This window comes from Aplidium turbinatum, chromosome 1 (genome assembly GCF_918807975.1).
Source record: "Aplidium turbinatum chromosome 1, kaAplTurb1.1, whole genome shotgun sequence".
NCBI lineage: Eukaryota > Metazoa > Chordata > Ascidiacea > Aplousobranchia > Polyclinidae > Aplidium > Aplidium turbinatum.
Window position 1 is genome coordinate 36870604 of NC_137472.1, and position 72089 is coordinate 36942692.

Sequence of the window (72089 nt, forward strand, 5' to 3'; positions counted from 1 at the left end):
AAGAAAATGATCGAGCAGAATCCCAGGAGTGCTGGTGAATTGACTCTCTGCAATATTGCAACTAATATGTACATGGATGATTTTATATTTTCGGCTGATAGCTTAGAGGAAGCTCAGCAAATCACTCATGAATCAATTGCTTTGTTTGATAGCCGTGGGTTTAAACTTGGTAAGTGGAGTTCTAACAAGGAGGCTATGATTGTCTTGTCAAATTTGGATAATGAGATGCTTTCACCTTTGATTCGTGACATTGACTTTCAGACTGAAAATATGACTATGCCATCAGCGAAGACATTGGGTTGTGTGTGGCAAACCGATTCTGACGAGATGCGTATCGCATGTTCCTTAAAGCCCTTAGCTAAACACACGCGCCGAAGTATGCTCAGTCAGCTTGGACAAAATTTTGATCCGCCAGGCTTTGGAGCGCCATTTTTTCTAAAAGCACGCCTTATACTTCAGCAATTGGCGATAGACAAGTTTGATTGGGACACCGAGGTCCCTGATAGCTTTGTTAAAGAGTGGGAGTCGTGGCTTCGCTCTTTGGACCTGCTTAAGGATTTTTCGTTACCGAGATGGTATTTTGCAAACTCTGGTGTGTGCAGTCCGGATGATATTGTTTCATATCAATTGCATGGGTTTAGTGATGCTTCGAATCAAGCTTTCTCTTCTGTTGTTTACTTACGTAGACTGGTTAACGGAGTTCCGAGTGTGTCTTTCGTTCTGGGTAAATCTACCATTGTTGTAAAAAATCAGTTTTCTTGGCCGATAGCTAGGAAAGAGCTTATTGCCGCTTTGAATACAGCAAGACTCGTGAAGCAGGCCTACGAGGCATTGAAGATGCCCGACTGCCTTAAGTATTTTTTGTGTGATTCTCGTACTGTGTTGCAGTGGGTTAAAAACCCTGATTTACGTTTGAATAAGTTTATTACGCGTCGAGTTGAGCATATTTTATTGTTGTCTGGAGCACAGGATTGGCGTTTTTGCCCTACCGATATGAACCCAGCTGATGTTGGCACACGGCCAAATCTTATTACAAAGAAAGAATTTCGAGAGTTGTGGTTAAATGGTTCTAGTCTTCTCTACCAGTGTGAGGAAATTCCATCTGTAGAAAATGCCACTCCAGTACCTGCCCATAGCCTATATCTTCGTGACGAAGAGGAGTCGCTTGACGTTGGACAGGGTGGTCTTCACAGATTGATCGAGGCCGCACCTTCTTTGTATGTTATGAAAAAGAGAATCGCTTATTTGGTTGCTTTTGTTGAATTTTTGTGCTGTAAAACGAGAAAGCGTAGCTTTGTGAAGCCAAAACTGGATGCATCTTATCTTAACAGTGCTTCAGAGTTGGCTGTGAAGTTTGTTCAGAAGAGCGTGTATGGCGATGTGGTACATTTACTGACCAAACGATCGCCGGATGCCCTTGAGGAAGTGATAAAGCGAGGTAGTGTTGGCGCTTCGCAACGTGAGAAGGAACGCTTGAAAGAATTACGTTCACTTAAAAAGTGCAGACCTTGTGTAGATGACGCTGGTGTAATCCGCATTGAAGGGCGCTTAAGTAATTCTCCCGAGATCTCTCTTGAAGCAAAGCATCCGATTGTTTTGCCTTCGAAGCACCCCTTCACTAGGCTTGTTGTACTGTCGCATCATAATGGAAATGCGCACTGTGGAGTACAGCACACTTTGTTGTCTACGCGACAGAAGTTTTGGATCGCTAATGGTAATGCCTCCGTGAAGAGGTATCTTAATGATTGTGGTGTATGTGCGATTGAGAAAGCATGGCCTATAAGGCAGCTCATGTCTGATTTACCTTTGTCTCGCACAACTGCGCATAGGAAACCCTTTTTTGATTGCGGCTTAGACTATCTTGGACCTTTAACCTTTGTTGAAGGTAGAAGTCACAAAAAAGCTTGGGGACTCTTGTTCACATGTATGGCATCTCGCGCTATTCATGTTGAGCTGGTTACGTCATTGTCGCTGAGTGATTTTTTACTTGCCTTTACAAGGTTTACAGATTTACGTGGGCAGGTTAATGCTATCTATTCCGATAATGGAAGTACCTTTCAGGCAGTATCTAAGAAGTTACCCGAGTTGATAGAATCAGCTGAATTTCACAACGCCCTGAGACAGAGAGAGATAAACTGGGAATTTATACCTCCGTATGCTCCGGCGCAAGGTGGCGCCTGGGAGGCAATGGTTAAACAATTTAAAATTGCATTTTTTCACATTTTGGACTCTTCAAGTCGTAAGCCCAATTTTATTGAACTGCTTACGCACACAGGCAGTGCCGTTCGGATCGTGAACGAACGCCCTTTGGTACCTTTGAGTGACGACCCTAGGGATTTTACTGTCATCACCCCTGCCTCACTTTTGACCCCATACTTAGACCCATACTGTGCTGTTGGGCAACCACATGATCGTGACCAATTAAGAAGGGATTATCGGTTCAATTTGTCACTTTCTCAGCAGTTTTGGAGTAAATGGATCGATTTTTACTTGCCAGGTCTTCAGGGCCGGAAAAAATGGCTAAAAGTGGCCGAGAATTTGGAGCCTGGTCAACTTGTAGTGGTAGGTTCTCTCCAAGACATTGGTAAACGTGGGAAGTATCAACTTGGGAGGGTGCATGAGGTAGTTCCACAAATTAGGAAAGGGAAGCCTGTGGTTCGTAGAGCCAAACTTGCCGTCTGCAACTATGATGAGAGTACGGGGAAAGTGAAAGTAGACTATGTGTTGAGGGATATTTCGTGCCTCGCCCCCGTAAAGAACACCTAAGTGTTAGGGTTTGAGCCTGGTTTTTTCTGCGGTGGCCGACACTTGTCTGAGCCCAGAACAGTCGGTTATTATCGCAACCATGGTATACAGCGTCATTTTTTTGTGTGTACCTACTACCTATGGTAGGCTACCAATTTCATGTATCGTCGTGTTTATTCTTATTGCTGTTCATTCTTTGCATGCCCTTTGTATTTGCGTATTAACTTAAACGTGAGTGATTCAAACAATTTGTGTATCATGTGTTTTTATTCATTGGCTCACAATTGTCGTCAAGTCTTTTTTAGTTATGCCATGTCAGACTGTCATAACTAGGGGCCGCTATGTTCCAGACAATTGTTCACCTAATCAAACGTCATATAAAAACCGTTCAAGTCTACTGAATATTACGTCATGGAAATTCCTAAAACATGTGCCAAAATTGCACCATCGTTCGTAAGACTTGTGTCAAACCTGTTTAAACCGGTTTAAACCTGTTTCAGTTTGAAACCTGTTTAAACATGAAATATTGCGTCACACAACTGCTGACGTGCCTTTGAGTTATCACAAATTTTTCTGATTCATTCTCGAAGTTGTTTGTTGGAAGTCGGTCGCACATTTAACTGGTTTATTTGGTGCTTGCTAGCTGGACAAATTCTCCGTCTTTTATCCAAGTAATCTGTATCGTAGTGACAGTTTTTTTAGAGGTGTACGGCGTTGCATCTCGATTTCGATAGCCGCGGGCTAATTTTACAGGAATACACTTATTGAGTAGACGTTTCAAGGAGTGTTTCTTTTTCGGTCACTACATGCAGACAAACGGATCCGAGAACTTTATGTTACAATTTTCCCACGAAGAGATTATGGTTTACCGCTGTGACCATACGGTATTTGAATATTAAAGGGACCCAAAGTGCCATGCCGAAACTTTTTCAACGTAAGCAAATTTAATGAGAGAGCTGTTGTTGCCTTTCCTGAACTAAGCGACTGAACTGTGATTCTTCTTCGTCGTATGAGCTGTTCTTCCGGACTATATGTTTGGGCATGATGTCATCAGCCACTCGACAGTCTCGTCATCCAGGGCCTTCAGTCCAAGCGTTCCATGTGGTAGTTGATGGATTGGGCAGTCATGGACGACATGGTCTACTCTCTGGTCTGTGGCGCCACACTCGCATCCCGGTGAGGGAGCCAGGCCCCATCTGCACATGTCTGAACGAAAGCGACCGACGCCCGTTCGTAGGCGGTTAAGCCGGACCCACGCAAGTCTTGCGAGGGACATTCCCGGAGGGTGGGGATCGACGTCGGGTAGGAAATCACGGAGTCGGGAGGTGTTGTTTTGCCACTCCATGTTCCATGTGTAGTTCGTCCAGTGTGCAGCACTTATTTCAAGATCTTCAACGTTGTTCAGGAGCTGTCGTGCGGCGGGCACAAATGGGCCTCCTGATTTCAGTCGTTGCACTTTTGAGGCGACTGGCGGGTTCCGGCTGGGGAGCTGATGCGAAAACCCTTCGCACAGCTACCTTGGCCCTCGTCCATTCTACCGCTGAGTACTGCGCACCAGTGTGGTGCCGCAGCTCCCACACCCGCCACATTGACAACGCCATCGATGACGCACTACGCACTGTGACTGGATGCCTGCGTCCCACTCCAACGGACTGCTTTTTCATCCTTGCAGGCATCCAACATGCTGAGCTTCGCCGTAAAGGAGCCATGATTTCCCTTGCTCGTCGCGCTTTGGACCCCGACCACCTCCTCCACAGTACATTCCAGCGCCTACCTGAAGAACAGCAGCGATTGAAACTGTGGTTGAGTTTTTGACAAGAATGCAACACACAAGTCATCTTCAACGTCCAGGCGATTTCGATGTTTCGTTTTTATTGTAACAAGAGCTGAGAATCCTGCCTCGTAAAGGTAAGTGGTTATGAATGGTGACAAAACAATAATCGCTTGCTTTGCCAAGAATGGGTAGGTTTGCGAGCACCAAAATTCTTCCACAGTTTTTGAATGAAATTCAATGCGTAATAACTCTTTTGATCTCAAATCAATTAGGTCATCTTTACTGAGATCGTCATCGCTAATGTTGTTCAAGTCAAAAAGAAAAGGATTTCAAATCCATGTTTCAACTTCGTTCGGCAGGTGTTCTAAATTAATAGGCCTATAACGTTGAAATAAGATTTGCAGGGTTTCCAAGTGTGCGCAAAATTTTTCTCTCAAAGAGATCAAAAAAGTACATTCTCTTTGAGTTTCATCCATCAAGATAAGATCTTCTAACATTGGAAAGTTAGCGTAATTACCTGCTTCCAATCTGCGTTTCCAAACCGGCAACTTAGCTAAAAACGCTTTCAGTTTTTCAGCTGCATCAATTATTGTCACACCTGGTCCTTGAATTCCACGATTAATATTGTTAATATGACCGAAAATATCGACTAAGTAGGCCATGCCGTATAGAAAACTTTTACTCTCAAACAATTTTGAGAGGAGACTTCCTTTTGCTTTTAAAAGAGTTGACGTATACTTCACTTTTTAGCTGCTGCAGTCGTTTTAAAACTTTTCCTGTAGATAACCAACGTAGCCTGCCTCAGAATGATACAAAAGTTCTTTGTAATCTGACCCTACTTCTTGACAGAGCGCTTTAAAAGTACGGTGGTTTACAGCTCTGCTTCTGATAAAATTAACAACTTTCACGCAATTCGTCAGAATTTTTTTGAGACTTGCTGCTAAAGTTTTTGCTGCTAAGGTGTAGGCTACCTGTGCAAGAAGCAATAGGTAAAAGCCACGCGAGGAGCTTCGTTTTTTACTAAAGCAGCAAATCCGGATTTGTTCCCGAGCATAGCTGGTGCTCCATCCGTGCATATAAAACAAAATTCATCAAATGCATGCATATAGTCTAAAATTCATCAAGGTAATCATGGACTCCCAAATGCTTTCTCACGGACCCCCAAGGGGTCCGCGAACCCCAGGTTGGGAACCACTGGCTATTGTCACGTACAAGTTAAAATAGGCTACTGAGCGTTCAACTCGTTAGTAGGCTAACCTTATTTAGGCTGCGCCATAATGTTGGCGAAAAAGTTAAACCAGTTAGCCTACGCAGAAAATTTTTAAAACCAAAAAATTTACTAGTCGGTGTTCCAGCCAATTGTTCACCAAATCAAACGTCATATAAAACCGTTATGGTCTACTTAACCTAGCTGGCATCTACGTCATGGAAATTGCTAAAAAATGTCCAAATATTGCACCATCATTCGTAGACCTGATGAAACATTGCATCATCACCTTTGAACACCTGTTTGAATTGCTTGACAATGCCTTTCATTATTGCGTCACATAACTGCTTACGTGAGTTTGAGATATCGCAAATCATTCTGATCATTCTTAAAATTGTTACTTGGAAGTTGGTCGCATATTTAATTGTTTTGCTTATTGCTTGAATAAGCTGGGCAAAATTTCCGTCTTTTATCCAAGTAATCTGTTGTAGTGACAAGTTTTTAGTGGTGTACGGTGTTGCATCTCAATTTCGACAGCCAGGTGGCTAATTTTACAGAAATACACTTTTTGAATAGACGTTTCAAAGGAGTGTTTCTTTTTCGGTCATTACATACAGACGAACGGATCCGAGAATCTTATGTTACAATTTTCCCACGAAGAGATTATGGTTTACCGCTGTGACCAGTTGGCAACAAATTAAAAATTTGACGCCAGCAACACATTTTTGTAGCATAGGCTACTGTTTTGTTCCCTCATATAAATTTTTTTGGCTATATAACTTATAACTGCTGTTATCAAAACAAGAGTTCTGTTTTCAATTCAATTTTAATTCAATTTATTTTGCATTGCTGGCGCAAACATGTAGAGAACAGCAAAGTAAACACACGAATTTGGCACCAACAAAAGAGAAAGATGGCAAAACCAAAAGGTTTAAAATATGCAAAAACAGTGTTTGGATGTCACTGTTTTTAATTTGCACAGCCACCTTTTTTAACCTATTGTAAGTGTTATCTTAGCCTCTGTGTAGTAGTACGCTGTGGATGTTGAGATAGTTCACGAACATGACGATTGACACGCACCCAAATAAAACGATAACAACACACCCTATCTTTCCAACACAACAAAGTGGGCGTTTTCAATATCAACCAATGAAAATAAACCAATGTTTTTTAAGAGCAATTACGAAACAGCTGACTTTTTCCAGTGCTGCCAATTTTCCAATCTGTACAAAATACCTTTTAATTTTTCCGATTACGGTATATTAATAAGAAATCAAGTTTGCTACTGTACTTAAATCTTAAGATATTTTAAACACTTTATAGTGATTTATTTCCAGTTTGATTTTATTTCAGCAATGTTTGTTTGTCGTATCCAGGCTTACACCCGGTGATTGAAAATTTTGATTAAGTGGACGGGAAGGCAAGGAAGCCAATCTTCATGTCCACCTTCAGGCATGCCTTTAAGTGTCCTGCTAAAGACACAGCCGCACGCTTTTGAGCGGTGTCGAACCGGTGCCCTTTCGATTACATTTTCAGGGCTCTCATCACTCGGCTATGCAGCCGACGTGTGTAAACATTAATACAGTACATTTTTTTCATAAACACAGAAACATTTGTTAAGCCAATTTACTTTTTGTGTCGAAGTTTCTTAAAGGAAAATTAGAGAGAAACTGAAATTGTACAAAATAAATCTAAATGTTTATTTAACTTTTTTTATCAATTTTTGTGTAGTTTTAGCTATTTTTCATAACTTTTCAATTTATTTTGTTGTTTTTATACTCAATAATTATCTTTTTTTCCATGATTCACAACTTTTTGACGTTTTTATCTGGCAACTTTTAAATTATTGAAACTTAGTTCACACATGTGGGATAGTAAGTCCGTAAAGTGAATGAAGGGCAAAGGAAAAGACCGAAAAGTTTGCTAATCAGTGACTGACTGACTGACTGACTGATATTTAATTATAACAATATTTGTCATAAAAGCTGGCGGATAGAAAATGAGTAGCTAAACTCTTAATGCAACCCATTTGGGTTGAATAAGCTAATATACACCAGTAAAGATATGGTGCGTGTCAGCTGGGATTTCTACACAGCCTGGTTTACAAACAAGTAACAACCCATAAACATAGCCAAGATGGATTAAGATAGTTTGTAATAACAGAAGACAACAATGGATTGGATCATGGAGCTCTGCATGAGTGGTCAATGAAGCATGTGATTGAAAGCTAAACGGGAAATGAAAATGTTCGTCGATCTACAGATTTTGCAGTGAAAAGAATTGCTTTAAGTTATCCTGAAGGAAGACGAATGTGCAGAAGAGGGAAGAGAACTAATAATTAAAGTATAGCAAGTTCCACAGCAATCAAGCCAATGAGAAATTTGATTTTGTTTAGAAATTGCATATTGAGACAACAACTACCGCACTAAAGATGCCAACAATTTTTTTGAGAAATTTGATTTTGTTTAGAAATTGCATATTGAGACAACAACTACCGTACTAAAGATGCCAACAATTTTTTTCTTTTGTTGAGTTCACTTTTCGAAAAAAAATTCACAAAAAACTGTTTGAAAAGTGTTAAGGTAAAATTACTGTAGCTGCTTGGCTGATTTTTAGGCTGTATATATATATTTGTTTTGCATTGAGACTGAGGTGCTAATAGTCTAATTGGTCAATAGGCATCTTAAATTATTTCAAGACGTAGCTATGCTATATCTATGATGCTGTGCACATAGCATGGCATTGTAAATATAATGATTTCATGCAAAATGTTTTTATTTTTGGTACTTTTTATGCATATCATGAAAAAATTTTCTGATGACTTCACGGTGCATCACTTTGAAGTCTAGATTCTAGACAGGAAAAATTTTTACAATTAGTACTGAAAGTAACAGGGACAATTGTCCCTCCCCAAAAACACAGAGAAGTAACTGTTTTCATGGTGTTGTTGTAAGTTTGGATTTACGGTATGTAGACCAGTGGTTTTTAACCTTGGGTAATTACCCACATGTGGGTAATTTCAGGATAGCAGGTGGGTAATCAGCTGAACCAGAATATTTAGAATTATAGATGTAACAAACAATGTCACAGCTGTAAGTGGTAAAGTTGCTTTATTACTTACACTTTTTTTGATGTTTTGAGTCCGATCAAAACAACCAAACAAGCACAGTGATATTTTCTCATTTTTAGAATTGTTTCGTCATAGTGATTTATTTTTCGCATCACTTTTGTTGCCGGTTTTATGTATTTCATTTTTGTGACATAATAGTAAGATGTTTCTTGTATAATCAGTTCATTTACAGTTGTTTTATGAGCAAGCTTGATGGCTGCGTTGCTGTTTGAAATAGTATAGCTAAGTGTACCGTACATTTAGAGTTAGTGTTGATACGAGCGAGCTATATTCTTTTGAAGATGAAAGCTTGGGAAAATTCTGGGGAATGATGGGGAAAGCATATCCAAAAGTTGTGCAAAACCACTAACACTGTTGACTATGTTCCCTTCCACTTATCTCTGTGAATCAGCATTTTCAAGTGTTGTTGCTTTGAAGTCAAAATTTCAAAACAAGCTGTTAGATCTGAAATCAGATTTGCTTTGTGCAATGTGCAGTATCCAAAATCGCACCCAATATTGCATCAATTGTACAAAAAAAAAGCGCAAATGTCTCACTGAAACTATTGATGCCGTTCTTTACATTAAATGTTATTTTTGCTGAAAAACGCTGTTTTATATTTTTATTAATTTTAAAAAAGGAGGCGATTACTTTAAACCCGTATCAACGTAAAGTCAATCGGGGATCCGCGTTAAGCAGATACAAAAGCATCAAAAATTTAAGAAAAATGTGAACACTATAATATAAACGACGACCTTTTAGAGTACATGTTAATATTATGAGTACATGCATAATTTTGCAGACTTATTTGTTTCTTAGCAACCAAATAACATTTTTAGTCATTTTTTTTAAAGTGAACTGCTGTAAATTTTACTGTACTATGCTGTTGATAAAAGTTGTACTGATGAGGGTTCAATACCCAAAATCGCGCGATATGCAACATAAGAATTTCTAATTGGAACCCATGTACTCATAATATTAACATGTATATATATACTCTAAAAGGTCGTCGTTTATATTATAGTGTTCACATTTTTCTTATATTTTTAATATGGTAAAATAGATAAAATTAGATTTTGGGTAATGGGACTTTGATCTGGACAGAAATGGGTAATAAGGGAAAAAAGGTTAAAAACCCCTGATGTAGACCCATTGACATCATTGTGTTTTGTGAAGATTTCCCTCCCCCTTAAACTACTTGTTGGTTCCTCCCCTGTACATGATTGTGATGCAATGTGTAACATGCAAGTTTTAGTGAAGTGACTATCTTTGAAATATGTTTTGAGCTGCTTTTTTCATGTGCTTTACTTTGAAGTGTACCGCATGCCATAAAGGATATATAACCCCAGTGTACTCCTGCTTGCAATACTCAACATAAAAATAACAGAAAATATTGTTATAAATAGTCAATGTTTGTAACCAACTCGGATAGATAAATGCAAGCGCAAATTTTTTAAGATAAAATAGCACTTAAGTCGTTAGAAAATTTAAGACTAGGCTTCTTCTTCGTCGTATGAGCTGTTCTTCCGGACTATATGTTTGGGCATGATGTCATTAGCCACTCGACAGTCTCGTCATCCAGGGCCTTCAGTCCAAGCGTTCCATGTGGTGGTTGATGGATTGGGCAGTCATGGACGACATGATCTACTGTCTGGTCTGTGGCGCCACACTCGCATCCCGGTGAGGGAGCCAGGCCCCATCTGCACATGTCTGAACGAAAGCGACCGACGCCGGTTCATAGGCGGTTAAGCCGGACCCACACAAGTCTTGCGAGGGAGATTCCCAGAGGGTGGGGATCGACGTCGGGTAGGAAATTACGGAGTCGGGAGGTGTTGTTTTGCCACTCCATGTTCCATGTGTAGTTCGTCCAGTGTGCCGCACTTATTCCAAGATCTTCAACTACAAGACTAGGCTAATTCCAAACAATCATTGAGATTTTTTTTCTTGATAAAATTTGGTTTCAAAGTAATTTTGATAAAAAAATTTGCACCACAAGGAAATTTTGTTGATTTTTCCAAATTCTCCATTTCAATAGATGTACCGGTAAGCATTCACTGATCACTCAGTAGTAAATCCTCAAAAAAATACACTAAAGACCACCTGCTTTAAATTTCCAGCACTTGTTGTGATGCTGTGTGATCAAAGAGTCTTGGCAGTGTTGCTCAAACAAGAAACTTTATCCCAAATTTGGCAAATTATTTTCAAACATTTTTTTATTGTATTCATATTTCACCGTCCAATTTCCATTGCTCTGCGTCCCTATGCAAAACAAAAATGGTTTCTACCTTGTTAAGTGAACTGTTTTTCTCAGCCAATATTGAGAGACATTTCAAAATATATATTGAAAGAGAATAATTATATCGGAGATCACTGTGATCATCATCATTGCAGTTGTATGCATGATTGTGCACTTGTGTGTAAAAAGCACCATGGATATACGTATTTTTAATGGAATGACTATATATAAATATGTAACAGATAGATATGGCCACTTCCTATTTTTAAGCATTGATGCTTTACATTATAATTTATTATAAATTTTTGGGAGCTGGTATACTAGTCCCTCCCCCTGGTAACTCATGACAAAGAGGAATTGACCAAAACATGTGGATTGAAGTGTGTGAACAGTAAAGCAAAGGTAAAGTAGTTTCACCCTATATGTTTGGTCGAGTCCTGTCTGTCATGAGTTACCAAGAGGGGGGGGGACTTGTATACCAGCTCCAATTTTTGTTTAGATTAGCAATAGCTCACATTTTTGCATTGGGTGAAACGGATTTTTTTTTTATTACAAAACTACAAGTCATGGTAAGTGTTCAAGATTATTTGATTGTTTTGAAATGACAGACTGTGTTAATTATATCCCGGCACCATGAGAATCTCTTGAATGCTCTGCCGTTTCATAGCAATTGTGGCTAACTTTTTTTAGATATTTATGTAGTTGTAGTTTTTGCTTATCATGCATATCCATCTCAAATTGCAATTATTGCTCATGGCCAGCAGTTTCTGTTGACTTTATTATACTTTGTTGCATAATTAATTTTGTAATGAACTTCAATTAACTTGCTCCACATAAAACTCTTCTGAATTGTATACTAAATTTGATAACAAGTGATGTACCGTAGTTACATTGTACAATGTACACAAAGTAGCGAAATATAACTTTTTATATTTTTATTTTAGACATACTACCAAGAGAAAGGCGAAAAGGTATTTTTTGCTTTTTATGTATATATGTATTGTGTTATCACTGCATAAAAATTTATTTTCTATTACAAACAAATACGGTTTAACACATTGTAACCACACAAAAAGATTGATTGATGCTTTCAAAGAGTTTGATGCCTTCTGTTGCAGCATTTAATGTGTTGCAGAGCTATCATCAATAGAGCAACTGCGTGCAGTACCAATTATCTTCGCATTTTAAATATTACTACCAGTTCGCAGGCATACAAAATGCATTATACGTTCTCAAGAGGGCAGGGACATCTAACTAATAAATGTGTTAAGCTTTTTTATGAATTTACCTTGATTCTTAGCAAATCATTGGCAATGATTTGGGACTGACGGTCCTTATGCAATAACACAAATTATTGGGTAGGCTTACCATTAAATGGATTTGTCTGTAGTGGATTTTAACTTGAATTGTGTAATCATGGGCATGTAAATATGCGTTACTTGATATTGTGTGATGTAGGTAACTAGTCACTATTGTTATATATTTAGTATTATATGTACGGTAGCCTACTGTAACAAAACACCAGGTTTGCTTTAGAAATATTGATTGATTTGCAGTTTTTAGTATCTGTAGCTGTATAGTTGCTAATGTGGTAAGGTTTTTACCAAGCTTGGTTGACATGGTTGTGTATTGTACAACATGTTGCGTACACATTTTGCTTTTTTTTACTTAGACTATTTTAAGCAAAGATTGCACTGTTATGAGAGTCTGTTGCATTATCCTTTACTTTGCAGCATGAAAAAGGAGAATTCAAATGCTTCGATCATGTGACAATGTGGGTTGGAAATGCCAAACAGGTCAATTTAACTTTATTCTATTGCAGTTTTGATGGATAGAAAATGTCATGATCACATTGTGTAATGTGTATACTAATACGAAAATGGTAGTGGGCAGGAAACTGCACTAAAGTTATAAATTCCTAAATTTAGATTGTTCAATGCTCATATTGTGGGCTAATTCTGCTACAGTATTGTGTTTATTTTTACTATTTTCTTATCAGTATCATAACCAACAAGGCTGTTTGAAATACGGTAAGTTTGTTGTACAGTATTTGTCCAAATGCGATTTTGGAAATAAAATTAAATTAAAAATTAAAATTAAATTCGAAACGAAACCAAATCAAGGTTGAAAAATTTGTGTCTTAATTCGAATAATTGTTGAAATATTTTTGTTTCAAACTGTCCTAATACTTAAACAAGACTTATCTCATGCTATATATATATATATGCTGTTTTGCACAGTCTGCTTCGTATTATTGCACTCACATGGGATTTGAACCGTTTGCATATCGTGGACTTGAAACTGGAGAAAGAAACATTGTATCGCATGTTGTCAGGTAAGTTTTTGCACGAAGCCTAAGATTGAGTATGTGCTTGTTTTTCTGCACCGGCCATACTGGCGAGTCATAGGCGCCGGGTTTTGAAAATTGCCGGGGGGGCAAACTTTCTAGCCGACTGATTGCTTACATTCAAAATGCTGATGTTTGTTTGTCAGCATTGATGTTTGTTTGCGTTTATCTGCCATTGTATATCGCCAAGCTTTATAATGTAGGCTCAGGCCTCGAAATTCACGGCGGACATGTCCGCCGTCACAGCATGTGGTGTTCGCGGGAAGTACCATCTAGATCGGTCATATTTGTCCGCCGAGAAACAGCACAGGAACTAGCGATACAAATCGTGATTGCATAGCACGAACAATTATTGCAATAATATATTTTCCAGCGCATTCTAGCGCGCATCTAGAAAATGTGAATACTGTATCGCTTAGCTTCCATTTAAGGAGGAAAACTTTCGATTTTTACGTTGCTTCAAGGATTGATGACATTGAATCAGCGTAACAAAGGTGAATTCTTTGCTAAGAATCGATAGGAGTACAGGTACTTCTACAGTCCAACGGTGGGCAAACTGCGGCTCGCGAGCCGCATGCGGCTCGACAACATAAATTTGGTGGCTCTTGTATTGAATCGTAATATTCCAAAAAAAAATTAAGATTATAAATGTTATCTCGCGCTGTCAACCAAGCAGTGGCGTACGTAGGGTATAGCAGGCATGGCTCGAGCCATGGGCGCCACATTGGTAGGGGCGCAAAAATCGGTTGGTAAAAATTAAAATTTATGACACTTTATTCAAAATCTAATTTAGGCTACGCCCAATACAATACAAAGATCAAAAGATTAAATACATTCAACACTTTTCCCAAAAACATGTGTTTCTCGACAGTCGAGTGTAGCGCCCATGAGGCTGGGCTAATCTACATGTTTTTGGAAAAAGTCTTGATGGCTAGTGTGCACTGTGCAGGCTATACACCAGTATGGTTAGCGAAACACAATGCTCGCTGTTCTATAGTGAGTAGTCAGGTAGCGCTGATGCCAGGAAGATCGCTCCTTCTCAACAATCCATTCAACGTTAATGTAGTCAGGGATGGCTCTCCAATTCGCCAAACTTTCGCCATTAACATGTCCGCTGTAGAAATGGAACTGACTGACATGCAAGAAGATGTGGTTCTAAAAAACTTCAGTCAGTGCTACTCTACCATTGAATTCTACCACAGGTTCCAGAGAATAAATATCCAGAATTAAAAAAGACCAGTGTAAGACTCATTTCTGTTTTATCTACGACTTATTGTTGTGAATCTTTATTCTCTGTAATGAACTTTATAAAATCAAAACATCGTGCAACATTGACAAATGAACACTTGGAAGAATTAATTCGCACAGCATTAACAACTTATCGTCCAAATTTTCAGAGATTAGCGAGTCAAGTACAAAACTGATATGGATAAACAATCATTGTTTTTATTGCTGTTATGTTATTTTGTGTCAACTGATTTTGCGGCTCGCTGGTGTTTGTGGTTTATCCGCAAGCGGCTCTTTCTTTGAACAACTGTGCCCACCCCTGTTCTACACTAATCACGCGCAATTTAGTTCAAGTTTTACGTCACAATATCTGGCTTTGATCTCCGAGTAATAATGATACGGCAAGGTTGGTTACTAAATTAGATTATACGAGTAGGCTATTACAGCAAGATGCAACAAAATTTGTTAAGTTTTGGTATTACAGTAAGAAAGAAAAGACCCAAGGAAAATTCATTTTCGCTCACATGACACGCAAAAATAAACTTAAAGAAAAAAGCTGGTGAAACTTTGCACAGCAGAAAATAGTAGCGTCATTGTAGAAAATTTCCGACTCCTGCCCAAAGCATTGTGACGCAATAAGCCACACGACCTCGTTCGGTGGAAGTTAATCAGTTATGTGACGTATTGACCAGCTACATGGCGCTTTGACTCTTCAAGCGCAAGTCGTTGGTCTGATGAAGCCTTTCAGAGTGACTTTACTGATTTTTTAAAAAGCCTTTTAAAACCGTAGTTATAGTTCTGAAATAGCGAAGATTTATTATCAAGATAAAGTGATTAAGCATGAAGATCGACGGCTAAAACTGGTGTGTCCGCCGTGAGACTTAATTTGTCCGCCGAGATAGCTGCTCAGACCGGACACGTTTGTCCGCCGTCAACAAAAACGAATTTCGAGGCCTGTAGGCTACTTCGAATTATATGCTAGTCACTTTGAACTTTAGCTCTTAATACGCGAAGATACTAAACTGAGCAAACTGCACCTCGTTATTGACACTCCAAAGAAAAAACAAAGCGGAAGAAATCAAGAAAAACGTTTTTCAATCATTGTTACAATGCTTCAACGGCACATGCTGGCGTTTATCAACTACCGTACTTCTGTTTCTTTTGTTATCTTAGGAGCAGCGCTCTTGTTGCAACAAGTAGATCTTTTAATTGAGATCGATCCGCAATGAAGGTCAAACTAACGCAAATTTGAACTTAGAAACATTTGCTTTAGGATTTTTTTTAAATAATTTGCGGGGGGGGGCAGCCACCCCGAGCTAAATACACGGGGGGGCGCCGCCCCTCCGCCCCCCCGGAGTCGGCGCCTATGTGGCGAGTAACAACTGCTCTATTGCAGAATGTTTTTCATCATTGTTAAGATGTCGTTTTTGGCAGGGGCCTAGGCAGCACAAAATTTCGGGTGGCCCGGGCAAATGATTATTTTTGCAAATGTAAGTGAGTCTGGCAACTAGTCACCAAAGGCGGAGCATCAGCGGGGTGGTCTGAGGGTTGCCCCAGAAAATTAAAAAAAACTCTACAATTGCGCATTCTGAGAGTACTTTCAGTCTAAATCAGTAGACTTTGTAAACTTTATCAAATGATGCTGTAACAGAGTGTGAACATTTTATTTAAAGTATTTCGGTAGAGGGTCAATTTCCCCCTCTGAATACGCCCCTGTAGGGCCTGTATGGTGGTTTAGTACTTAGTAGAAAGAAAATGGTGCGCAAAAACGTTTATCATCTTGCATGGTTGTGGCATTGGTCCGAAATGTAGCTAAAACTCGATAGCTCAGAGATTGCTTCGTTGCTTGTGGTTGTGAAAGATTCGTCTCGCACTGCATGTGCAAGAATAGTATTATAATCATTGAGTGTTGTGTTCATGTAACTTTTTATGCTAAGCAGTGAGCATTGTAGGCATATGTTGCGTTCGTTGTTCTTGTTTCGAGCGAGTACATATTGTTGCCGCAATGAAATAAATAGTAATTCCATATTTCAGGCAAGGGAAAATAATCTTTGTGTTCCAATCTGCGCTCAATCCTGGAAACAAAGAGTTTGGAGATCACCTTGAAAAACACGGAGACTCAGTGAAGGATGTGTCATTTACGGTTGAGGATTGTGAAGCTCTGATGAGTGTACGGATCTATAGCTTTTTATTTTTTGCCTTTACGTCACTGGTTTACCGCTTGCAAATACTATTTCAGGAGATAAAGAATGAAACTTGTTGTTTATCAGACTGCAGCTTAACCAAAACAAAACGGGAGGTGTACGGTTATTATTATTTTTTTTTGAAAAAGGGGCCGCTGGCAGTTTCCGTTGGCCATTTCTTATTACACTTTTTTATATGTAGACTCTAGAGCTTAAGGACTGATGAAATAGTACATGGTCATTTTTCTCGTATGAAATGTCCTATTTAAGCGGTAACAATGCCAGAAGTATTTATACCGCAAACCCAAACTTGGCAAACTTATCATTATGCGACAAAGATCAGTTCAATAGTGTTTTGTCATACCTTTTGCTGGATGTTATTGATTTTCTCAGCCTTGCTAATCGGGTCTCGGCCTTTCGAGGTTGTTTGTTCGACTTTAAACTGGTCATAGCTAAGTTCGAAAAAGACTCATGTGTGTATTTTATAGTTTTATACTGGCCAGTTTGCCTTTTCCACTGATGCATTGAGAAAGTTCAACTTTTGGGCTTATATTGATCTTCAAATAATCTTTTCTGTTGAGATTTTCATTTTCCGGATCAATTCAAAAATACAGGCCCCGCAAACATGTCGCTTGTGAGCAATAGCATGAGTTTAAACGAAATTCTTTCCAAGGAGTATTCAGAAAACAACTTAATATCACAAAGCAAAAGTAGCAATTTTTTATAATTTGATATCTAAAAATTATTATGCTTTGAAAGATCATACGGCGATAAACAAGCACCGTTGTGTTATTAAATGTTTTAAGAACATTCTATTATTTTTTAATAAGGTGGCCAAATCGAAGCCAGGTATAGTGGTGGTAAAAGATTTGTGGACGGAAAGCGATGAAGATGGAACTATCACATTTGCCACTGTTCAAACGTACGGCGACACAACACACACACTTATAGAACGTGGAAACTACAAAGGTTTATTCTTGCCAGGATACAAAAAGCCACTCAGCGCTCCTTCGTTCTACGGAACCTTGTAAGTTTAAATAACTCCATTTATTCTGCCGTCTGACAGTAAACTTAAATAATATCGAAAATTCGTAGAATTCATGCTAAAGCATTTTTATAGCTACTTTACTATTTCTAAAAATATTTTGAGAAGATTCAGCGAGAGTTTTTGATAATATTGCTGTATAAAAGTGTTCATCAGTCCGTCACCTTTTGAAAAGTGACTGACCGAATCCACAGACTTCACCATCCTTGCTTTACTTTCACAAGCAGACAGATTGAAATGTCATTTTAAATACATTCTGGACGTTTGTAGCATATGCGCATTATTGTGGTGGTAGTTTCAACTGCATTTTGTGCATTGTTGCAGGCCTGCTTCTGGTTTGAATTTCATTGATCACGTGGTAGGGAACCAACCTGACGATGCCATGATGCCTACAGCGAAGTGGTGAGTTGCTGATAATGCCCCGTCGGCCGTCATGTTTAAACTTCTAAGTTATCACAAGTACATGTGTTAAAAATCGGGTTTTCTTCGTTCTCGCTTTGCGTTTTGTTTTTCCCATTTGCTTGCACTTCATACGTTTCAGACAGTACGTATATATTAATAAACTTAAGTTTGTCAATTTATTGTGATACTCTCTACATTTTCAGCATATAATTGCAAAGAATATTTGCACAAGTTCCTTTCATCCAAGCACAGGACCCAATCAGCAAGTCTTTCCTTTTTGCAAAATCCCACACGTTGGTGACGATATGCTGGACTTTCAGGTACGAGGACAATTTGCTGTTTCATCGGTTTTGGTCGATCGACGACAAGTTGATGCACACCGAGTACAGTGCCCTGCGGTCGATTGTCGTCACCAACCATCAGGAGACGATCAAGATGCCGATCAACGAACCGGCGCCAGGGAAACGCAAGAGTCAGATCCAGGAATATTGCGATTACAACGATGGGCCAGGAGTGCAGCACATCGCCCTCAACACTTCGGATATCATCACAGCTGTAAGTTGTTGATTTTTTTGTCAACCGACGTTGCACAAATGTTGGTATCACTGTTTTGAATGCAACCTGTAACTGAAGGAGACTTCCCAGACAGCAAAAATCCGTCATTTTTACATTGATTTGACGCCTGAAGACGTTGAATCAATGTAGAAATGACGTATTTTGCTGTCTGGGTTGAAACAACTAGAGTTAAAAGTCGTTTTTGAAATGTCACCAGTTCATTTAGAAAAAGTGGGTGTGAAATATCTGCATTGTTTAAAACCGTTCTATTGTGTGTAAGAAACAATACCTGATATCCTCGACCACAATGAAGCCTCCTGGAAACAGTGGATAACGTTTCTAGGTTATTTATGGAATAATCAGGTGATGTTTTGATCGCTTTAATGTAGAACTGCTTCGAGTTGTTGGCTTTACGCTCACTTCTGCACTGCAATCAAGAGAAAACTGACATAAGTTTATTACAGTAATGTAATTAATTACACCCGCTGTGCAATTGGATCCGGGTTTTGCACATCAATATACAACGAATGTACAGATGTACACTAATGCAATGCACAGCTTCACTTGACAAGCTTCGGTGTCGGAATTATTGACACTTGTGATGGAAATATTGCTCTCAAGGTCATCGTGTGGAAGTGTGCTTTAGTGGTACATAATAAAATAAGGATCATTACAACACAAATCGATGTTAATGCAACGTCAGTGGAAAAAAAATGAAAGAGTGGCATACTGACATTTCCGCGTTCTCACTGAGCCCTCTCCGTTTCGATATAAAAACTGCATTCGAGTTAGGTTGATGTTGCATTGGAGATTCCATGGCTTTGTGCAACATTTCAGATCACCAACCTGACGGCAAGAGGCATGGAATTTCTTAGCATCCCAGATTCGTATTATGACAAATTGAAAGAAAAACTTTCCAAGTCTAGAACTGTTGTTCAAGAAGACATGGACGTGTTGCAGGTTTGTTATGGTCGACTATCTATCTAGAATATAGTGTCACTTTTGCAGCTATTGTCGAAGCACTTCTGTCAGATCCAGCGTGTTTCCTTGGAACCTTGTGCAAAATTCATTGGTTGCCGTTGGCAATTATGTTTTTATTTATTTGTTTCAGAAATTTCGCATTTTAGTTGATTTTGACGAAAATGGCTACTTGCTACAAATCTTCACCAAACCAATGCAGGATCGTCCTACCTTCTTCTTGGAAGTCATCCAGCGGCGAAATCATCAGGTAAGTCGGCAGCATGACGAAAGTACACACGTCGTAACAACACAGAGTCAGTCACTTTGATTCCGTGAGGAGACGGTGACGTAATTCACGCTTGCCATGTTGAGTGTTGACGTAAACGAAATTCCTATTGTTGTTTTACTCGGTCAGACAATCGGCAAATTAACACCACATGTTCCCATCTGCTCACAACAATTTGGCAAAATGTTTTGGAAAATCCACCAGCGATAGCTTTGTGGCATTGATAGAGTTTCTCTGATAGGCGTTTGTTGACAAAGGAACGCCATCTTTGAGTTGAATAAATCGATCTGGGTGACTTTCAGCGGCTAGGTGCTGCCCTGGTTGAGTAAATGCTATTTCCTTTCCGTGCTTGGAACATCACTATATTAGACGATGTACTACGTTAGGTGCAGCACATTCATTAAGCGGCTCCTGTATTTGCCAGGGTTTCGGTGCTGGGAACTTCAAGACACTCTTCGAAGCGATTGAGATCGACCAAGCCGCCAGAGGAAATTTAACCAAAACGTAATCAAGCGTTGTTTATCTGCCTCATTGAGGAATTTTTTGTGATTGAATTTTTCTGAAAGTAGTCGCTCAATAACGTTTTGGTGAGTATTGTACACTTGTTTGTGTCGTGGCCTTGTTTGACTTAAAGAATAGCCGATTCTACTGTAATCATCAGCATTTGCTAATCAAATTCATTTTTACCTCCTCTATGCATTGCTATCATGTTTTCACCGAAGAGATAAAAAAAAAATATGTACAATTGATTGCAGCATACATTTGTTCTGTTGCTTTCGATTTTGGAAAAACTTGTTTCAGAGACTTTTTTCACTTGAGTGGTTCAGTCATTGTTCGCATTTCCCAGACCGCAAAATCCGTCATTTTTACATTGATTGAACGTCCGCAGACATTGAATCAACGTAAAAATGACGAATTTTACTGTCTGGGCTGCAACGTTCTTGCCCAGTATTGTGATACACAATATGTTGTTCGACAAACTTGATTTTTGTGGAAATGTGTCTCTCGCACTGTTTGAAGTTAATTTCATGAATTTTAAATCGTTTTGTGCACGTTAGTGTACTCCACATCAGCAAAGGCGGTGTTTAACATTTAACAACAACCTATATTTCTGTACATAATATTACCCAAAACAACAATCGCGCTTCAGGCACAGCCCTGACAGCAAATTAACAGTTCTTTTCACATTGATTTAACGTCCGCAGACGATTGACTATCATTTCGGACGATTGCATTTTCTTTTGAATACTCAATGTTAAGCACTGATACTTCACATGAACGAATCGCAGCAATCGGTCTGGGTCGAAGTTAATGTTTATTTAACGTGCTTCCATGGATCATTCTCGACATAAGCCTGTGATTTTTGCTACAAGGTATTAGTCTGACCAAACTGAAGTTCACACAAACCTAATTTGAAACTTTTATATTACTGTTTGACCAATCTTGTTATGTGATTATGAACGTACACAGGTTGATTTTAGGCGTATCGTGTGTAGTTATTTTATGGAGACTAGTTTTTAAAACCATGTCTATTCGCTGATTGGTGAAATGTAGTCTTGTGAGTTGATACAAACTTTCTTTGCTGTTTTGCTCGCAGGCTTACGCCTACCGATAGTGCTCACAATAATTGCACTGTGTGAGTTTGGTAACTGAAAATATAATGTACACACCACACTTAATGTTGAAATTGCGACAAGAGATAGGCTACTCCAATCGTTTCCATCTAACGGCTTGATAGCCTGAGACCGTACAATGAATGAAAGCAGTTTTTTAGCGATTTTAAAACAGCAGCGGGCAAGCGAAATTCGTAAGGCGTAGTTGCTCCACCGCGAGCTGTTGAAGGCATGTTATAACTAATAAGAGCAGTTAATTTTATGAAAGTGTGGCACAAAACAACTGAATCTGTTTTCGGGATTTTGTTCTGTTTCGGTACCACAAACCCAAGTTGTTTTTGACAACACAAGGGTCGACTCGCTGAGCACCTCAACATCGGGAGCTTCCACTGTCGCATAAAAAAAAAAAAAAAGACAAAGACAGGTCGCTCTCCAGTATTTTCTTAGCTGTTTCAGGACTGCGACAAGTTTTATGGTTGTCGGTAAAAGTCTTGCTGGAAACTCGTTCTATTTGCCTGGAAATCTCAAGAACAATAACGAAAACCTTAGTCCAGACTCCACAGTTGTGTTTAATTGCTTGAAATGACTAATGACTATTGTCTGTTTGTAAGTATATGTTTGACGTCAGTGAAGACAAAGTTCGTCCAAGTTAATTTCAGGTTTCGATTTTGAATGATACAGTTTCGGAAAATAAAGACTTTCAACTCGTTTAATCTTAACGTCGAAAAGCAATACTTTTTGCTTGCTATATCGTGAACGCCACGTATTCTCTTCGTTCAATTCACATACCGAGCAAACATAACAGGCTAGGCTAAATGCCGTGAATTTAGGCTTAGGGAACGTTCAAATATTACGTAACGCCTTCGAGGGGGGGTTATGCAAAGCGTTACGTTAGCGTCACATCGGGGGGGGGGAGGGGTTCAAGCAAAACGTTACGTAACGCTTTCGAGTACGGAATGGTAGTTTTTTGTGCTGATTTCGTAGTGAAAAAACGTTACATGGGGGAGGGGGGGGTCAAAAATTCGGAAAAAAAGCGTTACGTAATATTTGAACGTTCCCTTACAGAAAAAGTAGGCTGCATGAAAACGTGCTGGCATTGGCTGAAGACGGCCAAGCAGTAGTTATAAACTCGCTCTTAAATTCTGCCTTGTTTTGAACGGCACTGGTCAACTACACTATTCACGGCGGAATCGATTCTAAATAATTTATTACGACCATAATCAAATCATTGATTCGAAAAATTTGCACCAAAACAACCGTAAATGTATAATACAATAATTAATTGTTTTATTGGGAGATACGCTAATAAGGCTCACACTTTACCGTAGACCCAACGCATTGCACAGTTCATACAAAAAAGATTTTGATACTCCCAATGCGCAAGTAGCCTTGTTCCAGTGAGAAACTCAGTTCAAACTATGCTGTAATTCGCGATCTTGCTTTATTTCGGTACCACACTGTTATCAAGGACTGACATTGGAAGTTTAATGCATCTTTGTGTTTGCAATGCAACTAGATAGACAGTAAAAGCAAGCGTTTAAAAAAAGTCTCCAAAATTGTTATATTCGATTAATGTCAGATATTTAAAAGATCTCACCACCTCCAAGCTGTATCTTAGCTTCAGCAACTATGGTAAAGAAACTTTAACAGCAATATTGCAGGTGCATGACAAAGTCGATAATCGGATTGTTATAACAAGTTGAACGCGCTTTACATAAAAGAATATAGAACAATGCTATAAAATCTGGCAATTACACAACAGTTATGATATTTTAACTTGAAAAAGCGCGTTAGGATACGAAAATACGACGTATCCAAGAATCAGTGCCTTGCAGTTAAAAGCGTCAAATTGCGGTAAAAACAACTAAAAAATAAAGCCTAATTGTTGACTTTTCTATACTGTAGTTGACAACTCAAACTGCAGTTGGCTTTACTACTTCAGTAAAGTCATCACCAGCGATGAAGCGTTTCTGTCCTAAGTCAAAATTCACTTTCATAGTAATAGCATGCAGTTCATGCGACCCCTTGTACGACGACAGCCAGACTTTTGGGTGCGGCAAAAATCACTGGATGGAGTTTTTTTCCCAATGCAATAATTTTAGTAATATAAAGACCCTGTTTTACTCACGATGAATGGCGATGAGCATTTTGCATCGACACCGCAGACGAGCCTAAGATATTTGCAGCCACACAAGTTAGAAAGGCTGTTAAATAGAGCGCCTTGCATTGAAATAAAGATATTTTTAATGCGACATCGGACGTTTGGGGGCCATGTTGACGGAAAATGTACACTACAAGTTGACCTTTGAAGCCAATTTATGAAGAAACAGTAAATCTGCCGCTGGAAAGAACATAAAGTCAAATTCGGCAGCAAAAACTTAACTTCACTTGTGGAATTTTGTTGCTATCTGTTGCAAGCCACCACAATACCGCGTCAAAAAGTTTGAAAATGTTGGGGTAGGATACAGTAGACTATACTTTGAAATACGACAATACAGTACAAAATGTTTGACGTTTTAAAGCTTCACGGCAGCTGTCAGCTCGAATCACACATCGTATTCTAAGTGGCGCATTTTTTTCCTTTTGGTAGCTTATCAGCTCCTTCGTATAAAAAAAAACGATAATTGCGGCGAAAAACGCGGTGGGATCAAAAAGTGAATCCAGACTTGAATCTGACTTTGTTTTCAAAGTTAAAAACTGCAAAATAGGGCACGGCCTGATTTACAACTCTGCCACCAACAATAACAGCATTAATGTGATTTGAAATATAACAAAGCAAATTTCGAGGATCCATAACGAACGTGGCATCTTTCACGCTGTCTCAACATCCATCTAATGACATCACAAAACGTGTTCAACAAACGAGAATCGAAACAGCTTCTGGTAGAATTATGTTGAACTTTCCAGCAGATGATTAACGGAATTCGACAGGTTCCAAAGCTGATGCAAACGCAACTCGGCTCTTGGCAAAGAGCGAATCGTCGATGCGATGTCCGTCTCGCTTTTACCCCTGAAAAGAGATGAGATGTTCATAACAAAAGTACAGAACCAAACAAGAAATCAGTCCTTTTTACATCGATTCAGCGTTTGCAGACGCTGAATCATTGAATCAATGTAAAAAGGTTTTGTTGACTGGAAATGGCCCGCAGCTAGCTCGCTTCAAAGCATTTGCGGATAAAAGTTCTAAGCAATCTCTAGGATTTCCGCAGGTTATAAAAAGCACGGCCACCATTTAGCACAACCCCGTTCCAGGCGATTACTTTACATGAAGCGATTTGAAGCAGCTTGTGAAAGCACGTGTCAACCCATGGGTAGGTCGATGTGACCTTTGTTAATCGAAGCTTAATTGTTATGAACCGCGCCAGTACTTTGGTTGCTTGAAGCATTAGCGATGATGGGAACGATTCAATGCGGATATGTTACTATTGTTTTTATAGCAATGAAGAGCTTCCTATTGAAGAATTTATCCAACAACAAACCTCAAGAAACTTCGATTTGAGATTGTGTTGCGTTTTGTTAAATTGTATTTGTTAGATCAAACAAACTGCATAAGAAATGCGAAAAAGTTAAGGATATTTTAATAAATTGAAACAAAATTGACAAAGAAAAGCGACCGAAAGTCTAGAAAAAAAAGAGAGAAGTGACATAATAGACTGACGCATACAATGTAAAAATGACGTTTATCGAGGTTCCAGAAAACTTAGCGACTAATTGCAGCTTCTACGGAAACCCATGAGTAGCGGATCTGGGGCTGGGGGCATTTGGTCACGTGCATCGATCAATTTATTTGAAGCTCACGTTTTACTTTGTCCAGTTTCTCTTAAAGTTTTTGCTTCGTCGAAACTCCGGTCCCCTCTCTAATGTTTTTTCTAGACCCGCTACTGGAATCCATTACTTAAAAAAATAGTCGAGATCATCAAAGAAAGCAACACAGTCTCAGGAAAACAGCCTTAACTGAGCTAGCAAAACCCGTCCTTTTTACATCAACATCCGCAGACGTTGAGTTAAAAACGACGGATTTTACCGGCTGGCAACATATCACTAAATGCAGAGAGTGATAAAGAATTTGTTTGTTTCAAAAGTGTGCAATTTCCTTAACCTTTAAGCTTCCTTTAAGGAAAAAAACTCCATACACAATTTAGATGTAAACGAAATAACAGTGAACAACATGCAACTCACAATGCAGCTCCGCGTGGTGTGATGACAGCAAGTCGCATTGAACCAAAGCCACCGTTCATCAGGAACTTGTGACACGTTTACGTCAACGTAAGCACGTCAGTTACGTTAACGTAAAACGTCTCGCAAACGTCGCAGAGACGGAAAAATGTCACGTTTATTTGGAAAACTACAAGCTGATGCATGGAAGGGTTAGTACTGAATATGACAGCACGTCGAAATATGAACGGAAATACACGATCAGGAGAATGAAACAAACTGTTCAGTCTGTCAAGACAATGATTACAGAGACGAACAACGGGAAAATATGTCGCTTTGAAACAGAGATGGCCAAAAGCGTTGCGTTTCGTTTAAAATTAAGTGATAGCTAAATTTAGCTGAAAATTAAGTTTCGGATAAAAACTTCAAAGGGTCTTGTCATGAAAACTATCAGATGCTGCGATATTTATAAAATTTAAACAAACGTTCGTTTCATTGCAATGTTTTGTGTTCCAACAGTTTCGGTCAGAGCAATGACAAAAGATTCGTTCAGTTTGGCCATCCCTGGTTCAGGCAACAGAAATGTCAATTCAATACAACAAGTCGATGCACAAATGATTGACCAACCGGTTGCATCATCTCAATCAAGTGCTTCTCAATCTTGTGTGGGAGATAGCAAACTGAAACCTAAACGAATTAACAAATTTACACGGCAATCTAGCCAAACTAAACGTTAAATGGCTGCTACAGATTGGATAGTCACACAACGACGTTTATCAAAATATCTCTACCAAGAGTTGTAAGTGGGCCAAAGGCGACAGGCTACAGAACTCTAAAACTAACTCGTTCAAAACGGGATAAACTTAGATTTTATCTAAACAATTCGAACAAAGATAAACAGGGCTAAAGAAAAATCTGAAACATTTACAGAATTTAGGTTGAGATTTTGCACTTAACCCTGACCTGACCAAAAAACCCGGACCTGACTCACAACTCAAAATCGTAAAAAAGATTGCTATAATAGAACCAAAATATTTTAAAAATTACGTTAAAAATATCATTGAACGTGGTGTTACAATGAATATGTGTGCCATGCGCATTCTAACATCAGGCCATCGACTGAGTCTGGCTGAAACTTTTAATTACAAGATTGAGAAGCATCGCGATAGGACATGTAAAAGTTCAACAAAATGAGTATTTGGAGAGAAAAAAGTGAGTCCTTGAAAAAGTGCAGGTGACATTAAGTTGGGTTGTCAATGAAAGAGATTACATGAAATCATATTATAATCAATATAATATCATTTTGTCAGGGATTGTATATAAAAATGAGAACACAAAGCGTGGATTCAACATTAATCGGCGTTGAATCAACGTAAAACGCATCAGATTTTATCTACCACATATACAATATTGATGGTAGCTGGATAAAATCCTATCAAAAGCACGAATACAAACAAAGTAATAATAAACTCCAAGTGTCTCACGCATTCATGGTTGGACGTCGCGTGATGACGTCGGATTATTTTGCGCTTGTTTGACGTCTTATGACGCAAAATCAGTGTAAAATCGGTCGCTTTTGCTGTTTGATAAAACAAACAGCTTTTAAGAAACCATAAAAGCATTTTTTCAAACATATTCATCTCAAAAATCGCAGCGAGCAATTTTTACTGTCCACTTGGCCAAACTAAATATCAAGGTGGGAAAGGCCTTGACAGAATAACACTTGTGATCATACAAATCAAGTGCAAGGGTTGTCGATTGGAAGTGAGTGGCCGCCCAGCAAGAAACATTTGCTACTTTTGAACCGTTTCAAAGCCCGGCGACGTTGAAACGATGTAAACCAACACCATTTGATTCAACATGAGAATAAACCAGTAACTGAATACGTTTCTTTTTCGGTCAAAATCATTTAAAAGTTGCTTCTGCAGACAAACGGTTGTCAAATAATCACAGCGTTAGACGTTGGCTCAACGTTGGAACACATTTGATCAAAGCACGGAAAAGCGACTAATACACAATACGTATGTTTAAAAATCACAATGAAAGATATTCTTAGTCAGTCGCAAGGGCACACCACCGCAACTTAAATATTTTCATCACTGCAATTTTACAAAAACATTGCAAGTTTGGGTCCCTACCAGCAAATCCAACCTGGTATTCAACTTTTAGCTGTCTGGCGTAGAAGACGAGATTTGCTGGCAGGGCACCAAGTATTAATAAAGGTTACTCTGCAAGGTCATGCATTGCGGAAAAAGGCGCATGCCTCAAAGGGGGTCCATCAAACAGCCGCTCGTGCGAACCCCTTCTGTTAGCCCCAGGTGGTCGGGGATGGGACGAATGGGACCTGCCAATCTGCATTTGCAATTTATCCAGAATCCCCATGATTCCCTTATCGCTGAAGTCAGGCCGATGATCTGGATTGTAAGCCCAAGACTGCATCAAGATGTCCTAAATAAAGATACAATTCGTCAGCGAAACCGATCTGTGAATAAACGCGATCTTACGCAACTAATTGATTGGATCTTTATCGTCGGCCTGAGAAAGCTTCTTTGAAAGGTTAAGTCTTGTAGAACCACTTGTGCAGGACCGGTGTTCAAGCTCTATAATTATTTCTTACGACTTCGTTCGTATAAATTCATGCAAACTTGCATGGAGCGATGTTGCGGAAGTGTAGCGCAAATATTAACAAGAAATACCTTCACATCTTTACCGCCTTGCAGTTGGCTCAGGTTCTGTTTCTTTCCGCTGCCAACTTGCCATATTATCGATTCCGCTGAGTAGCCGTTGAACGGCCAGGTGCTTGACAGGAGTTCGTACCACACGGTTCTTTATAAGAAATATGATTGGTGTTATAGATTATCCTTAAGAGTTACATCTTATTTATTTCGAAAAGGATGAAGGCAAGTGTCAGAAGCGCAAGAAGTTTTGTATTAAACCATTGGAAGTTTACTGTTTCTGCTATTAAAATTACTGAAGAGTAAAATACACTGCATACTGTTGTTAAGTTACTCCTTTTGCTTTTAAAAGATAACGGAGTTCTCATTTGAGTCAAACACCATTTACCCGAAAGCATAAACATCCGACTTCATCGTGTATGGAAGAGTGGAGATGACGTCATCGCTCTCAGATTCCGGGAAGCGTAGAGCCTTGATGACTTCCGGAGCGAGGTAGCAAAGCCAGCCATCTGGGATCTTGAGAACACCGGGTGTGGTGCTGCCAAAAGAACAATCATTAGAACAACATACCGAAATCAGCTCGATGCACAAAAGATGACATCACGAACAAGCGCAACGTTCTTAACATTCGATGAGTCAAATATGAAAGGTTGTTGTACAAAGAGAAGGTGATAGTCCAGTTGAAAGAAGTTTTTAGTGTGTATGTGGATTGAGGGGGACGGGGGGGATTAAACATAAAAACAACTTTCAAAAAAGGTTCTGTCTTGTATCGTGCTATGACACTATATAAACATGTCAAAACAAAGTTTGAGTGGTTATATTCAAATGAAAAGTAAAGATGGAGAGAGAGATTACACGCAAATTTTGAACAAAGTTGCCACATTGAAGTTTTACCCGTGGTAATAGCGCCTTTTGATTTAACACTAGAACGACCGGTATTTCGAACTACCTAGAAAGACCAAGTGGCTTTTTTGACGCATGGTGTGATTTTTCCGATTTATTGCATTCAACGAAGCTTCCACAGTTATCAGTAGTAGGCGTACTACCTCAACAAACCATCGTACGATATTGCACAAACGATTTCGTAAACCCTTCAGTACTAAATACTATAGCCTGCTTTTGACAAACACAGCACATGCAACTGACTGACGACTTTGCTGACGCCTACTGTGTCAAAACTAGAGTTGTTGGTTGCATCGCACACACACACACAGCAACGATGTGCGTTGGTGCCATTGTCTTTGCGTTTGTTACGTCATTACCGAACAATGCTGTGTCAAAAAATCCACTTGGTTGTTCTAGAATCTAAATAGTTTCATGTGTAACTTTTTTATTTGTAATAGACGAGCAATAAAAATCACACGTAAGGTTGACTACAGGAAAAAAGTAATTGTCAGGAAGTTTCAGCCGAAACACGCAAACTTTGACTGAATGCCAGCTGTTCAAACATGGAAATGCGTCAAAAAAGCCACTCGGTCGTTCTTAGTGTTAACGGCTGCTTTTTGGGCTAAGCTTAACAGTGCAATTTACTAAATAATATAATAGATAATGATGCCTGTAGCCTCAAGCCGAAGAAAAAAAATCTTATAAAACAATGAGCATCCCGAAAGTCAGTGCCAACAAGTTGTGTTCATGCAGAAACAGTTTGCATCACAATCTAAAATTTTCTATGTACTTACTCTGCCTTGTCACACGAAACCGCGTGCAAACCGACCAGACCAAAGTCAGTGATGACGACTTTCTTCCCGTCGACGAAAATATTCTTGGACTTTAAGTCTTTGTGGATGATTCCTTTGGAATGTAAATATCCCATACCCTGTTGTCGCAAGTACAATAAACTTACGAAAGCCGGTTATTCCTACAGCAAAGAATGGTAGAAAATCTACTTCTTCAATTGCATCACTGTATTTCATTGCGTTTACAATTATTGCAGAAATGAGCTAGAGCTGGCACGATAATCATAAAATGGCTGCTTGCCAAAACCGATAGATTTGAAAGAGTTGGTGATTAAAATCTTACATCAACGAACACAATGTTTTAACTAAAAAACGACAATATATTGAATAGTGTTTGGCTTTTAAAATTTAGAATACTGAATGAAAAAAAAATATATATATAATATGGAGCATGGTATTTCAGATAAAGTCAAGATATTGATTTTCGAATTTGTATTAACGTTGTAGCAGTGTTTCTCGTGAAAGGTTTAGTTTAGAGCCTGTAGGTCGAACGATAAGACGGAAAGATATACAAAAAAATCTTCAATCAATGTAAAAATGACGAATTTTGCTGTCTAGATATGTGTCAAACAGGCTTTTTAGGTCTAGAATTGAAGTTATCGTGATCAAACAAACGTGGAAGTCGGTTTTGATCACCTGAACAATGTGTTGAGCAATAATCTTGATTCGATTGATCTTGATAAATTGAGTCTTATTTGCTCTGATGAAATTGTACAAGGAACGCCCGCGACAGAAGCCGGTCACTATGGCAAGGTGAGGAGGGTTCATACATGATCCCATAAACAATTCCACGTTCTCGTGTCGTGTTTTCATGTAAATCATGATCTGGGTTTCACGAAAGAGACAATCAATCCGTTGAACAGATATACGAATACTGTATTTACGAATAATACTAATAAAGTTTCTATGTTGGTTAAACAAAGCATTATCACAATACAAAAAAGCCGTCATCACAGTCTGGTTGAACAATAGTAATGGTTTCGGCATGACCTATTGCTCAATCTAAGACACATCTAACTTTAGCTTGTGCAACTGACACTGTTCCCACCAGATTCGACAACAATTTCCCAGACAGAAAATCGATTGTTTTTTTAAATTGTTTAAACGTCTGCAGACATTGAATTAATGTGAAAAACAACCTGCTGTCGGGTCTACAGATGACTCTTCACAAAAAATTTATAGAAAGTTGATAAACTAAAACATTTCCCATAAACACATTGCTCTGTATGGAAGTCACCCACTGCTGCCACGCACCTCTTGTTTGAAGGCCTTCAATTTCTCCTCGTCATTATGATTGACGTCAATGACACGCACGGCAACGTCACCATGCCAATTACCTCTGTACACTGTTCCCACCCTTCCGCGTCCGATCTTCTCATGGAATTCCAGTTGGGAATAAGGAATGTCCCACTCTTCGGAATGCATCATCTGGAAGAAAATATAAAGTAATGATGCCAAAGGCCTTAAAATGCAAATCTTGATGAACAACAAAATAATCTTTGAAGAATCGAAGTCGCACAGAAAGCTTCACCAAAAAATAACGATGAAACAGACTAAAACAATTCGACAAAAAAAATAGAAACTAAACTAATCATCTCATTAAATCTTGGGATTAAACGTAATATGCGATCTGTTACATTTGTGCTATTTGCACACAAAAGTTGCTTTCCAAATTTGGATTCCCTTGTGGACTACCACTAAGCAGACAAATGAAGCGTAAATGACAAGTATTTAGTACTAACACTTCCTTGGCGAAATAAGTTCACCGCACTGAGGCCATCAGCGCCCTCGGTCAGTGTACTCGTGGCCTCCGACTCCTCATCACTTGTGGACGACGTGTTCCTCACAAGTGTGGAAGACTTATCATCCAGCGAATCGGGAATCAGTGTCTTGTCGGTGTCGATGAGGTTGGTAGGAGGAGACAATGGTGTCAAGTCTGATGGAGATATAGGATTGGCCTCTGAAACGTATTGATCGATTTTCGGAATCGTGCAGTAAGAAGCACCATGGTCTAAGAAGTCTAATGTTAAAACTCTACTGTCGTACACTTGTATGTGGTCAATCTCGAATTGTTCAATTGAATCGTGGCTACTTTGAAATAAAGTGCAATTCTTCAACACACATGTTTTAAGAAGCTAATTCAAATGATTTGTTGTCCAATTGTCGCAATAGTTGTGTATGAGTAACCAAAAGTTTCAATGTGGATGGCGCTATTGGACCTGCGGACGGTGGAGGAGACTTTGCAACCGCACATTGAGGACACACATCCGGAGAAGGAGGCGGCTTGGCGATAGAGAAGTTGGACGATGGAAGTGTACCAGACCTCTTTCTAGAAACATCTGAGAAAGATGGATGAAGAGCATCGTCTTCACCTAAAAATCAATTTCAGTTTGAAAGACATTGTTTGCACTTTACATACATTTACTCTTAAAATTAAACATTTTTGACAAATCCTTTTGATCTTACATCAAACTATTGCGTGAAAGATAACGACTTAAGGAGATGTTAACAAGCAAATGGATGAAATTACTGTTCAACCATCTGTCAGTGCGTTTCCGGTGCACATGATCGCATCGAGATTGTGAAAGGACAAAATCTTGGCATTCGAAGATGACAAATTGAGTTCAAATAAAGACGAACCAAGCAACATAAGAACAAGTTGATCCAACAACAAAATAAACCCGTGGAAAAAATTGTAAATTAAACAAGTTGATTTTAATCTTGTTCCGATGTAACGCGGAACGTAACGTACCAAGAATTTGTTCCGTGCTTCGATTTCTTCTTAGCTTTGGTTTCTTTTTAATCTTTGTAAAAAAGGAACGAAAGAACTTAAAAGTTGATTTGGACGACTTCGGAGTGTGGGAGGCGTTCATGACATGAGCATTCACATCTCGATCTTTGAGCCACATTTCGACGTTTCCGGGCGTAGCGGGAGTCATAGGGGTTCTGAAACATCAGCAAGTTGTCTACAGACTTTACAATAACCTCATTTGAAGTAGTGGTTGATGCTAAACCTTTTCTGTTGCATAAAAGGCATTTATTTTTTTAAAACGCTGGAAGCAGCACATGCATGTAACGATTGTAACGAATGCAGTGCTGTCATTAAACTACATCTCTTCAAAATACAATTTTGGTAAAGAGGAGATTTTCTTGAACCATAGACAGATAAAACCGAACAATCACACGGCATTTAACATAATTTCAATTTATGTAGAACATTAGTCAGTTGGTTACCTGATAAAGGTTAGCATGAGTACTAGGGTGTTGCAGGCGCCCCTCAAAAAACTAAACTTCATCAAATTCACTTCTACTTTTTTTTATATGTGCCTTTTGGTAAAAAAACACATTGTGTGCAATTTCAACAAAATTGGTTGAAAATTGAACTAGCAGATTTAATTTGAATTTTTCAATGCTTAATTTCACTATTTTCAAGAAAAAATGTCAACTCACCGCCCGTAAATGAAAAAAATTGGTGTTATTTTTATATGGTTGTTTTTCAATGGTGAAAATGTTTATTAATTGACACTTGTATTTGATTGTATCATATCCATACTTTAAAAATTTTGAAAAAATTACTGCCTATGTCACTGATTTTGAGTTTTTTTGCAAATAAATTATATCTTTGAACACTCATCTTCTATAATTAAGTGTATTTTTGGATAATTATTAACTCAAAATTGATTGGTCACAACACATCCATGCCAACCAACATGCAATGACTTCCTTGTATTTTCTACAACTTGAAGAATGTTCTGGTAGCGCTCTTCAAGCTAAGCAGATGGAAGGAAGTCATGTGCCAACTAGACACCCCGCTCTGCAGAATCATTAACAACATGGAAGTGATCAACTTTGTTTTTTGCTTCTGCATATGAGTGTTCATGACCCCACTCATCCACTGATTTGCTAAGAAAAAATGAATCGATCTTTATCAGTTGAAAGAAGTTCCATGAATCGGGACCTATGAAGCTGCAAAGCATTCTATCATTTGCACATTGTGTAAGATCAGGAAAAACCGGTTTACCAAATCCAACTCCAATTCTTTTCTTGAAAATACCATCACCTTTTGGCTGCTGCATTAATGCCTGAGCAATGATTGTCTTTCACTGTTGGACACAACAGAACTAAAGAGAGATAGTGGAACCATTTCTTCTGTCATGTACCAGAGTTGTTTTAAAGCTTGCTCATCCAGTTGGCTCGGTGCAGTGCTCCTGGTGGTTGCAATGTTAACATCAACTGAAGAAGTAGTTCCCATATACAAGTCACATAAATTTATAAGTTCTAGATAATCATTTCTTAAGAACTTAGTTGAATCCGGATATTGCTTCATCTGATTAAAGAGTAGAGATAATTCTTTTCGACTGTCTTTCCATAACGAATTACTTTCATGTGATTTCGATATGCAGAAACCATCTGGCGAGTTGTAACAAACACTTTCAAAGTTATTGTGAAATCGCTCAAACACAAAAATGTTAGGGCCTTTGCTGCTTTCAATTTTAAGATCACTCCAAACATGACTCAGGATTACTTCACGAACGTGATGGCTGCATGCTACCCAAAGCAAATCCTTCTTAACATCATTCTGCAATTGTATGCAGGCACCAGTTTTGTGGCCAGTATTGCTACTAGCCGTGTCAAAAACCATACCTGCAAGAGTGCAAGGCAAGCCCTACAGTTCCAACTATCCAAGAGCTCTAGACTGGCATTTGCAACTAGCCTTCCTGCAGCTTCTGAAGAGCGTGTTGGCAAATGTGGAATACTGAGTAGTTTTGCACCACCTACACCGGACAGCAGTATATGAAGCCGGTCAACTTCTTTATTGGGATCTTGCAATGAAGCCATTAACTTGCCATCCCAGTGGATGTTGCCAACTTCAGGGGGTGACCAAGATTCTGTAATGTCTTGAGTGATTTTGAAAATAGTCTTGATTCTACACCTGTGAGCAGTTGCAGGGTGCAGATTTATCCGATTGGTTCTCCAGAACAACTTTGAATTAATAAATAGATGATTGTGGATAATGCGTTTGGTGTTATCTTGTTGCTTATACTAGTAGCCACTAAGCCACGTGATTGCAAAATATCATGGGGAACAAAAATTGTTGTTCCTGTTTTCATAGTACGCTTATGTCTTCGTTTAGGTTCGGCAGATGAAACTTCAATACTATCCGTTAAATCTTCTTCACTGTTATTATCAGTTGAGCTCTCAAGAATGATGGTTTTCATGTCTTCTTTCCGCTTCTTTTCATTTTCCTTTCTTTGTTTCTGAACTGCAATTCTCAAAAGCTTCCTTTTTACTTTTCGTTGAAGTAGCCTACTTGATCACTTCCACCCATTGTCGCTTTCCTTGTCATTTGCATGCTCCTTAAAAATTCTCTATCTTCTATCGGAATACGTTCTATTGCATCTCGAGGCCAGAAGGGAAAGGTCAGTTGTAGCTTTTTAAATGATTTGATCCTTGTAGATTGCTTGCCTTCATTCTTTTTGTAGTATTCCAGCTGAATTTTGAGAACACCGTTTATTTCATCGTGAAATTTCACTATTTTCTGAGCCATTTTTACTGAGTGTAGTGTGGGAATGTTAGCTTTTTTATAAAATATTAGAACATCATTTGTTGTCTGATTAGCTGCTTGTGTTAACAATTTTCTTTTAAATTTCTTTATTGAAGTTTCTTCCTCCATCTCTTCTAGGAAAGACAGAAAGCTAAACTTGCCGATATGTGGGAAGTTTGCTCCCCTTGATTTTTTGGTCGTCTTTAGTAGGAGATGTAGACAGAAGGAAACGCATTTTTTCTAATTTTTGTGATCTACTGGTCATAATAGTAGATTATAACACACAGTGTCTACACTCAAAATGGCCCATTTCAGCGAGTCCAATTCGGCTTGTCCGATTCGGCGAGTGTCCTATTCGACAAGAGCCCTTTTCGGCAAGTTCCCTATTCGGCGATTACCGATTAATGAGATACCATAGTATAAATAAGGATCATTCAAAAAAGGAGTTAGCGTATCAGGCATTGTAAAATATTTCATGACTTGTGACATAAGAAAGGTGCTGTTAAGATTGTTACAGTAGTGTATTACCAAAATTAGACTTACCCGAAAATTAACGCACTAGCTAATGCCCACAATGGTGGGAATAAGGCAATTTTGTACTAGTAAAATTCATTTGCAATCTGCTCACTCAGTTTTTCTGCAATCTCAATAAAACTCCACAAAGTGTCCTAATATGCCAAAAGGAATACCAAAAAAAAAGTAGAGCTGTTTTTGACCACATGAGGGCGTCTGCAACACCCTAATGAGTACGGCCGAAAACGTTTGTAATTTTTGGTTTATTTTCATGTTATGATGTTTTTAAATGCCATGTGGTTGTTAGGTTTTATTTTTCTCCTCAAGAGATTGTTAATTATTCTACTAATTTTTTATATTATTATTTAGAAATAACACAACACAGCATGTGCTGCACTTATGAACTGTAAATATTATAGGGACAATAACTGCATCTGCATGAACTATGCTTCGCAAATATAGGTTTTGAAACTTTTGGCTAATTACTAATTAGCTGGAATAGTCTCAGCAGAAGAGTAACTTAACATTGCTTGTGAATGCTGTAACTTTTTGATTGCACAATTGCACCATCTATTGAAAACGGCTTCGTGGACAAGTGCACGTTTTTTACATTGAAAAGTCAAAACGGCTCAGCATCCCCGTTCTAACAAACAAACTTGATCTCAACGCGCGATAAAACCTGTGAACGAGAATACCTGGGCGACAGGGGAGAAGGATTGTTCAACATGGTGCTTTCTGGCGAAACAGTTGTGGAACTTCGTCTTGACGCTGTATCACAAATAGGTCAACATCAAATACGCAATATTTTTGTGAGTAAAAGTTTAAAATCACGCGGCTACACTGACTAAGCATTTTGCTGTCTGGAATTAAGTGACACATTCTGGGAAAATTTTGTACGTTCCAATTGTAATTTGTGTTGCTATCTGTCAACATACAACGAAAAATACAGTAGTTTAATTTGGTACAACATTAAATTAACTAATGCAGGTTCAACTTTCCAACGTGCAGGCTTGCCTCGATTGGCAACACATAAGATTGGTCGGCATCTTAGAAGCAGAGTTCGTGGTCACTTAACCCAGCCAGCAAAACTAACGTCAGCAGACGTTGAATCAATGTAAAAAAATAATAATCATAATAACAACATTTATATAGCGCTACATCCACACTCCACAGTGCAAACTATGCTCATGGGCGCTGTACATGACAATGGTGATAAATAATAATGTTCAGTGAAATAGAACGTTTTCAAGGGAGTTTTGAATTCATTTAAATTTTCAGCCTCTTTTACACAAATAGGCAAACAATTCCAACAATTGGGAGTGGGAAGGTGGGATTTCCATATTGTGTCTTACATGAAGGGTTGCGCAAGAGCAATTGATGTTGAGAACGCAAAGTTCTGGCTGGATTATAATAAACAGGCAAAGTGCCCAGATAGTTCGGAGCAAAACCATGGAAAACTTTATAAATTAATAGACATATTTTGAAGCGAATACGATACAATACTGGAAGCCAATGCAGGGATTTTAGTATAGGAGTAATATGCTCATGTTTTCGTGTTAAAAGTAATTAGCCGGGCGGCAGCATTCTGAACTCTTTAAAGACGCAAAATAGTACAATGTGGAATGTTATTTAGCAATGAATTTGAATAATCAAGCCTGGATTTTACTAGAACATGCGTTAAAGTTTTACAAGCATCAACATTTATGACCTGTCTGATGGAACCAATATTTCTGAGATGAAAAAAGAAGACTTTTGATGGCGGGAAGGTTAGAAAATGAAAAAAAGTTACCTGTTCGGGATATAGCAATGAAGTCAGGTACATCTTCAGGGTACAAGAAAAGATCATGGGGTCGCTTTGATTTTTTTGTCGGCTTTGAAAAATGTTTCGATGGAAGGGCGGATATGGATGTCAGGCTTTGATTCGAAGCGGATATGTTTTCAGAGGACGAAGTACTTGGCAAAATACGATTTCCTATCTGCAAGGTAAAGAACAAGAGTGCTGAAAACAATTAAGCCAATGCAGCCAGTAATAAATAAATAAACTCTGGAGGCATTAAGCTTCCAGTAACTAGTTTTAGTTACAAGAGTTACCATTATAAATCTAAACTTTAAAAAAAATACTATTATTTCTTTGATAAATCGTCTTTTTTATCATTACAGCAAAAATCGCGATAAAATTATTACAGAAAAATAGCAAGCAAAACAAACGTTAAGTAACGAATAGAATCCTTTAACTTTTGTGTACAAAGTTTCTGTTTGGAATTTAAATGTTTTTTGCAATGCTTCACTTTCGAGCAATCCACTCGACCAGTGAATTATTATGGATATCGAAGTGCTGTACCGAAAATGGATACCGAAACCAGGGTTGATCGGTTTAAACCGGGGCGGTTTAAACCGCCCGGTTAAAACCTGGTTTAAACCGGGCAGTTTTGAACACCTATTACTGGTCAAAACCCCTTAAGTGTATGAACCAAGTTGCTTTTGAATTTAATTAAAAATATTACCCTTTATGTTTAGTAATGATGTTCAACTATATTTTGTTTTGATCAACAATAACCTAAATGCTGGATTTGGAACAAAAAATATTCAATTTCTCTGTTTTTGATTTTTGATATTTCAATCCGTTGGTTACGGTATTTTAATTATTGAGAAAATTCAAATTCTAAAAATAAGTTTCTGATAAACCAAAAAATGCTTGGTAGAACGATGAACCATTTGCACAGCCAACTAAAGTACAAGAACTTATTCCAACAAATCTTTTTTTATGAAAACATTTGCCATCAAATTTTGCCTGACAAGTCGATATTGGTGGCCATTAATGAAAGTTCAGGCGGCCATGGCCGCCAGCTATTTCGAGGCCTGCATATCAAAATGGTCACAACTCACAACTGCTTTTATATTTCCTAAATAGTCCATAGCCCAGATAGCCGATCATTCACTACATAAAAATATTTTTCTGGGTTTTAACCGGTTTAAACCTAGTTTTCACCGGTTAAAAAAAACAGGTTTAAACCGCTTAGTGGTCAAAACCAGTTTTGACCACTTAGAGATCAACCCTGACCGAAACAGCTGGTCAAGCATCACAGCATGTGTAAGCATTAGGAGAATGTAAAAAGCAACTCACATGCCACTCCGAAGATTTTGATGGCTTCAGTTTGTTAAAAGGTGGCATGAGAGAGTTCGGATTCAGCTTGGCGTGCCAGCCTAAAGATGTCCCTTGCCCGGACGAGGACAGCCGAGTTCGGGAAGTTCCTTTAGCACTGGATGAGGAAAATGCTGCAGAGTTCGATTGTACGAGATAGTGCTGGGCTTTATGGGGGGTTCCAGGTGTCACTGGAGGTGTGTACACACTTGCAATGTTTGATGCAGTGGATGGAGGAATCATTGATATTCGGGGGGGCTGAGGAGTTGCACTTTTCACCGAGTTTAACACAGAGTCTGATGACTCCAAAGAGCTTCTGGACCCACGAGAAGGGCTTTGTGGAGTTGGACAAGAACTACTCGTTGAAGGAATTTGACGATTGTGTTGCCTTTGACCCTCCACAGCTTGTTCAGTGTTGGATGGGTCAGTGCTGGCACGAGTTCTTGGCAATGCATTTGTATCAGGAGGAAGAGATCCAGAACTTTCGGAATCATTTCGAGACCCACCATTGCTGTGTTGAAAGGAACCTGAAATAAAGTTATGTATTATAAAAATGTTTCAAACGTGAAAACATGATGGCTTTAAACTTAAAGCACATTACTTTCACCACAGTAAAACACCAGACAATGTTAGAAAAATGAAATAATAACGCACAACTTACCATTCTCAATGTATGGTTTATGATGATTACTTAAGTTTTCATTATAGTCATGATTATCTGCTCCTTCGGGATTGAAAACGTCTTCATCTTTCGACCAAGAATCCCAATAAAGGTCAGCCGTATCCATTTCTCTATTTTCTACACGAAAACAGAGCCTTAAGTTACCCAGGTGCAAGCCAAGCCAATGAACCAGTGAACAACAATGTATAACACAAAAAGAAGAAAATGTTCCATAAAGTATAGAAACCACAAAGCAAGTAAAACATGTCAATCGAAACCGAAAAAGCAACATCTGCAATCTACAGTTGCACAGCATATTCAAAAAAAAATACCCTGAAAGTTTCCGAGCAAAGCCAGAGCTGAGATAAGCTTTCTTCCGTCTTCAGAAGTCCCGCCCATTTCAGTGATGATAGACTGCAGCTGAACGTCTGAAAGCCTCATGAGACCCTCCACAGATCGTCCTTGATCGTTCAATCCCTGTGCAAACAATCACAGTATCGAGTGACCATTTGACCAACATTGAGCCTTGCAGAGATAGTGAATTAAAGCTAGTGATATGTGTGGCGATAAATGTAAAGTTTGAAGTTATGATCACAGTCAAAAACATGCCCAATGTTAGTCACCACATTTCTCTTAAATACTCATAATATTGTGGAAGGATCTACGTCAGAAATTTTTATCTTTTCTTAACTAAACGAAAAGCTAAATATTAAATGAGACCGTTTATCTGGCAAGCCGATTTAAAGCCACGTTTTGTGATAGTTTAGTTATTTTACACCAGCCAGAAGAACATAGGCTATTATGCTTTTAAATATAAAAACCTAAAAACTGATAAAGACTTGAAACGGAGAAAGTACTAATCACTGGCCAGGCCATAATAAAATAGAAAAATGAAATTCATTCCTATTTCCTGAACTGTTTTTAGTCTAAGTCCACAAAAAGATGGACCCACATTGCTAAATTGTGGGCAGACACTGACTGATCTGTTAAGCATTAACATTTAACAACAAAAGGTTTCGTTTCTAGCACTAGTTGCAACGCTCATCTGATGAAATTGAAGGTAAAAGCAACAATAAACAGGATGGTTTATTGCTTCACTGACGTTTCACGCACAATGACAATGCGCGTCCTCAGAGCGAATAACACACAAAATAAAATGTTACAAAGTTATATACTGCAGTGCGATTGAAGGCAAAAATAAAACACACAATCTTTAAATATTGTATTAAAAGATTGTCTACAATATTTATAGATTGTGTGTTTTATTTTTTCTTGCCTTCAATCGCACTGCAGTATATAACTTTATAAAATTTTATTTTGTATGTAATGCGCTCTGAAAATGCGCATTGTCATGTGCACGAAACGTCAGTGAAGCAATAAACCACCCTGTTTATTGTTGCTTTTACTTTCAATTTCATCAGATGAACGTTGCAACTAGTGCTGGAAACGATAATTGTCCTGATGAACCACAAACTTTTCAGTATATATTCAACAAAAGGTTTGATACCACGCACGTTTATTACATTTTTCTAACGGGATTCAACTAAACAATTGATGCTGAGTCTGAGTTAACCAGAAATTCCGTGCTAACAATGGGGGAACCACATAAAAACAACATGGCATCAAAACAAACATGTGAAGTGAACATGGGACTTGATTGTGAATGAAAATACGTTCTATGAGAAACGGTTACGTTACAGTTACTTCAACATGTCAAAATCGTTAAGCAGGGGTGCAAAAATGCAAGTGCTCAGTCTTGACTAAGCAGTGGATTCATCTGAGTGATTTACATGCGGTGTAACAGAATTTATCTTTATATGTGCGATTGTGCATTACTGAAAATCTCTATATTATGTGCTTGCTGGTGATGCAAAAGTCAATCAAACTTTTGCATTACTAGCTAAGAGGTTGGCATTATGGCACTTACATTTGCAGGTGTTGCTCCAACACCAGCTACAGTTAACAACGTTGCAAGAGATGGATAATGATTGAGCTCATGTGTGCCTTGTGGGTTGACTCTCTGCTTGGCATCTAGCTGTTGGCTGAAGTGCTTAATCAGTTTTCCCTGGAATGGTTGTACAATATGACACAACTACACAAAAAAATAGCTACTTTATTTCAAAACCATGCTTTGTCCAAAATTGTACTAAGTGACAACGACACAGAACATTATGAAGCGGTTCATATGCCACAATCTGTATGACACGAAACTAGATTATTTCTTATGTCTGTTGTTGAAATTGCGCTGTTTAAAAGCATTGCATTGCTTACAATGCTAGTATAACAAAATGAAAAGGCTTGCTAGTCAGTGTTATGATATTGTTGAAGTTCACGTTTTTTCGCTTACAGCCTTGCATCTTTTTCCAAACTCCTGCTATATTGTGGTGAGCACCAGCCAATTAAACATGCTGCTTGCCATGATTCACCTCGCACACTCAACATCGTAAGTTAACCATAATAACCAACCTCTAAGTTGCGAATCTCTTTTAAAGTGATGTCACTGAGTCCAAGTTTGCGAATGGCAACCAGTCTTGTTGCCATGACATCGATTAGAATTTGAGTGTTTGAAAGTTGTCTCATGGCGGATTCTCTAGACAAAACTTCATTGAATTCTTCAGTATCTGAAAAATACCATAGTAACACTGAATCTTTTTGTCACAATCCAATCCTGATCATATTTCACAGTTTAGGCATACATAGTAGTTGCCAAGAAACGGGAGCAAGTCTTTTAGGCGCAGACAGTTAGGCGCCGGCCAAATAGGCGCGCACACTGTGGCGTCAGGATATTTAGGTGCTGAGCACTGTGGCGCCCTTTCATTTAGGTGCTATTCCTAGTAAAGCCTGCAGATTGTATCAGCTTGGCAGGTAGGGCAATTCTTGCGAGTAATTGTGAGACAACGCTTTATTACATGAATGCATTTCTATAGGGCAGGGGTCACCAAATGGCGGCCCGCGGGCCGCATGCGGCCCGCCACGCTGTATCGCTGCGGCCCGCGGAAGGTATCAGCGTACAAGTATAACCAAAAATACTTTTCTTGAGGAGTTAAAGAGCACGAAGGCAAAAAATACTTTCCGGGAAGCATATTTTCGCTTTGCATACGATTTCACCGACCGACCAAGCAGATTATAGTTCTAGGTGGGGGTTGCTTAAAGCTATTCAAATGCGATGTCCAGCCACACTGTCCCAGCGGTTGATTAAAACGTCTGTTCTCGAATTTCGAAAATGTCGAGCATAGGGTTGCTTATTTTAAGTTTGCAAATGTCATGTAAACACTAGTGTGCGCTTCACCGTTATTGTGTTTCACGATCAGTGTTCTCTTTATGCAAGTTTTTGTTGGCAAAATAGGTCGGTGTGCCAACTCAATTTATAATAAATTGGCAAAATATTATATATAACTTTAAAGACTTTTTCTGATTGTAGCCTATTATGAAAATATTTAGCTTAGTACTGCAAAATGTTTTTTTTTTCTTCTTTTTTTAAAGAAATATAGAACGCTTCATGATTTCGCGTGTTATCCTTGCGCAGGGGCCATGCTAATCTTCTCTGTATCGTTCCAATTTTAGTATATCTACTGCCGAAGCAAGTTCTGCAAAATGTTATTAATCAAAAAATTCTTGCCACGCTGATAAGCATCGCAAGTGACAGTTGTCTATAACAAAAGAAAGACGGTTTTATAGACTCTCACAAAAAGGATGAAAAACCAACTCATTGCTTTTTTAAAGGGAAGACTGTTCATCAATTACGATAGAATTACGATTTTTGGGTAATTTCTACAAGCATTTGTTTCATGGTGCCTGGTTTGTTTTTCCCTGTTATTGGAGCCTATTTTTCGCTGATATGTTTGTAGGTCACTATTGTTGCCTGTATTGCAATGTGAAAACATTTCCTTGTTTACTAAAATTGTTAATTGCAAGATATCCTTTGTGAAGCAAAGTGATAACACCACTCTTGCTTGGCGATGAATATTCTGATGAAACCGCTCGCCTCGCTATAAGTGCGCAAAACAAGTGGCCTCGTTTATTAGGCATTGTTAAAAAAAGTCAAAAGTGTTGTAAAAGGAGCTTGGCCTGGCAGTAGCGTTGTTCGATTAATTTTGTTGCTGCGGTATTCTAACATAAATATGAACAAAAGAGTCAACCTACCTAACATTTTATTAGTGCGGCCCGCCACAGCTCTCCTTAGTGCCAATTTTGCCAAAGTGGCCCGCATGCAAAAAAGGTTGGTGACCCCTGCTATAGGGCATATGAACCCTGGCTACAAGTTGCAAGCATAATGGTGCGACTTTGCTCGTTAAACCTAGTCGGGGTTTGACGGAAACTAAGTTACCCTTCACTCAAACCTACCACCCGCTTGAATACAGACTACGGTATATTTTTTACTGATATTTAGTGTAGTTATTATTTGACTTAACTAAAAGTGAACTCAGTCATATTCGGAAACTTTAATTTATTGATAAAGCTTTCGCCGACGCAAACCTGGACAAACAACAAATAAATGCCAAACACGTGCATTAAAAAAAAAATTCTGCTCAATATAACATTTTGTGTGAAAAGCATTGTCGGTTTAAGCAGCTTCATTCAGAAAAGCCATGACATATTTTTCTGTTCAATGTAACATTTTGTGTGAAAAGCATTGCCGTATAAAGCAGCTTCACTCACTGAAGCCATGACTCACAACAAATAAATGCACGCGCATTAACAAAACAACATATTTTTCTGTTCAATATAACATTTTGTGTGAAAAGCATTGTCCTACCTGCCAAGCTAATACTATCTGCAGACTTTACTAGGAATAGCACCTAACTGAACCGGAATGGCACGTTTCGGTGAGTCCGATTCGGTGAGTCCGATCCCTTAAGGGGGGATTTTTTTAATTTTTTTTTTAAATTATCGGGTACCGTAGCCTAATTATCATTGCCGTTTTAGGGTTAGGGGTTTGGGGTCAGAGGTTAGGAACTCACCGAATCGGACTCACCGAATAGTAGCAGACCCAACTGAACGGGCGCCACAGTGCTCCGCACCTAAATATCCTGACGCCACAGTGTGCGCGCCTATTTGACCGGCGCCTAACTGTCTGCGCCTAAAAGACGTGGACCCCAAGAAACAACTATATTTACTTGGAAAAGTATCTGCATGCAAAACCAATTACGTATCGCACCTAAACAAAAATGGTAAACTTTTAGCTCTGGAACATATTTAATCATAAAAGTTATGATCTTCACAATGACATGGATCCCATTTTATGACTGATTTTAACAACGTTATACTTTCACAAATTACATATTATAACTTTCTTTGGATTATGTTCAGCTGTCTATGGCGCTTGGTGTACTGTAACCTTGCACAACTGCAAGTTTAAAATTACATCATGCATTTAAAAATACAATGAAAGGCATATCTACTGAAAGTACAGTGCTGATAGTACAAAAAATTCAAAATTTGTTTACCAAAACTCGACAATACGTGTATGTTTTATTCTCACCATTATTATGCTCAGAGATGTCCATATTGAAGGTGGTAAGTCAGTTTTCAAGAAACACACATAAACATCGTGGAATCATATATTTGATTTGTAATCTTGAAATCATGAAGCAAAAAAACTTTTACACCATGTTTCAGAAACAAATGCAACTCTTAAATAACATTCCTAATGTAACTGAAAAATAATATTGTTAAAAGTAATTGTACTGTATCACAAAGCATTGCGGCTGAATGTTGAAAGCTATTGTTTGACAGCGGGAAGGGCTCCAGTTTTATGTCTATTAATAGTATGGAATTCTCATTAAAGACGTATACTTGAAGAATGAAGATGGCAACAAAGCCACTTCATTGCTAATAATATTCATTCAGTCACCATCTCCGCTTGCACCAGATTGTGCATCCACACAAATTATCTGTTTCCATGAGTCACAGTTTTTAGCTAGCCCACCCAGTGGTGTCAATTTCAGTTTGGTCCATGCCTGGATGTTGTCATGTCACCTTAGTGGTCGGCTTATTTTTCTCTTTCCGTTAACTTCACCTTCCATGCAGATTTTGTTGACTTTGTATTTTGATCTTTTAGTATGACTGAAAAGTTTTAAAATTTTTGATTTTATTGTTGTTGCAATTGGGTGTAGCTTGGTTGGGTCTGCTACTATTCGATGAGTCCGATGCGGTGAGTTCCCTATTTGGTAATTTTTTCAATTTTTTTTTGAAAATTATTGGGTACTGTAGCCTAATTATTATTGCCGCTTTTACATTGTTTTAACGTCGCTAAACGTTGAAATAAGACCCTAACCCTAAAACGAGAACTCACCGAATAGGGAACTCACCGAAACGGGCCATTCCGAGCTTCGTTATAGTCAATAGGCCTTCTATTTTCATTTGGTCAAGTAGCCTTTTGTTGGTCATGCTTCTCATGATGTAATTTTGGAAAGTTTTTTGTATTGTTATGGAGACCCAATCTACACATTCTAAATTGTATAGCACAACCAGTAATATGTAAGTGTTGAAAAGTTTTGATTTTACTTTGATTGGGAGTCTATTAAAGATTAAAATCATTTTATTCTTTTCAAATACTGTCCAGCAAAGACCAATTCGATGTTATACTGCAATTTCACTATCATTTGTCGAAGATAGTTTGTGGCCAAGATATGCGAATTGCGAATCCTGAGTGCAGTTAAATATATAGGTTATATACATGCCTAATTGCCTAATCCTGTAAAAGATAAATTATACATAATATGCAGTATGCTCATTACATCAAAGTCTAACATTAAATATTTGGAATGATAGTCAAAGTTTTCCCTCTGTTTGCAAAAAATTACTTTGATGTTGCGAGAACCTATTCCATTGCCCTTGAGTTTTTCTACAATCTGATTTCTAACCTTTTCCACCTTCTCACATCAATTCAATGTTTCTTGACGTAGAGCCAATAAAGAGATATAGACAAATTTACCAGTTGCTGGACAGTGGACAGTACAGGTTTTTGGCTTCTTTAGTTGGCTTTTAGATGCTGTTAATGAAATTGGGAGGCAATTTTGTGAGTGTTTAGACTTTGTATCTTGCGAATCTCTTCATTTTGTCAATACGTTTCTATGCTGTGCCATTTTACTGCTGAACAGTTTTTACTGTTTCAGCATCTTTGATAAAGTTAGTCATTCTGATTGACAAAACGTTGGAAAATAAACCTACTGTACTTAACACATAGTGGCTACCTAGTGTGCAGTCACCAGAAGAATATATCATATTATTTTTATATATAAAATATTGTGCATAGCTCACCGCTCCGGCAGTTTCAGCACTCAAGCAAAATGGGTGAAAGTACCCAAATGTGGTTCCTTGCATACCACAAATGGAAAAATCCCATGCTGCATTACTTATATACATTATATAGTATTAGTAATAAGACGTTCCTGTCTAGTGTACAAATTACTGCACTGAGGAGACCTTCAGGTCGAAACAGTGTCGTCCTGCCTGTAGTTATAAATATATATATTATTATATTATAATATATTTTAAATATTTGTTATCAAATTGTACTATACACATATTAACCTTTTTTCAGTGAAGGTGTTATAGAAATGTTAACTCCAGTAAACTGAATTTGATTCTCTATTTACATTTACATGGCTCACGTTACAACAAGCACAGCACAATCAATTTTAGAAACATGGCATAAGCAATAATAACCATACATGATTGAAGAGTAACAAACAATAAGTAGCTCATTTAACAAGTAATTCTAGACCTGTACATAAAAACGCTGAACAAATAAACATGATACACTTACTACTAGCACCATAAATAGATAATTCTTTCATTGTTTTAAGATATATATGGCCCAGGGAGCAGTAGTACAAATGCTTGTTGTAAAACTCATAAAGCACAAGTACAGTACATGTACATCTACAGTACATCTATATATGATGCAAAATATATGATTCCAATTAGAAGTGATAACAACAAAGTTTAATCTTTCTGCAATCACAGTTCAAAAAACTATGCTTGTAAATTTCATCACTGCACAGTAATATGCTGTCTGCTCACACTAACTCAAAGTACCGGTACTTAAAGAGTGCCGAAAGCGAAAAATAGGTATGGAAATTTCAAAGTAGATGATAGAGTAACTTATGCTGCTGAAATAGTCACGTAACTATTCACTGCAACATTAAGTAAACCAGCTAAATTAGACGCGCTATTTTCAACAAGGTCTTCCCGCTGTGAGATCAAATACCGTATGATTCAACAGAACGCATTGTTTTGTTCGCAATGTGTGAGAGTTAAGTTGAAAACCGATAAAAGAAAAGGTGTTTAATGGTCTTGGCTGCAGATATTGCCTGCAATAACAACGTCTCTTACCGCTATTATCACCGAGCTAACCTGACATCATTGTTTTATGCGACCGCTTAGGTTTGACATCGACTTCAACGATCATGGAATGTTACGTAATAAGAACGATTACATCCTTTGCACAAAAATAAAAAAATTGATTTCTTAAAACAGCTCTTTCTGTTTTGTCTCGTGAGCTTTGCATATTGCTCAACAAGTGCATAAAGTTTAGAATTGACAAGAAATCATTAAATTTGAAATTTAAGTTCGAATCACTGGAAATAAATGTATTCAAAACTTTTACTTTTCGACGCCGTTTCAAACTGCGTAATCTATGTCAACAATGATTTTGCGACAGTAAAAATGCGTACATTTTGAAAACTGCCAAGCTGGAGACAATAGCTTGTCCCGTGTATAGGTTGAACCTGTCTTTTTGAGGTGAAATTTACTTGCAAACATCGCGACTTATACTCGAGTATATACAGTATTTGATAAAAGACTGTAAAGACTTTCGATAAAAAACAGAAGAGAAAACACTTCACTGTTGTTAACGCTTTGAAGGTAAGTTGTAGCGGGGACTGACAGCAATATTTAACTAAAAACCCAAATTGGAGACATCACCTTTAACTTTCTGGTAGAAGACGTTTCCCTTTAATTACGCATGCCGTGATTTTCTCTCGCCTGTCAGCCATGTTGTTTTGAAAGGGAAGGTTTTAAGTGCTAGTGTATCAGGGAATTATCAATTTATGTATTGTTGACAGGTGGCAATTAAGCCAAAATTAACCCCACCTCCCTCACTGTCTAAGACTGTATTAATCTAAATGTTACTGTAATCTTTGACTTTGTAGAAATAAATATTTGGAAATACAGTACTCGAGTGGCGTTAGATTCCAGAAAACCACATTCAGTAGAATCAACAACAAACTTGGTCACGCGGGACCCCTTACATAAGTAATTAGCAAAACGTGCGATACAATGTTAATAAAACCGATAGCGGGTTTCCACTCTGCTTGAAATCATGAATATTTTCTTTGCATTTTATTTCGATAACTTCACTGTCTTGATCGTTGTTATTTGCTCACATGAAAAGGAAATTAATCGGCTTGTTTTCCAACTATTTTAATTATGAGCTAACAATATCTAAATTTTTACGACTAGGCGTACTGCATGCGTAAAACTAATCGTTTTAAACTGCGGCTCTAATAAATTCGGTTTGCGACCTAGGTGTCAATGTAGACAAGACACTAAGCTTAATCAAAGACTACTTTAATTGAGTAAAATAGCGTTATGGTTATGACGTCATCACCTTTCTCACTCCCTAAAGTTTTTTGAAAAGTCGACGCCTATGATTGTGGAATAAAATACAAAATACAATTCAAAACTGTAGCCGAATAGGGAAATAGCCGAATCGGACTAGCCGAATAGTAGCAGACCCTAAAAAGTAGTTACCAAACCTACTCATTTACAGTGAAAATGTAGTGCATATGGTCCATTTATTCTTTGTTACAATCAATGTGCGTAGTCTAGGCGGCAGGCTACATTCTGTCCATTATGAAGACCAGCTTATGTTAATTGTTTAATTCTTGTGAGATGTTAGTACTGATTATTGTCCTTAGAAGGTAAAGGTAACCTTTTGCTCAAGCATTAGGCTTATGTAATCTTTATTGTAAAACTTGTTCCTAGAAGAAGGTTCTCTAGCTTGAAAGAACATTCTGAGGTAATACATGCTATTATGACATCACAAACATGTTTATTTACGTACCTAGCAAAGTATGACCAGAAGAATGAGTTCTTAACATTACCATAGTTTTTGGAAGTTACTGGTTATTTAACAAACCAGCTATAAATAGTGGCGTAATTTGTGTAGTATGGATACGAGATTACGAGAAGTATGAATAGATGAGAGACGAGAGTTGATGTTATTAAAAGTTGTGAGTGAAGTTAGAGCTCGACCGATATCACCTTTTCAGGCCGATACCGATATTTATGAAATTTTTAGGCCGATACCGATATATATCGGCCGATATATATATAGCCGTGTAGCTGCTTAATATGCCGCATAACTGATTAACTTCCACGAGATGAGGTCGTGTGGCTTCTTGCGTCATAATGCTCTGGGCACGAATCGGAAAACTTTTACAATGACGCTACTATTTTCTTCTGTGCAAAGTTTCACTAGGCTTTTTTTTGGGGTTTATTTTTGCATGTCATGTGAGCGAACGTTAATTTTCCCTGGGCCTTTTCTTTCTTACTGTAATACCAAAACTTGACAAATTTTGCTGCATCTTGCTGTCATAGCCTACTCGTATGATCTAATTTTGCAACGAATCTTGCCTTATCAATATCACTCGGAGATCAAAGCCAGACATTGTGACGTAAGACTTGAAATAAGTTGCGCGTGGTTAGTGTGGAAGTACACCGGTACTCCCATTGATTCTTAGCGAAAAATTCACCTTTGTTACAATGATTCAATGTCATCAATCGTTGAAGCAACGTAAAACTCGAACGTTTTCCTGCTTGAATGAAAGCTAAGGGATACGGTATTAACATTTTCTAGATGCGCGCACTAGAATGGGCGGGAAATTATATTCTCGCAACAATTGTTCGTGCTATACGAGCACGTTTGAGCAACTTGTGTTTCTTCTAAAGGCATGTATAGCTGGTTTTGAGTTTGCTTTTGCTGGCCGAAAAATAGCCGATACAATATATTATATCGGCTACACCTGATATCGGCCGATACATATCGGCTAACCGATATATCGGTCGAGCTCTAAGTGAAGTACGTCAAAGAGGTACAAATGTTGAAATCTAGTGTAAAAGTGGAAAAGATATTGTTGTTCACAGTTATAAATACAGGGGCGCAACTAGGGGGGCTGTCTAGTCGTCATGACAGCCCCCTTTAAGATTTGCAACTTCAAGAAGAGGGACGACTAACTAGACTGAGACTTACGTACTACTTAACATGTGTCCGTTTAAGCTACGTCCTATGCATACCAAACTTGTTTCACGCTCAAGTCGCATAAACCGCAATACAAAATATTAAGAGACCGTCATTTATTCACGCAATATGATGTCATAAAAACAAAATGGCTTGGGAAACCGGCTCAGCTTTTCGCTTACAACGGCATGAAAAAGAAGCTTTGCAAAGCCATCATTTTAACAAGTTCTAATTCTCAGGTTCAATCGTTTTCTTCTTCTTGCCTTTGTTCTCTCAAAACAACACACGCGCGCACACACGCGTAAGGGACCTCTGTTAATCACATGCAGAAACGGATTGGCATGCACGACGCACGTGACTTGCAGGCGTTTTGCGGACGGCGGAGCATATTTTCAATTTTTTTGTTTAATTTTTTTCTTTCCGTATTATTTCCGAATTTAATTAACCGATAAAAAGCGGTTTTTAGATTCGATTCTGGATGGATTCGAATCTTAAGGATTTGAAATTCTACTTTGGGCATCCCTACTTAGGATGCAACCTTATTAACCCACAAAACGAAACTGCAGCTGGCTTTAGGCTAGTCTGATTTGTAATCTTCGTATGGTCCCAACTTCACACATTCTTAAACCAATTTTATAATTTTGGTATCAAAAAGACGGCAATTAAATTTTCTTTACAATCTTGACGTGTATCCAGGCCCTAAGCTTGCGTGGACTACTTTTTAAAATGTGGGCTTGGAGAGCAAACAATTTGCTGCCTACTTTCGAAAGCGCGGGAAACTTTTTTGAGAGAGTAGCAAGCGCGGACAGAGCGAAAACGGTTGCTTTGCACGTCACAGAATTGGATCATTGCGCTGTCAAATTACACTAGGCTAATATTCTAACAATCTAACTGTGATATATCCACTTCTACAAATAATTGTTAGTTTTCTCTCTCGTTGCCGACCCCCTTTGATTTTTTCTAGTTGCGCCGCTGTATAAATATATATATATTTTGTTTATCTGTTGGAAGTGCTGAACCATTCATTAAAGTCCTTGAAAGGTTTTTATCTACAATCTCACAAAGAACAATAAAAAACACGGCACAAAAGATAATGGAATTAGAAACAGAGAAAAAACAATCACACCATAAGCTGCGTCAAATTTGAATTAAATTAACCATATATGACAGGGCTACTCAACTGGCGGACTGCAACCTGAATCCGGATCTTAAGGGTGTTGATGGTGGACCTGGGGCTTCTGGAAGAACAACCTCCCTGCCACGTCTCAGGGCCTCTTTAAACAGATTTCTACTAGAAGGAAGCAATTTTTCAACTGTAATTATGTTAGTAGCTGGGAGGCCTTGCCTCCCAGACCTCCAACACTAAATGTCAAAAATCCAAGTCAAGTTACATAAAAAATGGTTTGGTAGTGTCAGTTGAACTTTCGCGGTTGTGTGTGAAATAACTCATTCACCAGATCGCTAAAAATATTCAACTTGTCAAACTGGACCTTTGTTAACATTAGGCAGTGGCTATTTGACCGGCTCCGGTCTTTGAATCTGAAACACTATTTGACCGGTCATGACGTCACTACATAAGCACTTTTTTCTTTTTCTCTTTCAAAGCAAAAGACGATAAGCGCATTAAGTTTTAAATTCAACACGTTTTCTTCAACTGAGTCCGTGGCGCATACGTAACGTCTCGGGCTGCCATTCTAGAGGGAAAGAGTTCGATACTATCCGGAAGCGTTCTTTTTTTTTTTATTTAACTAAATTTTGACCCAAAGTGCATTTTTGTCGTCAATTTTTAATTTGAGTAGCCTACAGCCTATTTTTTTAAATCTTTCCAAATGTGAGTAATAAAGTTAAGTTTTTTTAATTTGTGAATAAAACAATAACAGTTAACCTCTCAAGTACATGTAGCTCCACACAGAGTGAAATGCGTTTTGACTCCTTTTTATTTCTTCAAAAGTAATATCTAAAAAGACATTATTGACCCAAAAAGAATGTCTAAAAAGACATTATGAAAAGCAACTACGGACAAAGGCCAGTGTTTCGATCTCCCGACCTCTTCAGCGTAGCGTAGTAAAGTGAAAGTGGAAAGTTGTCTTGAAGGGTTGGTTGAGATGATGATTTGAAACTTGACTGATTGTTGTGCGACAATGAGACTGGATTTAATTTTTAACTTCGGACTTCAGCGAAACGTAATCTTACAGCCTATTAGAAGGAGTGATTTTTTCAGAGAATTTGTGCTAAGAAATGAAAGGAATTTGTTAGAAATAAAGACTAGAAAAAACTTTTTTAATTCGTTTTGAAACTTTTTTATTCACCTGTTGATTCATTCATATCAGTTTGTATCCTTTTGTAGTTAAAAAAAAAAAAAAAAACGCTTCCGGATAGTATCGAACTCTTTCCCTCTAGAATGGCAGCCCGAGACGTTACGTATGCGCCACGGACTCAGTTGAAGAAAAAGTGTTGAATTTAAAACTTAAGGCGCTTATCGTCTTTTGCTTTGAAAGAAAAAAGTGCTTATGTAGTGACGTAATGGCCGGTCAAATAGTGTTTCAGATTCAAAGACCGGAGCCGGTCAAATAGCCACTGCCTTAACATTATATAATTGAGTAACCCTGACATATGGTAACCATCCATTTAAAAATAGTACGTCAACTAGCGGCAGTGCCGCAACATTTTAGTTGGAGAAGTGCAGTGCTACTTTTTTCAATGCAGCATAGTGGAGAAGCACTACATTTTTATCAACCACACTTCCAGTGCAGCGGTCGAGAAGTATCAAGAATTGCCAAATATTTCTTTCTTTTTTTTAAAATAATGAAATTTCTAACCCATCCAGTCACAATTTTAAGTACGGTATTGATCAATTAAAAAAAAACTTTGCATTAGTTTAAGAGTAACAAGTTATTTAACTTGATTTCAAAACTTTTGCTTTTGTATTCTTTGCCAATGCGCCTGGCAGCCCTTATAACTTCTGGTCTGTCAGTCACTTCTGGACTGCCACTCCACTGTAGCAGTCTAGAAGTTACTGCTACTGCAAGGAGTTTCAAAATTGGTTAGAAAATTATGCAGTTGAAACTTTTTTTGCATATTTTATATCTAGGCTTCAGAGTAAACAGTAAAACTATGGCTGAATTAAGTCACAGGCAATGTGGAGAAGTTTAGCCTTTAAGATTTGCAGACATATATATTATATGTTTTTTCAAAGGAGTTCTTAAACATTGAAATGAGTGACGTTTTCATGCTTTGTCGATAAGTACCTTGTTTGCATGCAATCAGGCCTCGAAACTGAAGGCGGCCATGGCCGCGATTAACCTACAAAAACCGACATTTTGTCCGTCGAGTCTCGCCCTTCCGTCGGCCGCATTTGTCCGCCATAAAGTTCCAAGAAATTTTTACGCAAGCGGCCTTGTGAATAAAGTACTTTGCCACTTATAATCACAAAGGATTAGAAAGCAGTCAAAGTATCCGATAAATCACAATACACCCTGTCTATGCTTAAATTGTTAACATTATTGATTGACGGTATTCGATTAACATTATTGATTGACGGAACATTATTGATTAACATTATTGATTGACGGATAGCAGCTGATGTCTGATATCCGCAGGATGCAAGCGACATCACAATACAGTTTATTGATGCGATATATTCAGTCTTCGAAATTAGCGTCGGCAAATGGCGCATTAGCGTTAGCAATAAAAATGCCGAGGCCACATGAGCGCTTGTAAGGTTAGGGTTAGACATTCCTCCCAGTCGTTATGGCACAGCCATAAATTTGTTCCTTAGTCAACACCCTGATGGATCTCCATGAAAAAGAAAGAGGCATGTGGATTGGTATCAAATCCGGAAAGCCGCAAAACATGGACGCTTCATTGCGAACGGCAAAGACGGTGTAGATTTACAGCCAAGCGATGCATGAGCCTCTTGATATGTCTGATTCCAGTGATGACACGACAACCTCATGCTCCGATACAGCATCTGATGATTCCGATTCTGACAGCTAGTTCTTTAGCCTATCAAACAGACTTTGTGTTGTTTGCAGTATCCCAATTGTGCCGAAATTATGTTAGTGTATACGTAAATCAAGGCAATCTTCTCGCAGGGAGCTATTAATTTGTTGCCGTACCTGGTTGAGCAAAATTGACGCTATTTTATGATAACTCAACGTTGCTACCGGTATATGTCGAATTAATGTAAAACAATCGTAACTTTCTTATTGGGCATTGGTGTTACGCAATATAACTCGCCGGGAAAATTAATATTTGGGCTGGCTCGAACGTTGAATCAACCCAAAATTAACTTACTTTCCCCCGTGAGTTATTTAACGTGAATTACTGTAACAGCGTGCGACGTGCATATCTTGTAGCTCGCTTTATCGCTACTTTTGGCATTATTACATCACAACAAATCAAACAGGTTATACCCAGGTATAACCTGTCCCCCCACCTCCCCCATGGTAACTCGTGACAAAGACAGGACTCAATTCAATTTTCTCTTACGCCCTGGGCGTGTGATGTTCTAGTCGTTACCACCTACAACAAGCAAACGAAAAATTGAACAAAACAACTTTTTCAGAAAAGTGAAAATCAGGGTTGCCAAGTTGCTGAAACAGTTTTTAGCCACAAGACACAAAAAAAATAGCCAAAATTAGGCAGTCCCTATGTCGACCCTAATAAAAATTAAAAGTCATATGAAGCAATTAAAACACACTTCAATAAAAACAACTGACATAATTAAAAATTCATACAAACAATGTCACATTCTTGCTCAGCAAGTTCCCCGTTAGCTCAGTGGCTACGCGGTGAAAATCAAGCCGTGCTGGTTTGACTCTGCGCTTGACTCTGTGCATTTGACTCCGTGCTGGTTTAACTCTGCGGGGTGTGCGCTTGAGCAACGCATTTCAGGACTGCTTTCCATTCAGCGGCGCCTAGTGAATGAAATAATTCCCCCGGAAATAACACTTTAACAGTCAGAAAACTTCACTCTGCCAATCTCGATAACCGGCACTGCGTAAAGAATCTTTACAAGTAGCCTATGCGAAGCTACCAGGAATAACCAATCAAGGCTTAATCAGTCCGAGGATAAAGATTCAAAACCAACCAACCATAAATGGTTCTGGTAACTCCCTGCATTTGGTTCTTTGATTGTTGATACATACCGTTTGTGAACAGTTTCAGCATTCTGGCTGTTACTTTAAAATTTTTGCAGCAGGTCTGATTTAAAGTTAACCAGGACTTAATTCTTAATATTGAATTCAGTGTAGAGAGATTTAACTTATTTCTTTCTTTGCTATTGACATTGGTGACAAAAGAAAACACCCGTTCCACAAATGCAGTGCTTGCAGGAATTGAAAATGCATTGAAAATGGCGTGAGAAATTGCACTAAATGCCTGGTACATCATAAAAGCGTTGAAAACTTCCACATTTCCACTAACACTCTAACTCCTTGTAAATTAGTCAAAAATCAAGTGGCTAAAACTCAATTTTTTTTTCTAGCCAAGCGCACCAGAAATTAGACACAATGGCTAGTTTTAACCACATCTGGCAACCTTGGTGAAAATACAGTGAAATGGTGTTTCCGACTACATTTTAGAAAAAAGCAACACCACATCGCAACTCAATCAAACTTTCGTCGATAATATAGCATTGCGCCTCATTGGATGAACTCCAATCGAATATGAAGTGAAAAAAGGTTTGCATAAAACTCCACAATATTGACATTTTTTTCCCGTAAGCAAGTGAATGAAGTGATCTGCATAACTGCGGACAGGACGTCACTGTTTCGACCTCAAGATGACATCAGTAGCCTACAGTAAATTGTCCACTAGACAAGAACACCTTGTTACCAGAGATGTACGTATACGCCGCAAATTCTACGCCGTAGACTTGCAGCGTAGACTTTTTGTTTACGCTAACGCTTACAACCACATTTTTTTGGATAGTTGTCGCTTGAGGCCACGCCGTAAAGTTTTCGCGTTTTTTAGCGCATAGCGTCAACGCATGCTTTTCAATGTATTTTTTTTCTCTACAACACGCCAATACCTTTCAGCGCTGCAGTTGAAAGAATGTTTTCAATGGGCAAACACATATTGAAACCAAAACGCAGCAAAATGTCAGATGAACACTTTCAGATGCTTGTGTTTCTTCGTAGAAATTCAAAATAAAACTTGTTTGTTTCGAGTGGTTTATACCCTGTGAACGTTTGGCACCTAGCAAACAAAATGAGTTTACGCTAGTGTATGCGCTGACGCCGCCAACTTTATTTACAAGTTACGTTGACGCATACGACGTATGGTTTTTCGAACGTTTGCGTTTACGCTGACGGCGTCAATATTTCTTGTATGCGCGTACATCACTGCTTATTACTAGGCCTATATAGGCTAACTAATGCAGAGTGGTGATTTTTCATTTGTGTTCCATTTTCTATTTGCAAGGGACCACATTTCGGTACTCTCAACCAGGGCCTCCGAGAGAAGTCAGCACTGGTCGGGAAACAATACAAAAAATGGGCCCCATAATATTTTTTAGCAAATATAGCCTACAACTAATTTGTATCTTGCGTTGCATGTTTGTGTTAAGCTGAAATTAGCCTACTTTTCTCAGCATGAAAAGAACTTCGTTCAATGTAGAAATCATGAATATAATTAATCACTGGATTACACTTGCAGCAAAAATGCCATTGAGGCAATTTATTTTGTCTAGAAAGCTTTGTAAATACACAATAGGCTTACAAGCTACGAAAATAGTTCAACCAAGCATTTAATTCAGGAGTGTCCAAACTTTTTCCCACGCGAGCCAAATTTGATAATTAGGGTTCGCGGGCCAACAGCCACAATGATTTTTCTGAAAACTGCAAGCTGAATTTATATGATTTTTGTGTGTCTGCAGGCCAAAAATAACACATTGTACAAGAACAGGCGCGGGCCATACAAAAACGTCTCGTGGGCCGGAGTTGGCCCGCGGCCGGACTTTGGACATCCCTAATTTAATTCAACCTTTTCTGGACTTTTTGCAATGCAAAGTTGCGGATCACAGCATCGAATGATAAAATTTTGCGATGTCTGAATTGATGCACAACATGTAGGCTATAGTTAGGCTTTTCAATCGGTTTTGGGTCATAGGCCTACTGGAGCGCAAACAATTCTTTACAAATTTCAGTAATTGCTAAAACCACGTTCTCAAAGCGCAGCCGTTGGAGGTAGCTACCGGAACACAAAAAAGTCATAACAAAACTATTTGGAAAAATCTAACGAAAGTTGCAATCAATGATTCCTTGTAGGTTGATTATGAGGTAGTTCGTTTTGGTTTGCAGCTGAAGTTTGCTGTGTGGCTTTCTGTCAAAAGTACCAACTCATCCAAAACGTCTTGAAAAATGTCATTGTTGTAGCCTACAAATGGTTTAAATTTGTCCCACATGCCTGCAACTGCACAACAGACACACGATGAAATTTTCATGGAACTTCAAACTCATCGACGATATGTTTGTGTTTGAGTTTGTTAACACATTTGTCAATTCTAACAACTATCGACTTCTTTGCAATGTACGGTAGAATACATTTCCTTCGAATGATTCAGCTAGTTAAGTCGAGTTATAAAAGCGTTCTGTCTTCAGGAAAAAAAAATCATTTTGATACGATAACAGAAGATATTTTAACTATGACAAAATTACATCCAATTGCAGCAATAATAAAATCAAAAGTTTTAAAACTGTTCGGCCACACTAAAAGATCACAATTCGGAATCAGCAAACTTTGCAGAGAAGGAAAAGTAGAAGGAAAAAGAAAACGTGGCAGACAACTAAAACGATGGCAAGACAACATCCAATCATGGACCGGACTCAACTTGGCGACACTGGGCGAGCTGGCTCAAAATCGCCACTCTTGGAAGCAAATAACTCATGTTGATGCGCAATCTGCTGCAGGCGGGGATGATGACTGATGATGATTCATAAACAAAATATATACAGGATTTACTTTCTTTAATCGTGCTTGCACTGATACCTTTAACTTTCCCAGATAAATTATGTTGGATACAACATCCTACGCCTGGCCAACGCAGATTTTGAAGTTAAGGTTCAGTTGTCAAGCAAAAATAGTTTCCGCTTAGCTAAAACAGCACCAGTTTTCAAGTTGACACTATCAATACAATCGAAACCGTTCAGTGATACAGAAATCATTTCAGCTTCAGATTTTACGTCTTGAAGCTGTTCAACATCGCCTACCTTAACACGAAAATGATTTGTTCTTGATGAGAAGCATCGAGAGTGACATTTACAATGCTTGAGAAATACTTGGATTTACTTAATGTAAAAATTTGTTGATTATTTAGTTGACAGTACATTTTTACTTTAGTAATAAAAATGGGCCCCCTCAAAAGTGCAAAAACAAAAAACTACTTGTTTTTCCTTTACAATGTTTTGCTAGGGGGGAAACTGGCCCGACTTCCCCCCCCCCTTCTCGGAGCCACTGCTCTCAACCATCTTGCCAAAGCGCTTAAACTGCCGCAGTGGTGAGCTATGCGCAATGCAGCAGCAAGATGTCTGCTAGTAGCCTAACCAAAAGTGGTCAACTGGCAAACCAAGAGCATAACAAAGCGGCAGGCCAGGTCTCCAAGTGAAGTTTGGACTGGTCGAGAAATACTATGAAAAATAGGCCCCAACAATGGGACATGGCATGGTTGAGTGGTAAGAACATCTACGCGACGTTCGCAAAGGACATTTGCTCGACACAGCTCTACAGTTCACAAATGTGTTTCAGCAAAGACACTTAATGGCATGTTTAAATAAGAGTAGCAACTGACTCGAAGACTAAGGTACAAACTACAAGGCCTACTGCATCTCTTTGCTGCTTTTTGTGCTACCGTACATTTGTAATCGCAGTAGGCCTATAGGCTACGTAGGCTACTCTGTAGCGCTCGAGAGCTTTCTCTCTGACGTAACGCGCTTCACTGACGTCGAGTCGGATTCTGGAACATTCTCTTCATTTAACAAATACCGCGAGCAGCTGCACTCGGAATTCAATATAGCAATCAATTTTGTATGATGCCTATAAACCGCTGTTCCCGACAATGGTTCACCAAATCAAACGTCCTATAAAACCGTTTAGGTCTACTGAATTTTAGCGTATTACGTCATGGAATTTTTCCTAAAAATGAGCCAAGATTGCACCATCATTCGTAAGACTTGTATCACACCTGTTGAGAATTACTTCACAATGTTTCACTATGACGTCACAGTAACTGCGTACGTGAGTTTGAGATATAGCTATGTATTCTAGTCATTTGTAAAATGGTTGCTTGAAAGTTGGTCGCATATTTAACTGTTTGCTTAGTGCTTGCCAGCTGGACGAAAATTCCGTCTTTATCTAAGTAGTTTGGATTGTAGCAAGTTTTTAGTGGTGTATCGCGTTACACCTCATTTTCGATAGCCGCGAGCTAATTTTACAGAAATACACTTTTTGAATAGACGTTTCAGAAGAGTGTTTCTTTTTTGGTCATTACATACAGACGAACGGATCCGGAAATCTTATGTTACAATTTTCCCACGAAGAGATTATTGTTTACCGCTGTGACCAAAGCGCATTCCTACTGTACTTCATCGACACGTAGATCTACCGTTGTGTTGCGTTATATGGTCGCGTGTAGCAGTAGCGTAGCCAGGAATTTTGAAAGGGGGGGTTTTGACCACCCAGCGGCGGGGGGGTCTGGGGGCCTCCCCCAAAAAATTTTGAAAAATTACTTTGAATTTGGTGCGTTCTGAGAGCATTTTCAGTGGCAGTGGCCGAGTGGTTAGCGCGTTGGGCTCGCAGTCGAGAGCCTGCATGTTCGACTCCAGCCACCCGCACTTGCTGTTGTTTCTCTGGGCAAGAAACTTTACGATAATTGCCTCTACCCAGTGATCGATTTCGAGTAATGGGTAGTACCAAATTTAAGTCATAAGTAGAGTAGACAACCGGAAACAGACATTGCCGTCGGCTGCAGCGTGGGTCAGGTGTATGTCGGAAGGCGTACACCGATGCATAGCGCTCAAGTCCGCTTTCCCGCAATGCAGGATAAAGATAAACAAACAAACAAAACAAAAAGAATGTGGGTACAAATATTCCTGTAAATTGGTGCTGTCCGGTGGCATAGCTAAAGGATAAGATCATGTTTTCATCGGCATTTTTCGGAAATGAAGCTAAGTTTCTATGTTTTCTTGTTGCTAATTCCTTGCTGAGATGTTTGGTATTGGCAAAACTCGCTCTTTTAATGCAGTTTTGTTTAAAATTAGGCAATTTTTTTTAGACTAAAAGCATCATTCTCAATATCGTGACGTCACACGCGTGCCAAAGGGGGGGTTGTAACACCCAAAACCCCCCCTTTGGCTACGCCACTGGGTAGGCTAGATCTTACAATGCTTGTGGCTGCGCCTTCCCAATCAAATCCAGAGCTCTTTTTAAGAAAGTTAAAGGTTGGGTCAATAAACAACGCAGCTTTGAAGGATTCTACTTGTGATCAAGGCAAGCGCTACCTAGTGAAGTTCAGTCGATAAACAAGGCAGTAGTGAAGACGACTTCGTGTCCCGGTCATTCCTCCCCAATTATGCCCAGGAATGTCGCCGTCTCACTGATGGCTGTGTATGAGCATGCATGCTGATTGTTGACTAGCGTGTCCGCTACATACTTTATCGCTATGTTGTCGCAATGGGAGCAAATAAACGTGATTAGGCTAGCCTATTAGGCTACTGAATTCCCATGTCAACGTTAGGCTACTGGGTAGCCTAAGCTAAATAAACATATTATTGAAATCTTTCAGTGGTAAAAGAATGAAAACGTGATATCAACGTTGATAAAAACGTTGATATCAAACCCAGTAATCACCAAGCTTCTACGAAAATCCAGTTTTTATTTGTAAAGTTTGGGCAAATGCAAAGTGTATGCCCAAACGGTCATAACAAGGTAGGCTCAATAGTAATAAAAAGTTTTCGCCAGCAGATTGTAGCAAGAATTGACAACGATAGACACCGGTGGTTCGTGGTGTTTAGCTTCTGCGAGTTTTACATACGTCATTTCTACGTTCTATAATATGCACAGCAAAAAACGGAGGCCCCATTACTGCATCGGGGCCTCAACTGACAAAATTAGGCTACACCCCTGATTGAACGACAATAATAAAACCACGGAAAATGCTTCCTCTTCAGCAATGATATCTTACGTCAAGTAAAATTATATAGCTATTATCTATATCACTTGGCCTGTTTCATATAAGAGTTACTTCAATAAAATACCATAATCAATTCCTTGTTTTTTAACAGTGATTTTACGTTTTTACGAAAATTCTACTAAGTGCTAAACAAGTTATTAAATATTCACAAGCAACTTAGTGCTTGCTGATGAAGCAGCCAGCTTGATTGTTTTCCACGTCACGCTTCATTGCACAGACTTGCAGCAAAGGTCTAATTAATTTTTTTCATGACAATATGATTTATAGCACACCATTGATGAAAGTCATGCTTAGTCTTGAATATTCTTTCAGGGAAATTTTTGTATTTCCGTCTGCGGTCTCCCCACCATCAGTGGCGGTTCGTGCCATGGGGCTGCAGAGCTGTAGCCCCACCTGAAAGCGAAGAGAAGAGGAAAAATATGTTTTCGTCTGTGCTTGTCCCACCCGGTTACTTTTTTCACTTAAGAATTGCGGATGGAAAATTGAAATATTAAAAGTTTCGTTTGGCAAAGCGTTTTGGCTGTCTGTTGTTGAATATATTTGTACCGGTTTATATTTGTACCGTATACTATTTTTCGTAGCAGACAAAATAAAAGGTCTCTCTCTCTCTGCAACACCGATTTTGGCAAAACTTATTTGCAGCACGAAATTCTGGATTTCAAGCGCTCTGATTGGCTAAAAATTATTCTTGAAGCTCCACCTCTTGGTATTTCACAGCAATTTTTGAATCTGTTGATCTGTTGGGGCTGCATGGATTCCATGGAAAACAGCCCCACATAACCGAATAACTTTACAGACTTTTTACAGTTAGTTTTTATTTCGCAGAGTGGCGATGAGCCATGAGTGTAGAAGTGTTAGCTGTAAAGTTAGGGTTTTCAACAGGTTATAGGAAGTGCTAGGGCATCTCAAAATCACTTGAACCTTGTATACAACGGCTGGGCTAGTCAAGACTAAGCTCAATACTAGTAAAGTTTGTCTCCAAAGCAATAGGCTACTGTTAGTTTTTTTAAATTTAGTTTTTTCTACAAGAAAAGAAAATGTACCAAGTTTAAATATTACTATTGGCGGAATGCTGGTCGAACAAGTCAAAAGTTTTACCTATCTGGGACACACAATAACTGAAAATGGCAGATGCAATACGGAAATATTGAGACGAATAGAAATAGCAAGAAACAACTTCGTGAAAATTAAAAAGACATTAACAACACGCAAAATTAATATCAACACTCGAAAACGAATTGCGAAATGCTATAGCCTATATGGACTACACTACTCTACAATGCAGAAACATGGACACTGTCATCACAAATGGTTAAACGACTTGAGGCATTTGAAATGTGGATTTATAGAAGAATGCTTAAAATTTCATGGAAGGATAAAATCACAAACAAAGATGTACTATCCAGAATACAAACCAACATGGAAGTTCTACAAACAATTAAATCAAGAAAATTGAAATATTTTGGCCACATGATTCGCAATAATTCTATTCAAACACAACTACTAGAAGGAAAAATGAACGGCAAACGAAATAGGGGCAGACCACCAAGAATTTGGACTAATGATATTGAAGACTGGTCAGGACTTAACTACAAAACTGCAAAAGAAAAAGCTCAAAACCGAGAAACTTGGCGTCTCATTGCCTCCAACCCTCGACGAGAGGAAGGAACTTAATGATGATGATGAGTTTTTTTAAATACAGTTTAGGAATACATCAACTTTTCAACAAAGTTTGAATGCATTTTTTTCAAAATTTGGGGTAAAAACATGCTAAGAACGCGCTAAATTTAATGCGATTTTTCTGAGGGGAGACCCCCAGATTCCCCCAAAAAGTCGTTTGCAGCCACACTGTTCACAAACAGCACCAGCCGCCACTGATTGCATATAGGACCTAACCTAGTACCGGTAGGCTAGACTGGCCGGGTGCAACCTAGTTCGTACCTTGAACCATTCATACAGTCAGTTCAGTTCGTACCTTGAAAAGATTGAGAAAGAAAATTAAAAAAAGCCCAAGTCGCTGATCGGAGTTTCCCCAAACAATTTGAAACAAACTCGAGGGTTAGGGTTAGCGGAAACTACGGTTAGCGGAAACTGCGGAAAAATGTTTGCGGAAACTGCGAGGGTTAGGGTTAGAGCATAGATTACTCTATGGTTAGAGTTAGCGGAAACTGCGGAAAAATGTTTGCGGAAACTGCGATCAGCGGACTTTGGTTTTGAGCTATTTTTTCTCTCGATCTTTTCAGGGGGAAAATTTTAAAATGATTGCGGAAACTGCGATCAGCGACTTGGGCTTTTTTAATTTTTTTTCTTGATCTTTTCAAGGTACGAACTGACGGTCCGAACTGTTCATGGTACGAACTAGGTTGCATCCAGACTGGCCTTCACCTTCACATGGCTTTACAATTAAATTGTTGACTATACTGTACTTCGGTGAGCACTGTGTTTTATTTTGACTTTTGTACTATTACTTTTTCAGTTTTTGAGAAACACAGAAGTTTACATCATTTATATCAAATCTACTGCTCAAAATACTGAATTCCTATGTCGCTGATTAGGTAAATGAAATGATTAAGCCACAAAGCAAGCAAGTTTTTTTTGGAAAACATAGAAAAATTACATGTTTTAGTCTCGATTTTGGATGGGGCACGTGATCAATTAACCTCTCTAGATCCGCTACTGTTTGTACAATCAGTTGAAAAACATGGCTGCAAGAAATAGGATTGAAATACTGTACGTTTAGCTTTATAGAATATACCCTACTGCTACATCAAGGATTCGGGTGCAACCTAGTTCGTACCTTGAACCATTCGTACAGTCAGTTCGTACCCTGAAAAGATCGAGAGAAAAAATGAAAAAAAGCCGAAGTTGCTGATCGATGTTCAATAGCACAAAGCCGAAGTCGCTGATCGGAGTTTCCCAAACAATTTGAAACAAACTCGAGGCTTAGGGTTAGCGGAAACTGCGGAAAAATGTTTGCAGAAACTGCGATCAGCGAGGGTTAGGGTTAGAGCATAGATTACTCTCTGGTTAGAGTTGGGGTAAGCGGAAACTGCGGTTAGCGGAAAAATGTTTGCGGAAACTGCAATCAGCGAGGGTTAGAGCATAGATTACTCTATGGTTAGAATTAGGGTAAGGGTTAACAGAAACTGCGGTTAGCGGAAACTGCGGAAAATGTTTTCCGGAAACTGCAATCAGCGAGAGTTAGGGTTAGAGCAGGCCTCGAAATATCCGGCGGTCATGGCGGACATGACCTCCGGAATGACCTCGAATGTCTGCCGAAGCCGACTCATTGGTCGGTCATAAATGACCGCCGCAAAATTCTTGACAAAAATAGAGCTAATGCAGCAAAAATATATTTTAAATTTGAATTGTTACAATTGTTGGTTTAACGCGAACAAATACGGAGCTGAAACAATCATACAGTAGTACAGGCAATTGCTTTAAAGATCACATTAGAGTGGCGTGGTTAAACGAGCTGATGGCAAAAGTAGCCATTTTTACATCACTTCAACGCCTTGCAATGTTGCCTTGAAATAAAGTTGTCTGAACTTTTCGGCAGGATATGTATTCTAATTTTAACAATGAGGATTATTGCGTTACATTGATCGTTTGTTAAAAAGAAACGTCACAGAGAAGCAAGTCTCAGCTGGGTTCCGCACGTGCTTAGGCGAATGTGGAGACCTTATTCACGCTGATACAGTTTACGCAAAAAATTGGTTGAGATATTAAATGTCCGCTGAAAGGGCCAGTCCGGTAGGACATGCTTGACCGCCGGAAAAAAGTACAAATTTCGAGGCCTGTTAGAGCATAGATTACTCTATGGTTAGGGTTAGCGGAAACTGCGATCAGCGAGGGTTAGGGTTAGAGCATAGATTATTGTATTTTACGGACCATAAGGCGCACTTTAAATTCTTTTTTTTCCTCATAAATTGATCGTGCGCCTTATGTATGGATCAAGTGCTGTATTGCCTACACTCAAAACCAGTACCGATGCTACTATTATATATGGTCCGGTGCGCCTTATGGGGGTCTGCTACTATTCGGCGAGTCCATGGGCGAGTCCGATTCGACTAGTCCGATTCGGCGAGTTCCCTATTCGGCGAGAGCCCTTTTCGGCGAGTGCCCTATTCGGCGAGGTTTTGAAATTTTTGAAAGGAAATTATCGGGTACTGTAGCCTAATTATAATTGCCGTTTTTACATCGTTTTAACGTCGCTAAACGTTGAAATCGTGCAGAAAGGAATAAAAAGAAAATGTTTGAACTATTAAATTAAAATTCGTCATGTCAGTGCGGTTGTTTTTATTTCTGACCATCATATGAAAAACAATACACGTCAACATAGCAAAGGTAGAAGCGACAAAACGCGAACGTTAAAACGTGCTTCAATTCGTCATGTCAGTTCAGTTGTTTTTCTTTCTGATCATGATATCAAAAACAATACGTCAACATAGCAAAGGTGTAGAAAAAGGTAGAAGCGACAAAACGCGAACGTTAAAACGTGCTTGTGACCGAAGTAAGTTATTGAGTTGAAAGAAATTTGGCACGGTCGCAACACTTTCAGAAAAATTTAAGATATGAAGGAAAAATAAAACAAAGAAAATGTTATAAAAAAAAAATAAAATAGATCATGTTTATGTCTATAAGTTAGTACTTTTGAATAGTTAAAATGATTAGTTTGGACCAACGAATGTGTGGCCTACAGCTTGGATTGAAAGGAAATTATCGGGTACCGTAGCGTAGTTATCCCGACCAGCAAAAAATTGTTCCAAGAACACAGTTCATTTTTACATTGTAGTAACAGAATGAAAAGGCTAAACAAATGTGTGGCCTATCGTGTTAACGTCGCTAAACGTTGAAATCGTGTAGAAAAGGGAGCTTTTGCTGACTAGGATACTTTGAAACTGAGAAACATTCACAGAAGCCCTACGATTTGTTCCAAGAACCCATTTAGCATAACATTTCATTTGTACATTGATTCAACGTCTGAATACATTATCTTAAAAATGCAACGTATCGTAGGGCTTCTGTGAATGTTTCTCAGTTTCAACGTATCCTAGTCAGCAAAAGCACCCTTTTCTACACGATTTCAACGTTTAGCGACGTTAAAAGGATAGGCCACACATTTGGTTAGCCTTTTCATTCTGTTACTACAATGTAAAAATGAACTGTTAGGCTAACTGGGTTCTTGGAACAAATTTTTGCTGGTTGGTATAACTAGGCTACGGTAGCCTACCCGATAATTTCTTTTCAATCTAAGCTGTAGGAGTGTAGGTCACACATTTGTTGATCCAAAGTAATCATTTTAACCATAGGCGCCTAAGCCGTGGGGGCCAGGCCCCCACGCATATTTCCGCGTGGGAGCAACTTTTTATGCAGCATTGATACATAAAACATTAGATGAACTAGCGATCGGTAGCAGGAAAACATTTTTAAATGCAAACCGCAACAGCTTCGCAGTAAATAATCACTAGAACGAGTAGCGATGCTACAATCCCACCCCAGACAAAAAAATCTACCATTTTTACATTGATTTAACGTCTGCAGACGTTGAATCAATGTAAAAATGACTAATTTTGCTGCCTGTGACATAGCAAAAATCTACCATTTTGCGTCGATTCAATGTCATCAGATGTTGAATGCACCCAAAAACAACATAATTTGCTACGTTGACGCAGCGTGCGTTTAACTTAATGCACTTGCAAACAGCCTCCTGTCGCTTTCGAAAGTCGAAACCTCTGCAGAGAATTGTCGCGGCTGTGAATCGGTTGCTGTGAAAATGAACTTGAAGTCTCGGCCCGAGGTAACCACTAACCAACGTAACAAGGGCTGGTACAAACCGCACTGCCCACAGTCGCGCAAGCGGCATAATCAACACAACAACGGACTCGCGCAAACTGCATGGCGCACACACGTCCATTGCCATAGAAACCCGATCAAAGGCGGGGAATATGCGCATTTTTTGTTTCATCTGCAACACGAAAACGGGCGTATTACAGCGAATTGGAACTTGAAAGCAGGTCAGCCATAAGTTGCAATATTGTAGTGAAAAGGGAGCAATGTCAAGTCGAAAACTTAATCAAACGTCTCTCTGTAACTATTTTTCAAGGGCTGTTTACGGATGTCAGCAACTTTTAAATTTATTAAAGCTGACGTGCTGTTGAATTGATGTAAACATGAATGATTTTGCTTTCAACAGGTATATTTTCAAGCATATGATCAAGTTAGTATTTTCATTCCATTTACAGTATACCTTTTAGTAAACCTTTTCGTCTCTTGTTTCATGCTAATAAATCTGTTGCTAAACTTTATGTTGCGCTTAGCTTAAAGAGTCGCAGTCCATCAACCGCTAGCCAACGCAGACGCATAGCATGTGTTTTGGTCGAGCTTTGTTTATAATAATTAACGGTAGGTCCAGTGGTCCCATCCACAAATTTGAAAAAAACCTAGATTTTATCTTAAAAAAACCCAGATTGCCTAAAAAAAACCCAGATGTTCATATAATAGCTAATAGAAAAGCTTTGAGATGTCTACTACACTTTCTGCTATCTTTAAATTTTGTACCACCCATCGACTATTCAAATACATTTCATTCTAAACTTACAAGAGTTATTTTCTGCAAGTCTTTTTGTCCTTGGAGTCGTTTTTCATAACGTTGATGGCAAACACCCTCCATTACTTCGCTCACCAATTTTCTTTTAGGCTCCCAGTAGTGTTGGGCGATATTGAAAAAAACAAAACGATACGATATTTGAAAAAATACTCGATATTTCGATACTTTTCGATATTTTTGTTCTAATTAAGAAAAGAGTTTCTCAGTCTTCGAAATTAGTGCCGGCAATTGCCGAGGTGATTGCCGACGCAGATGCATGAATGGCGCATTAGCGTCGGCAATGAAAATGCCGAGGCCAAATGAGCGCTTGTAAGGTTAGGGTTAGACATTCTTCCCGGTCGTTATGCCACAGCCATAGATTTGCTCCTTAGTCAACACCCTGATGGAGCTCTGCGAAAGAGGCGTGTGGATGGGTATCAAAGAACGAAAGCAGCAAAACGTGGACGCTTCATTGCGAAGACAGTGTAGATTTACAGCCAAGCGATGAGCCTCTTGATGTGTCCGATTCCAGTGATGACGCGACAACCTCATCCTCCGATACAGCATCTGATGCTTCCGATTCTGACTAGTTCTTCATCAAACAGACTTTGTGTTGCTCGCAGTATCCCAATTGTGCCGAAATTATGTTAGTGCTGGGGTTTTTTTTCGTCGAGACTTTTCGGTCATTTGTCCGAAATGACTTGAAAAAATTCGGTCATTTTTTATTTATTTCGGTCATTTTTTCTGATATATTTCCTTTCAAGTAGCTGATACAAACCAAAATTTGCACTTCCTGACTAGCTACAACATTAAGTTTCGCTGAGAAACGTTGTCGTGTTTTATCTGAGAAAAGTTGGAACAGACAAACGTTTCTTCAACGTTCATCAGCGACAGGGATGGATCCAGCCTCTAATTTTTGGGGGGGTGCTGCTGAAATCTATTTTCATTCAAGGAGGTCGATCAGTGTGGCACTGTCAAAATGTGTCTCTGCTGTATTTGGCATACTGATAAGCATTCATGTTGTTAATACAGATGTTTTTGTTGGGTGCAACCTAGTTCGTACCCTGAACAGTTCATACCCTCAGTTCGTACCCGGAAAAGATCGAGAAAAAATTAAAAAAAGCCGAAGTCGCTGTTCGGAGTTTCCACAAACAAACTGAAAAGGTCGATTGAAAAAAATAGAACAAAGCCGAAGCCGCTGATCGCAGTTTCCGTTTTTCCGCAGTTTTCGCAAACATTTTAAAATTTCCGGGAATGATCATAAGAGTTTACCGAAGTCGCTGATCGCAGTTTCCGTTTTTCTGCAGTTTCCGCCAACATTTTAAAATTTCTGGTAATGATCCTGAGTTTTTGTTTGTTTATGGAAACTGCGACTTCGGCTTTGTGCTACTTTTTCTCTCGGTCTTTTCAGAGGGAAAATTTTAAAATTTTTGCTGAAACTGCGATCAGCGACTTCGGCTTTTTTTAATTTTTTCTCTCAATCTTTTCAGGGTACGAACTGTTCAGGGTACGAACTAGGTTGCATCCTTTTTGTTTAATATTAATAAAGACCTGAAAACGGAGAAAGTGTGCATGAAAAATCAAGTCTTAAAAACAAGCATGAATAAAAAACACTTATGGTATAACAAAATTCAAAAACGTGATGAAATTTTGGGAAGTATTCTAAAGTTTAAAAACATGAGCAGTACAAAACACATGATTATTTCCATTGGTACACATTCCATAATCTACACAGCATCAATTCGTTACATGCTGAGATAAAATGCTATGATCTATCAAAATATAAAGTAATACTAGTAGATTTCAATACCATTAATCTAATCAAAAAATAAAGAGCCCAAAATGTAGATACTAAACTCATGTTCAGCAAACAAACGTTTCGAAAACTATACTGTCTTCATCTTCAGTGTTATAAATGTAAGCAATCCCTGATGCCGCATAGATTTAAGGCTCTAAATAAATTTAACTAAATAACTAACTAAATTTAATAGATTTAATTTTAAGATTTTGGGGTCTTTATTTTTTGATTAGATTAACCAGGCGTTCCAACCATTTTGCTTCTCAATACCATTAGTTTATTAAAATAATAGCAGTTTGAAATTTTTGGGGGGGTGCGCACCCCCCCACACCCCCCCCCCTTGGATCCATCCCTGATCAGCGAAACTTCAACCAAACTTTTTTTCGGACATTTTGACCAAATTGACTATTTTTTTCGGACATTTTGCTAAATAATCGGTCAATGACCGATAAATGACCGAAAAAAAAAACCAGTGTTAGTGCATACGTAAATCGAGGCAATCTTCTCGCAGGGAGCTATTAATTTGTTACCGGTTCTTGGTTGAGCAATTAACGTTATTTTATGATAATTCAACGTCGCTAGATGTCGAATTAATGTAAAACAAACGTAAATTTCTTATTGGGCATTGTTGTTACGCAATATAACCAATATAAGCCGCCGGGAAAATTAAATCGATTTGTGTTGACTCGAACGTTGAATCAACCCAAAATTAACTTACTTTTATTCAACGTGAATCACCGTAACAGCGTGCGTATCGCGTTGTTCGCTTTATCGCTACTTTTGGTATTATTACATCACAACAAATCCAACAGTGCGGTCGTGATAGACTACTCTAGTATATTTTTCGCTTCTCGTTTTACATGTTTTGGTACAGTTTTTTTTCGTAATAAACGTTCACAGCAATTGCCGAGGCAATTTCAACTTTTGCCGTTTGGCCTTGGCAACGTTTTTGTAGGAGTTTGCAGTTACGAGTTAGGGCTGTAATAGTCAAAATATCGAACGATATTGAAATAAATATCGATATTGAAAAGATATCGTATCGTATCGAAAATTCGATATGATATATCGCCCAACACTAGCTCCCAGGTATGACAATTTTGCTCCGCTCTTTTTATGGCCTGTTTTGCTATCAACAAATCTTTCACAA

General features: G+C 38.6%; 2 protein-coding genes and 1 non-coding gene across 5 annotated transcripts; 1 reads left to right on the forward strand and 2 right to left on the reverse strand.

Moving 5' to 3' along the window:
* Window positions 1–9050: 9050 nt before the first annotated feature.
* Window positions 9051–21750, forward strand: LOC145777104 (4-hydroxyphenylpyruvate dioxygenase-like). Its single transcript, XM_082588399.1, has 11 exons — window positions 9051–11640; window positions 12016–12042; window positions 12805–12867; window positions 13312–13406; window positions 16680–16815; window positions 17659–17855; window positions 18198–18275; window positions 18596–18830; window positions 19668–19790; window positions 19942–20058; window positions 20501–21750. The coding sequence occupies exons 1-11, from the start codon at window positions 11494–11496 to the stop codon at window positions 20582–20584; spliced, it is 1302 nt and encodes a 433-aa protein (XP_082444525.1). The 5' UTR covers window positions 9051–11493; the 3' UTR covers window positions 20585–21750.
* A 1135-nt stretch (window positions 21751–22885) lies between these two features.
* Window positions 22886–45700, reverse strand: LOC145777114 (uncharacterized). Of its 3 annotated transcripts, none has more exons than XM_082588422.1 (18): window positions 45599–45700; window positions 42583–42737; window positions 42044–42181; window positions 40449–40593; window positions 40117–40254; window positions 39438–39982; window positions 38103–38289; window positions 37009–37081; window positions 33008–33201; window positions 32475–32627; window positions 31998–32215; window positions 31510–31683; window positions 30892–31080; window positions 30199–30335; window positions 28908–29057; window positions 28541–28670; window positions 28189–28292; window positions 22886–24699 (listed from the first exon to the last, which is right to left on the reverse strand). In XM_082588422.1, the coding sequence occupies exons 1-18, from the start codon at window positions 45621–45623 to the stop codon at window positions 24579–24581; spliced, it is 2976 nt and encodes a 991-aa protein (XP_082444548.1). In that variant the 5' UTR covers window positions 45624–45700; the 3' UTR covers window positions 22886–24578. The 3 variants fall into 3 exon arrangements, 2 of the variants coding, with proteins under 2 accessions (XP_082444548.1, XP_082444537.1); XM_082588411.1 differs by having other exon boundaries at window positions 28108–28292; XR_014290315.1 differs by having other exon boundaries at window positions 24573–24699; window positions 25869–28292.
* LOC145785114 (U6 spliceosomal RNA) lies at window positions 43598–43700 on the reverse strand. The gene has a single exon (XR_014291124.1). It is a non-coding gene; the product is annotated as a U6 spliceosomal RNA (small nuclear RNA).
* Window positions 45701–72089: the final 26389 nt, after the last annotated feature.

Bases quoted from the DNA above. Each gene is read 5' to 3' on its own strand.
- LOC145777114 (XM_082588411.1), bottom strand. From the start codon at position 45,623: ATGGACATCTCTGAGCATAATAATG. The intron at 39,983-40,116 runs GTAAGTTGTGCG...ACTTTATTTCAG, and splicing joins TAAACCATACATTGAGAATG to GTTCCTTTCAACACAGCAAT. The intron at 31,081-31,509 runs GTGCGTGGCAGC...CGTGAAACCCAG, and splicing joins TGAAGGCCTTCAAACAAGAG to ATCATGATTTACATGAAAAC.
- LOC145777104 (XM_082588399.1), top strand. From the start codon at position 11,494: ATGTTTGGTCGAGTCCTGTCTGTCATGAGTTACCAAGAGGGGGGGGGA. The intron at 11,641-12,015 runs GTAAGTGTTCAA...TTTTTATTTTAG, and splicing joins TTACAAAACTACAAGTCATG to ACATACTACCAAGAGAAAGG. The intron at 13,407-16,679 runs GTAAGTTTTTGC...TCCATATTTCAG, and splicing joins ATTGTATCGCATGTTGTCAG to GCAAGGGAAAATAATCTTTG.